The sequence below is a fragment of the Thermobia domestica genome, chromosome 14, assembly GCF_964235325.1.
Source record: "Thermobia domestica chromosome 14, izTheDome1.hap1.1, whole genome shotgun sequence".
NCBI classification, from domain to species: domain Eukaryota; kingdom Metazoa; phylum Arthropoda; class Insecta; order Zygentoma; family Lepismatidae; genus Thermobia; species Thermobia domestica.
The window spans coordinates 89,792,730-89,864,818 of record NC_137467.1 but is presented as its reverse complement, the minus strand read 5'-3'; the positions used below and the strand labels follow the sequence as shown (position 1 = coordinate 89,864,818).

Genomic DNA, 72,089 nt, shown 5'->3' with positions numbered 1-72,089 from the left:
AAAAAAAAAAAAAAAAAACTTCCTAATCTCATCAGAAAGCCAAGGTTCCTAAAGCCTTCACCAACTACTCTGTTGACATGAAAATCGAAAGATAGGCTTGACTGCAGAGTGACTCCAAAATCAGTAATATAATCCACTCTCTCAATTGGCGTTTGATTAATAGTATACACATTGCGTACATAGTTCATTTTCTTAGTGCATGATACTACTTTGCATTTTCTAATATTTAGTAGCAACTTGTTTGATTCATACAATTGGGAAATAGCATTAATGTCACTTTGCAAAGAAATAGCGTGTAAGTCCGTGGAGATGCTGCGATAAATTTTTAGATCGTCAGCAAACAATTGCCTTCACTATTTAAGAGTACAAAGGGCTAGTACCTACTTGCGTTACTCTTGTCAATTTACTTAATAATTTATGAAATACGATATACGGTATTTTAACTCAGAAAGGTAGTATCCCATTGGTTACACAACCTTTCATTAAACAAAGTGTTAGCATCAAGCAGGGAAACTAAGACTGATGAAGAAATATTCAGATCATGTCTTGCCCCCTCACTTTTAACGTCCAATCGCCGCCACTGATTGAAAGCAATGACTCTTCCCGAAATCTTGGATGCAATTTGTGACATTATTTTTGAAAATTGCAGCATTTCAGCCAGTGGTGGATATAGCCCGGGGCCGGAGGGCCTAGACTACCCCAGTTTTTGAGTGACAAATATAATTTAAGCTATTATTTATATAGTTTTTAAAGTGTATAGTAAACTCACGATATACATATTATAGTCTGAGGTCTGGCTGCGCCCCGCTTTCTTAGTTTTTACCTTCTCAGCAAGACTTGTGTCAGAGATTCTGGGCATTTCTTTGGAACTCGTCGGTAGCATAATTCAGAATGGCTTGGGTATGCTCACGTTCTCGACATAATTGGTTCCCAAAATATCTGTCAGGAGAATAAAAGAGTGACGGCATTAAGAGAAGTCTTCTTCCAATTTGACCTTAATGCTGATCAATTTTGCTCATGAATAGTGAATAGTAACCATAGATGAAATATGATTGTACCACTATGATCCTGAGTCGAAACAACAGTCAATGGAGTAGTAGTACTCATTTCTTCAAAAAATTAAGCCCTGGTAGTTGCAAACTAAGCTGTTATAAGCACATCCTCCGAATATTAAAAGCCGAATAATGTTTCAGAAAAAAGAAGTATAGAACCTTTAAATAAAACAAAATATGAAACTGAAAAATTCAAACCTGGATAAATATAAACAAGTTACGTAACTGGTTTTACCTATCTTTTGTTTTTAATCGAAGTTGATCCAATGAGAAGAAAACAAGTCGACCAAATCTACTATTGTTCGCTAGGCACAATAATTAAAAATCATAAGAAGAATAACTAAAATTTACCTCAAAAGGCGCTAAATTAGAAAGCAGAAATACTCAGACACTCAAAGAAGAAAGCTTGGAAATTATCTGCCACATAGTAAATGCATAGAAAGTAGACTACAATTTGAAATGAGCTTGGTTATGATACTGATATAAAATACTACATGTAGAATGTTTAAAGATTGTAGGAGTCTGGGGGGGCAGTCTAGGTGGCAGTCAGGGGGGCAGAAGTAGCTACTAGGGGGGCGCTTGCCCCCCTTGCCCCCCTCTGGCGTCGTCACTGATTATGACTTCAACTATTATAAAAAGTACATACTTAATAACGTCTTGTAAACTATCTCCTAATATAAATAAAATAAAGAGTTTGTTTGTGTGCTTGTCTTTCTGTCTGTGTGCGGCCTGGGAACCAGACGAGTGGAGTTACCAAATTTTGGTCAGGGGTATCCCTACCTTGGCTCAGGCCCCAGATCAAGACGAAGCGTTTTTTTTTCAAATTTCGAAACAGTGGGGTCTCAGGGGGGCGTTTACCGGAAACGGCTTGGGAACCAGACAAATTGACCGACAGTTACCAAATTTTAGTCACTAATACCTTGGTCCAGGCTCCAGACCAGATCTCAGGGGGGCGTTTACCGGGACATGTAAAAGTAGTAGAAAATGACCGATATTTATTTATTTATTTAACAATCACCAGATACAGCTCAGAGCCCATTTTACATTGGATATCCAACAAAATTAACAATGGAAAGGATTTGGGAAGATATCGGCCAGGGCCTGTTTATTAGGTGCCATCCCGGCATTTGCCTGGTAGGACTGAGGGAAACCCTGGAAAACCTCAGTCAGGATGGTAGGAAGCGGGATTCGAAGCCACGACCTCCCGAATGCGAAGCCAACGTTCTACCACTTGAGCTATTAGTGTCGAGTTCATATTTTCGCGGACGCTGAAATCAATGGTGAAACTCTAGTCGCATTAACTTCCAAATTTACGCTATTCGGCTCCGGGCCGGGGGTCACCGGAGGGAGGTGAGATACCAAGACATATAAAAGTAATAAAAAATGACTGATATTAGTGTCAAATCCATAGTTTTCGCGGTCGCTGAAATCAATGGTGACACTTCCATTAGCGATGACTTGCAAGTATGCGGGCCGGAAGTCAGCGGGGGGTGGATACCGAGAAATGTACAAAATAGCCCAAAATGAAAGATATTAGTATCAAATCCATAGTTTCTGCTGTCGCTGAGATCAATGGTGATACTCCCACAGGCGTTGATTTCCAAATACAGCCCCTGTGCGAAGCATGTGTATATTCAACTAGTTTTACAATATATGCGTTCCTTTCTCTGTTGAATCAAATGCTAACAGAACTTTATTTCAACATAACTTTTTGTTTTTATTATTCCGTCAACTACTGTCGGTTCCAAATGACAGGTTAAAGGAGCAACAGAAAATTGTCCTTGAAATAACATGTTAGATACTGCAAGGATGCGATGACGAAAAGTTATGATTAAAAATGTGCACGCTGTTACACAACAGCACTTATGCTTTCGAAAGCTTGAAATCTCCCTGACTAGTAGCAGGAATTCTGAGAATCCCATAACTTTTCTTGAAATTTCAAATTCCTTGACTTCCAGAATACCTCGCTTACCTCTCCACCATATCGCAAGTAATTAAATTCTCCTCATAAGAAAGAGTAAGCAAAAGCTTCCTGTAGTTTTCTTTTTAATTTTTAACGCTGATCCTTCTTTTTGTCATTTCATTTTGTTTTATCCTTCCTTAATTTTTTCATTTCTGGTTTCGAAGGGGGGGGTCCGAACCCCCCCCCTTGCCTACGTGCCTGGGTGAGATGAAATAAATTCATGTTCTAGAACAGGATAAATGTTTACAACCTTTACTTATGAATAATGGGAAATAACTTTAAACCTTGACTGGAAAATAGATGTGTACTATCTAATGACCATACATTAGTAAAATGCTCTAAAATCAGAAAAATGTCCATCATATATTTAGTTCAAAACATTTTACTAAAGGCTCCCAGGTTTAGAACGAAAATGCCCACCAAATATTGAGTCCAATACTGTTAGAGCACCAGAAGATATCCATACTCATGATAAGAATAGATTACTTTGTTACAATGCAATAGTCTCCACGTTCAACTTCTTACTTAATAACAAGTAATTAACAAAATAACAACAGAGCCACAAAATATACTGAATATTATTAATTCTTTATCTCTTCCCATCAATCATGATTAACAGAAGCAGAAAGAGAATAGTGTAACTCAAGATGGTATTGTTTTGAGTTTTAAAAATTGGATTGATATTTTTTTATATGTAATGTTTTAGCCTGTTGACTTTGGTAGTTAAAACAACGACTGTTGAATGATAAAATTTAATTTAAACAAAATCTGATTTATTGATGATTGCAGTTACAAAATTAACAAATAGTATAGTGGATACAGGTGGATATTGTCCCCTCAGGGATGCCAATTTTTACTACCCTATTAACAGCTCAAACCAATGGGTTAGAATGGAAAAAATACACTACCATCTCTGGTCCCATTCTTCAAAAGGTCGGATTCTTGTTGGTTTGAACGCTCGGCAGTTGTGCTCGGTAGTGTAGGTTCAAGAGACGTAATGAGATGCGGAGTGATGAGAACCCCGCTGCTTTCTCGCACCTTTTTATTTGACAGTTTATTTCTGTTGACTAGTTTTTATCTGGTTTTTAAAAGTTACTTTAATGGTTATTTATCCGAAGGTTGGGTGTTAGCATACGGGGTCAGGTTTAATTCAGTTCCATACTATTTTTTGTTTATTGCCAATTATTTATCTATTTTAAAATGTTTTTAACATTTAATGATAAAAATTTTCTTCTGGCGGATATGTGACAATATAATGTATCTACAATGGTTTTGAATATTTCGTGAGTATAACAAAGAGTAGAGTATTGTCATCATTGTACGGAACTTGTTTAGTAAGGCGATGTACTAATCAAACTCTGTTTTGTTCTGTTTTCTTGATGTTCTGTGTTCGTTACAATTTCAAGAACCAAAACTTTATCTTACCTAGAAAGCGAGATATTCCATCATCTGTTCCAAGGAACTATAAGTGCAAGAATTGAAGAGAAACAGGAAAACAAACGTGTTTACATCGGCTATCTTTATAGGGTGGCCCAAAAGTAGATATATACAGTCCAGCTCATGGTATTTCATATCATTTACGTGTTGTTATCCATGCAAATATTGGCTTAATTTCTTTATTGTTTGCTTTTAATTTTTCACTTATACCTTAAGCTAGGAACAGATCGAAGCAAATAATCTCATTATTTTGATAAACTAGGCTGTAAACCTACTTTCGGGCCACCCTGTACTTTAGCAGAAAACGCTTTTTCCATAATCTTAGTGTTGCTGTCGTCATGAGATAATTTGTCATATTGTAAAAGAGAAGAAAGACAATGTGCATGTGAATGACGTGTATGTGAATTAGTTGTTGGACTTAAGACTCCGGTAGTTCTGCTTTTTGTGACCAGAAATGTACTAACCTCGATAGTCTACGACAACTAATATGATTAATGAGGTGTGGCCGTCCCATTGCTTGTGGTTTGGTGCTGGTTTCACTGTCCTTTTCCCACTTTCGGAAGACATTAATTACGGGAACTCGCGAGAACCTGACAAGTCATACTGTTTCCGAGATGGCTATTCTCAGCTATCTATCCATCACAATCTGGCCTCTATCAAACTCTTATATATTGCCTTTTATAGAGGGAGTTTGGCTACGTGCATATAATTTGAAGTACTCACCAACTACCTCTATGAAAATTGTTGAGGAAGTATTGCAGGATTCTGGAACTTGAAAATTTGATAGGGCCCATTCTAGTTCCTAAGTGAAATCTTGACCAGATTACTTTAGATTCCATAGGTTTGGAACTATGTACCTTTAAAGTTCGCTTTTTCATGTTTTTGGCAGCCTATAACTCCGAAAGGAAGCATTTCCCCTCCCAGGTTGGTCTATACTTTTTGTCTTATCTTGGTGTCGGGAATTACCTCTCAAACGTTGTGGGTGTTGTTTTGAAACACCCTGTATATATTAGAAATGGAACTTGATTTGTCATAGCAATTGCAGCATAAATCTAGAAACAATATTTTGTTTATTTGAGTCATGTGGTATTTATCACATGGCTAAATTAGCTGATACAATACCAACTATATAGTTTTTCCCTGACTTGTTTATATCCCAAAGTAACCCATATAATCGCAGAAGTGGATCAGGGAGACTTACCAAATATGTGCCATGTTAAGGTGTCGAATTAAATTCTGAGAACTATTATATGCTAATTATCATTATTGAAGAAGAGATTGAAGAAAAATATTACATCAAATTTAATAATTATTTATTAATTGATGTACTTAGGTAAATACTCAGTAGGCAACAATTAACTAACAATGGTCAAATTTCCTCATGCTGCTGGTATAATTCAATTCAAATTTGGTAGATTTTTTTAAAACGTAAATTACATAAAAAGATGTTTAACTTTTCTTCAATCACACTTTTAGTTAGATCAAATGGAGCAATTAGTTTGTTGTATTTACTCTTAAAACCACTTCAAGTGCAGCAAAATTTGGAATCCACAGATAAAACATAATATATAATATTTACTTATTTATAATTATGATTGTTGAACTGAGCGAAGCGAAGCTCTTATACTCGGTTAGCCGTTTGGTTGTCCGCGAACTCCTCCTAGACCGTTTGGCCGATCTCAACCAAACTTAGCACGCTGATAGAGTATGTCGTGCTGAGTGACAACATAGGTTGAAATAAAAAAAATCCGATGTACCATCGAGGAATAATCACCGAAAAACGCTTCCTCCTAGACCGTTTGGCCGATCTCAAGAAAACTTAGCACGCTGATAGAGTATGTCGTGCTGAGTGACAACATAGGTCGAAATAAAAAATCCGATGTACCATCGAGGAATAATCACCGAAAAACGCTTGCATAGACTTAACATGGGGAAAAAATTTTCACGCGATTTTTTGTCAACAATTAAAAATGGCATTTATTATTGCATAATGGCCAGGAATGATTACGTAGTTTAAGCTCGCTCAGCTCATTTCATTGCAATCGGGTACATCCATTGCATTCCTAGTTTTAAAATTATACTTCCAAAATTCAGTATTTGAACATTGTCTTCAAAATATAAATTTTACAACGACGGAAAATGGAGATACAATTTCCGGAAGGTTTTGAAGTTTACATTAAAATTCATTTAAAATTAAATAAAAACAAGAGATAGCCCTTTCAATTCCGCGTGCCTTTCAGATTCAACATAAATGTAACGATTTAAATATTTATTACGTCATTGCATCCGAATGGAAAGTTGTCATTTCCATGAACTTTAAACGAGTATAAAATGCGATGTTGTGTTCAGAAAATACACAATCTTCTTACAGGCTGCAACAGCACCAGGAAGAAGCTCCAACATGAACACATTTGCAGTAAGTAAAGGCTATAATTTTTATTTATTTATTTACTGTAAGTTAATATGGAAAGAATAATGTAAATAGAATATATTATGCTAAGAATGCTATTGTGGAATTTTATTTTAATTAATGAGATCATCGTTATACTTTCTTTTTTACTTTAAATAAGAAGGAGTGTCATTTATACGTCACATGAAGAAGTTTCTTTTCTATCACGTGATATATTCTAAATTAATATCGAAACAAGAAGTGGTAGTAGATTTTTTACCACTTTCGATTTTAGTAGTGAGAGATTAGAATTAAGCTGGAATATATTTTTGAGACACTTAATCGATTGCAGAAAATCGCTTCTCACTATCTATTACCACTCTTGCTGTATATATAATAAACGTAAAAACCGGAAATAGTTGCCTTCTACCATTTCCGCTTAAAATATCACCTTCATTTACGAACTCGATTCCTAATTTTTGACCCTTTACATTCTGGGCTACTTTGATGATTACCCATAAGGTAGTTTAATTCAAACTTTTGGTCTCCCAATATCGAATGGACGCACAGATAAAGTGAATATATAAAGAAGTTATAGTAAACCAAACTCCTTATAAAGTAATATGTTACTGCATTAACAGGGGGCTCATAAAGTCATTGTTCGAAATGTATGCCTGCTTCTATGTAAGTATTTCATACCTGTAAACCAAATTGCAGTTAGTCCTTTATATAGATACTGCATCTCCTAAGAAAGATCTTTAATATATCGTAGTTTATACATACTTGTTCGTTCAAAGTAGTGCGTTTTTTAACATTTTTTATGCAAACTATTTTAAAATGATCCTAATTTGATTGACGGTTGGAGCTCATGTGGTTTTTGTCCCTCAGCGCTGACAGGAACGTAAAGATTCACTCACGCACACACAACTGATTTGTAAAGCATTTGGCAACAAATTAGGCTAAAATCGAAAACTAATTCTTATCGATACCTAACTCCTTAATTACAGTGACAATAAAAAAATTCAGAAATTTCTGCAGAACGTTCCTTGAAGTAAACTAATCCATTTATACGTTAGCATTTTGAAATTAAGATCATGAGGATCACAGAAGAGAAATGTAGTAAGTAAGTCAAGAAATAATTAACAACATTTTTACACAATTCGGAATACCGAAAAACCCAATGAGATTAACTAATATATGTTTGAATGAGTTGATTTTGAGTCTAATGTCACTTTCAGCAGCGAGGCTATATGAGACAGGATCAACTGATTAACTTGGAATTCGAACCACATGAGATATATTTTAATGAATCCCAAAGTAAAGTCCAAGTAGGAAAATGTTTGTCCACGAGCTTTCACGTCGAGAATGGTCTGAAACAAGGAGACGCGTCGTCGCCATTATAATTTAACTTTTTTCTGGAGTACGCTATAAGAAAAATCAAAGACAACAACTAGGGCCTAGAGCTGAATGGTATTTCCCAATTTACGGAGTATGCTGATGGTGTAAATCCGATAGGGGATGATAGGAGAACAATAGAATGAAATGCAAAGGACCTATTAAACGCTTGCAGGGATAAGGATTTAGATGTAAATGCAGAAAAATACTAAATACATGGAAGTTCGCAGGGATCGTAATACTGCAAATTACGGATGCATCATAATATCAAATAATACTTGCCACAAGTAAATACGTTCAAATTTCTACGATCGATGTTAAAAAACCAAAGCTACATCCAAGAAGAAATTAAATGTCGACTGAAAGCAGGAAATTCATATTATTATTCAGTTCAAAATATCTTGTCTGAGAATTCTATTGAGAAATTTGAAGTTTAAAATGTATAAAACGATAATCGTGCCGTATGGTTGAGAAACATGGTCGCTTATTCTGAGGAAAAAACACAGACTGAAAGTATTAGAGAATAAAATTCTGAGATGAATATTCGGGCTCAAGAGGAATGGGAATGGAGAACAACAGAAACTTCATAACTTATATTATTTACCAAACATTGGTAGGGTCATCAAGTCTAGGAGGTTTAGGTGGGATTATTTCCTTAATCAAGTTAGAAATATCTGCTGGTAATTATTAAAATTAATAAACAAAAGAAATAAATTATTTTGGCTCCACATATGAGAAAAATATTATAGAATTAAGTTTTTGTTTACCATTTCAATAAAAATAATAAAATAATCGTTGAAGTTTGAAATCAAGTTATGGGAGCTTGATACTTGTTTCAATACTCGGATTTGCTTTCGCAATATCCTAGGAATATGTTAATCTATTGCATGAGTAGAGCAATAAAAATTGGCTACTACAATGTTGTTAATTAGATATAGATACTTGTTAATTAGATATAGATATCTTCATTTGTGCAGATGAAATGTTTGCAGATGTCATAATTTCCAATGGAAATTTTTGTATCTCTGTTACATTCATGTAGTCTCGTCGCATATTCTGACACGAACATACATTCTCCTGAACACCTTAAAAATGTTGAAATTAACGAATGACTTTATGGGTTTGATTGGTCTTTGCTGGAAGTTTTCAGTTGTGACTACATGTATATATGGAGAGGAAACATGTAATTAATTAAGTAGACGAATGTATTTGGTTATACCAAAAAGAATGAAAACTAAACTTAGATAGATAATTATTTCTTTTGGAATGTTGAGTATGTAATTAGGCTCAAGTGAAATCAGAAATTAAAATCTTTTCACGACTGAAAGTCTTTCCTGAATTCAATGTACCAAGAACATAAAGTTTGGTAACCTTTTATTGATTTGAAAGGTCAAAAGTAAATTGTCGTTATCATTAAGAATTTAGCAAATCGTTAATTATATTTATGACACATATTCTTATTTTCCAATGATTGATAAATTTATTAATTGCAATTTCAGGTTTCCCTTTTCTTGGCTGCCGCCGTGGCAGTGACTGCTGGTGGTGCTGTTGGAGGTCTTGCAGGATATGCAGGTTTAGCAGCTCCTCTCGCTGGAATTGCACCTGCAGCTGCTGTTGCTCCTGTTGCCGCTTTAGCTGCACCTGCAGTAGACTATTACGTAATATATTTTGTACTTTAGTACTAGAATATAAATTATTTACTTTAACATTGAATCATGATACAGTATCAAGATCTGTCATGTTTATGGACACATATTCTAGATTAGTGCAATATTTAGCATTATCTTTTATTGCAATATATTCTACAATGTAGAAAGTATGTGAAACTTATCACTTTTTTAAAAAGATATATACAATGTTTGTTCGAATGCATTTAACATACAAAGAAGAATATGACGTATATTGGTTTACTTACATTGTAAGTGGATACAAGAAGGTAAGTTTTTTCCTTATTTCGTTCCGATACATCAGACAATGCAGCGTTGACCATGAGTTAAGTTAATTAAATAGCAAACTGTAACCAAAACTATTACGTACATTTAAATAAAAGTGATCTTGTGGGTCATCTCATCACGGGAAAAGGGCTAAACCGTTTGGAAGGATGATTTAATTATTAGTAGTACCTACCTTTACTGGACGCTTATAATTTCACGTTTACTAAGTACGTATCCTCACAGGGTAGCGGAGATTAAAAATTTAATCCAAAAATATATTATTTCACTAAATGCAGATGAAACTCGGAATATAAAGTCCTTATTAAAAGTTACTTGACATGTGTCCCAGCATTAAAAAAATGCTTTGGAGGGAGGACAGTTTATGAAATATTTGAATTTTCAACTTTGGATTCGAAAAATGAGAAAACAGTTGAATATTTTCAAATAAATGTTTTATTGACTCTGATTAATAGTTCGTATTTGGGTTGACTGTGGTTATTATTACTATTATTAAAATACCTATCCTAAGAGAGAAAGGATTCGTAGTAAATAACCACTGAAGTACGTAAAATGATTTTCTGAACATAACACTTGATTCTAGATGAGTTTCTATGATTTCGTTTCATTTTAATATGCATTTAAGGAGAAAAAAAGGGTGAACAAATCTACCTTTCAAATATTTTCTATAAACTTACTCTTTCAGTGCAAAAGAACGAGAATTTCAATTAGTAAATAATAAGATGTCTTAGTTTCATCAATTTATCGTTGTTTTCAGCGAACGTTATTTACATTGTCTTTATCTTCATTATAACAATGTATCTGATGAAATCAGTGCTAAATTACCAGCATTATAACACAAATTACACAATATAGTTATTCCTAGTATACATTTAGTATATTAGTCAGGTAACTTTATTTATTCACAGTTATTGATAAAATCAAAATTATTATTAACAATATAAACATTGCTTTTCTTGTATTTATGTGATTTCATAATCCTGAATGAGCATTCAACGTTTAATTTTGCAATTTCAGCTTTATGTTGACAAATGCAAGATAATTATGCAATAGATTGTAAGCAAACTATTGGTATTTCGCGGTCTACCTAAAAAAGAATTTTAGAAGGAAAAACTGCATTCTTCGAAACTAAACTAGTAATAATATTAGTTGTCAGGGTTTGAAAATTTTTACACTTCCTTACTATTAAGATATAATACGAATACTTGCATCTTAAGATTTGAAGCCTCTTGCAATACTTAGACGAAAGGAAATCCTACGAACATTTCTTACTTAATAGCCCAAAAGAAGTGATAAGAAGTTGGGACAATAGAAATCAAAATTCCCTGTTCTATGAGTTACTAGATTCTTGTGCTCATTGTTCTAAGCATCAAAGCACTTTCAGCTGAGTTTTTTAAGAACTATGATGATATATTTCCCAGTATTTAATTTTGCTGATACTGGAAGGCTTCAAATTTTATATTCACCGATCATTAATGAATGGAGAAGTATTTGCATGCTAGATTTCGAAAAAAGAAATGATTGAATGTTGAATGTCTGGTTTTCCTAAATTACCTTCATCGTAGAAAAGTATGTATGTAGTAATTATTTGGTTAGAGTTCTTTGGCTTAATGGAAGAAACACATATTCTTCTCCCAACCGAATCATGTGTGATTCTTATGGAAGCATATTGTGTTTATTTATGGATATATACTCAAACTATTTAATTGCGAATCGAATGTTAGTCGGAAAAGAATATTTGTACAGTTTAACTGAAAGAGATACATAGATCTAGATATTCGATATAATAATTAATAAAATTATAGAACATTTTCATGGACTGATATCGTTCGTAGATTAATGATTGTGAAAACTGATTAAGTGTTTTATTGACACAAAGTATATTAAAAATTATTGGGCATGGTTTCTAAAAATGTTGAAACCTATTTAAACAAATCAACATATACATGATTTTCTGTAGTCAATGAAGCTGATCAGTTTGGTAAAATTTAATGAGGAAGGAAAACAAATATAAATTCTTCAAGATAGAATATGACTTATTTTATAGTAATATTTTTAAAATTCTTCACTTCTAAATAGGCCTACCCAAGATACGCTTTCGGCTACGGAGTGAGTGATGCTTTGACTGGAGATAACAAGAACCAAGTAGAAGTCCGTGATGGACCTGTAACCAGAGGACAATACAGCCTTGCTGAACCTGATGGCACCATCCGAGTTGTGAACTACGCTGCTGATAGCATCAATGGATTCAACGCTGTTGTGAGTAGGATTGGAGCCAGTGCACATCCAGCTCCTGCTATCAGAGCTTTGGCAGCTCCCGTAGCAGCTTTGAGAGCTCCCGTAGCAACCAAAATCCTTGGGTAAAAACATAGATAGAATTGTTCTTTAAAAAATACAAAAATAAAGCAAAATAAAGAAAATTCAAAAATACAATTACTTGTTTTTTTTAATAACTGAATATTTTCAATTACATTTTGAATACACTGATGTTAGCTGAACTGAGTGTAACAAACGTGTTTTATTTCCGATTGTAAAATTACTTGTAAGTTACTGATTTCTGAAGCTAGAACAATTCATTTTTGAAAGATCTGTTGCTTTCGGTTTCAATAGACATAAGGCGGAGATAAAAATATTGTTTTTAACGCTGAATTAACATTAAAAGTATTACTTTTCTTGATATCTCGAGATCCAATATCAGAACTGAAAATAGTGAAATCTACCGCTTTCGGCTTAAACGCAATATATAACAGAGAAAGTGGCGTGTATGATCGTACGGCTGAATCATGTGAAAATAATTTTTGGAAATAATTATTAAGTACTTTGAACGGAATTTTTATTATGTCCTTTTCATGAAGGACACATTTTAAGGAAATAGAGAGTTTCAAAATTTACCCGTAAAATACAATATTTTACGGATGTTTATCATTAATTTTTCATTGAAATGGAAACCCAAAGGGAAAAGAGGTTCAAATATTTTCCATAGGTCTTTTTAGGCGAAGAACTTGTATTTCAGCTAGTGTAAGGTTAAAGTAGAGGTAAAGAATATTCTTGTGGCGATGAATACTTATCCAAAACTATTTCTGCCTTTCTCTTGCCGTTTTAAATCTATGAAACTATTGAAACTAGAGATGATATCATTTTCATTTGAAATATCTAGTATAAAGGCGAGTATGAAACTTATTTTTGGAACGTGGAATTCATATAAAAACATGTCTCGTATCTTCTCTGATATCTTGCGACAAGCTGATACAATCGTTTTATAATACTTGTTCTCCTATCCTTGTGCACAGCTATGTACAATTAAACTACATTATACTATATATTTTTTTATTTATTCCACACGTATTAATAAAGCACACCACTAACTTAACCACTTAATATATTGCAAATACCTTGTGTAACTGCTTTCGCAATGTATCAACGCCTTCATCACACATGTTATATGAGATCAAACTTGATCAAACACTGTCGAAACTATTACACAACTGTTTTAAATGTATTTAGTGCTTCGGTCAGAATGTGTTATACTAATACATGTGCATTACGTATGTAAATATTGCTTATTGGAGACGGTATAAAATTTAGTATTGTATCTCTGAAACTATAATAAAGTATAAAACTTAGTATGTTATCTATTAACAGGGAAGAATACACAAAATTTCAAATGAGAATTGCTGTAATCCGAAAACTGTTATTACAACAAAATCATCTATGGGTGTAATTGATTGGTATTCAATATCCATGAGCTTTGGCTTTGAGCGAATAAGATGTTCGAGGCAAGACACCTACTGTACTTTACAGATAATAATATTAGTGGGAACTCCCTCACGGATATATAGTATGCATACGGGTCTTTAGCGTGCGGGACTCGAGTTCGATTCCTGACGGGAGCTCATGTGGTTTCCATCCCATGTTAAGCTCTAGGTCAACATCTCATATAGCCTAGCTGCTGAAGGAGATTCTAAACTCGAATTCAACCAATAGTACGAGAGAAGTGTCTTATTTACTAAAATTACAATTTTTAAATAATAATAATGAAAGTAGTAGATTCACTGACAGTATATCAAAATGTCAGTATATGCTAATGTGTGAAACAGGAGCAATGTTGTTGTTGACTCCGATGGAAGGAAGTTCTTTATATATCACCTGTGATATTCATACGTATTTGAAGAGCACAGCATTTCCGAATTTTTCCTAGCAACTTACATTGTGCAACACCATCATGCTACCACTTGGCGGAAGATCTTTAGTGTTTACACTTTTGTATGTCTCTCCTTACTATTGAAATAAGACTACCCAACAGGTTTATCCAATTACACCGGTCAACAGTAAAAATGTTTCTGAAATGAATTTAGACACAAATTGTTAAATTGAGTCACACAAACTTGAAGTGGGCAATGAAATGACGCCGTTAGCTCTTGTTTTCAAGAAACAGCAAATTTCAGTGAGTAATGAGGGTGTTTTCAAGCAATTGTAAAGACCTTGTTATTAAATAGGTACTGCTGCAACACTGTTCAGCAGAATATCATGGTTGATACGTCATTCCATGTAGAATGATGTGCTTTCAAATTCTATATCGATCGTGCCGCTATCTCATACGAGAAAAGAGAAATTTAGAAAAATCGGGAAATTTCTTTGAAAAATTCATTTCGGAACATTTGGGGCCCTCTAGAGTGACTCTGGGTGAGAGCACAAAACACTAATACATTGGCATATTGGGGATGTTCCTGTGAAACACCATTCTGATATCGCATATGGTGATGTCATTATTCTTAATTCTGTTTACAAGTAAAAAAAAATAAGGTTTTAAATATAGTGAAATGTAAAATGTAATAAAAAGTACTAAAGTGACAAAGATCTCCCTGTACTTAATCCTCAAAACGAATATCGTGTACAAGACAAAGAAGACGAAGAGGATATAAATAACACGGAGACAGCAGAAGGGTCCTCATTCGGAAATTGTTAAGCACAGTGCAGCACTGAATAACCCACGCCTACTTTCACACACCTTGCTTAATGATTTGATTCGAGATCTGTAGATGCCTAAGAACAAAGCTGAGCTTGCTGCATCAGAATGGAACTTATTACAAGATGATATGAAAATGTCAAAATACAGGATCGTTAAAAGCAGTTTGAGGTTTATTTCACATAGCAGAATACCCCGATATTTTGTCATGATGTAATTGGTTTGATGAACAAATTTCATTTCAAATACAAACCACAGGAGTGGAGACTGTTCATAGACAGCTCTAAGTCCTGCTCTAAGTATAAATGCAGTCCTGCTCCAGAATTCCAATTTTCTTCCATCAGTGCCTATTGGTTATGCTGTCAATATGAAGGAAACATATCAGAACATGAAACAAATATCTGCAGCAGTTCAGTACAATGTTCACCAACGGCAGTTATGCAGAGACTTAAAAGTCATTGCTATTGTGTTAGGGTTGCAATTGGGTTTAAGAAATACCACTGTTTTGTGTGTGCATGGGATAGTCGGGACAGGTCTTCCCATTAAATCAAAACGATGTGGCCTCCAAGAAGAGATTTCCGGCCTGGTGAGAAGAATATATAACATCCCCGTTTAGTTCCTATAAAGAGCATCCTCCTGTCTCCGTTACATATCAAACAGGGGTAAATGCAACAGTTTGTAAAGGTATTGAATAAAGATGGTAACACATATTATTTGATACATAATATAAAGTATTGACACCCAATGCAACATTACAACCGCTGTTTCTCTAAAACAGTAGCTAATAAAAGAAATGTGAGATCAGATACGTTTTTCTTGCCCCACAATTAGTAACAATCAACTATTTTTCGTTGACACATTCAACATTTTTTTTTTGTTGTCCAGTGTTATTATTAACGGATTTTCCAATGCCAGGAAACACACATTTAGACATCCTACAAAGTATAGAACAGGGCGCAAAATTTCCGGTCGCCAGGTCGCCTGTGGCGACTAGATCTTTAGAGCTGGCGACCAGTGTTCAGTAGGAATGGTTTCTGCCTAAACTTACAGGGCTGCACAATTTCTGTTTCGCACAAAAATAATTGTCAGTGAGTGAGAGAAAACACGGAATGTGAAATCTTCACAACGGACATGGAAAGTGAAGTGTTCACAACGTTGTAATTTTCCCTTCCTTTCCCACTCAATCCAAAACTTCATACGAGATTCCCAAATTTGCTTCCAATTTTCACATTTTGTGCAGTTTTAGCTGTGAGTACTCCTTTATGGGAGAGACTTCAGCAGTCTCAACAGAGTTAAGACTATCTACAGGAATTCACTTAAGACTGATACACTGGATGATTTGCTGATAACTTCCATCAATGGCCCTTCACTTAAGGACTTTGATACGTAAACTGCAATCGACAACTGGTACTCCAGTACAGAGAGAGAGAGCGTTACCCAAATATGAAGTCTTACGATGAGATAGTTTTTAACATTATATGAATTGATCAATTTAAAATTATTTATCCTGAATCTAATTGTCTGGTTTTGAAATTTTATACCCTGATGTAATAATATTTTCTTTGTCAAATCGAAGGCCGTAGTGGTGGGGCTCTCATAATTTGTACGCCAGAGACACTGGCGACCATCATTTTTGGATGGGCGAGTGCGTCTGACTTTGAAATTTTGCACCCTGGTATAGAATATTTAGATAGATTTTCCAGTTTGTTCATGTTGTGTTTAAATAAAACAAAGAAGATTAATGAATTGAAAAACAAGCGTTATTGTGCAGTTATTTCATCTATTGTTGTGAAGCACGAAGTGCTTCCCTTTTTATGAGTCTTTATTGATTTATTTCATATCAGGACCCCCTTTTATATCTTCCTTCAAAAGTAATTTCCGGTTTGTAAGCTTTTTAATTATTCTAATTGTTTTCTAAAAGCTTCTTTAACACTTTAGATTTTTGATCAACATGTTTCGCTGTATTTGGCAATAAGCATGGACACATAAATATACCCATCAAAAATAGTTATAAAAGTATTTTTCCGCTACTAGATCCTAATTATATTTGCTTTTTATGTCAGTTCGCGACCCCCAGGTTGAGAAATCCTGGTTTAAATACCAATAAAAGAATTAACTTATGACTAGATAATACTCTAGGTATCCTTTATATTTTAATAGTGACGTACTCATTTAGCTATAAAAACTTAGGAATAACTTGCTAGGTCACAAACACAAAGTCACCTTTTCTGATATCTTTCGTTGCAACCAGGCACGTAGCCAGGATTTCGTAAAAAAAAAAAAAAAAAAAAAAAAAAAAAAAAAAGAGGGGTCAGTGACATGAAATGCTGTGGTCACCACACCAGGGGCTTAATGATTCTAAACTATTTTACTAGAACATATATAGGTTCGTTTAGCCAGGATTTCTTAATGGGGGGAAGGGGAGTGACATAAAATACTGAAGGCACAGGAGCTCGATCAATCTAAACTACTTTACTTGCAACATATATTGTCTCCTAAGGCAAGACAAATAAAACAATTTTCCTTTCAATATGACCTCAATTATTATAAAAAGTACATATTCAATAATGTCTTGTAAAATATTTAACAATATCTGCGTACCTTTCTATGTTAAATCAATGTTAGCAGTACTTTCTTTCCACATAACATTTTGCTTTTATTTTTCATTCAACTACTGTCTGTTTCAAATGACAGGTTAAAGGAACAGTAGAAAACTGTTTTTGAAATAATATGTTTGATACTGCAGAGAAGCGACGACCAAAAATTATAATAAAAAATGCACACGCTGTTGCAGATCGGCACTATGCTTTCGAAAGGTTGAAATTTCCGTGACTAATAGCAGAAATTGTGAGATTCCGTAACTTTCCTTGAAATTTCAAATTCCCTGATTTCTCCGGGATATTCCGCTCATTCGGCACCATGTATTGCACGTAATACAAATCTCCTCATAAGAAAGAGTAACCAAAAGGTTGCTGTAGCATTTTATTTTTAACGCTGATTCTTCTTTTTCTCGTTTCGTTTCGTTTCATCCTTCCTTAATTTTTTCACTTCTGGTTTCGAAGGGGGAATCCGGACCCCCCCCCCTTGGCTCGTTACAACCTTACAACTTTAACTACATGGAAAACAAGTTTAACATCAAACCATTGTTTATATAATTCTAACTTATCATCCAAAAGTTTACAAATAGCAACCACTTCTCATATCCTTAACTTTATGTCGAAACACCTTACATCAGTTGCATACCCAGAAATATTTGTTGTGGAGTGTCCAAGTTTTGTGTGTTGGTCTATGTAGTCTATGTAGTCAGTATGTCTATGCAGTATTGGGCAGGTATTACTCTGCACTCCAGAAGATGTTAAGTAATTGTAAAATAGTTCCAATTATATTTTCAGAAAAAATGACAAAACTAGATTGATTTTTATAAGAGAAAGAGTACAGATGAAGTGTAAGTTCAAATTTTTATGTTACGTCAATTACTTAAACAAGTATAGTTTTATTGAGAAAGTAAACAAATATATGTTAAATTAGGAAGTTTAGGACGGGTCCGGCCCGGTAGACCTAGGGTTGCCAACTGTCCGGTATTTTACCGGACAGTTCGATTTTTCACCTCGCTAGGGCAGGGGCGCATGACTATTAACTTTTTTTCTGTTTGCTTCTGTTATTATTCTGTTAACGATATACGTCGCGTAGGCATTAATTTCATATCATGCAGTATACCTGTTTTCTATTTTTATCTTCTTTTTTGTCATATTTTATCATTGTTTTTCTACATGCCACTTGAATATTTACTTGGAGACAATATTGAGATGGTCTATTTCTGTAAGAGAATACGCATATTGTAACAGATTGGAGGGAAAATTGACTTCTCATGTAAGGAGATCAGAGATACGTAAGGATCTAGGTTCATCTTTTTATACTTAGACTCTGGAAGGCAGTTTTGCTTTTTGTGACCAGAAAACTTACTAAACTCAATATTACTTTTTGTGACTAGAAATGTACTAGCCTCAATAGTCTACGACATGTAATATGTTCGGTGTGGCCGTTCGAACTCTTGTGATTTGGTGCTTATTTTATCGTCCTTTTCTCACCTTTGAAAGTACGGTAGCTCGCGAGAACCTGACAAGTCTCACTGTTTCCAATAAGCTTGTTCACAGTCATCTGGGTATGACAATCTGGACCCTATGAAACTGTTATATCGTCAGCCTTCTCCAGTGTATACTCAAGAACCATACTGATCAAGTGAGATCCCTATCACGTCTGGCGAGCGGTTCTGATGTGCCCGTGTCTGCTTCATTAGCCCAATAACTTCGTTACTTGGTTCAGAAAGTAGTAGGTGGTGATAACGTTTTGGCTCATCAATGTATATTGTCAACTAAGATCATATGAATGATAATGATGACACGCCCCTCATACGTCAGAACCCGGAGTGGGTTCATTAATTAGCACTGCATAGTTTTAACCTTCATATTTCTGATAATTATTAATCTAAAGAATACCATTTAACTCCCATTTAGCTTCCATTTGTTTAGCTTCTCTTTTTACTTTCATTTCTTAAAAGTATATAAGATGATTTCCTTCTCTTTTCACGAAGAAATTTAGAGGTGCAGAAATTGTACCATTTAGCCAACATATGCTTTGCGTTGAGACGCAAAATAAAATTAACGACAAATTATTGAATAATTAATTAAATGAATAAGAACAACAAAATAATAATATTGAATAAATAAACGATCAGCGTTTGGAATGCCATCACATAACGTGTGGGGCATTAAAATGATTACCATCACAGTCTTTTGAAGCGTAGGTCAGGACACTCAGAAGAAACTGTGACGAATTTCCCTCTTTTTCCCTTGGGTATATTATTCTTATAAAACATGAAGGATCAAGAAGCAGCTAAGTAATGAAAATATCACTATACACTGACTTACTCACTTCATGTAGGTGTATTCAATATAAGAAGATGGTTGTTTGTTTCTTGCAGTTTATCGTCCTTTCTCGACACCAAAGATATATGAAATGTAGGTCTACAGATTAAGGAGGTGTCCGAACTACCGTGTTCTAGTTTCAAAGCTCTCCCATCAAGAGTCGAAGCCTGGACAATATGTACCAAAAGTGAGCACGCTAGGCACTAGACCAGCAGTAGGTTAATATACGGAGTTGAATTTAACATTAGCAACATAATAAATATGCTGAAATGCGGTTGTTTCCAGAAAGAGATGTGAGCAATTTAACAGTTTTACTATATACAGTATGTCAAGAGAGAGAGAGAGAGAGAGAGAGAGAGAGAGAGAGAGAGAGAGAGAGAGAGAAAATCAAACCAAACTAATTCTATTTGTACAGTTATGGCTGAATTCGATTTTAGGAAATGAACTTGAATTATCATAACAATTGCAGTATAAATCCGGAAAGTTACCATATTCTGTTTATTTGAAACGTGTTATTTATGTCCTCATAAATTGTATTAATTTGTGTTCAGTGGCTAAATTATCCGATACAACACAAACCATGCAGTCTTTCTCTGTCTTGTTTGAGCTATGTCCTAAAGTAATCCATACAATCACAGAATCTGGATCCGGGAGACTTATCCAATATATGTCACGTAAGGGTGTCAAATTAATTTCTGAATGCTAATTATTGTTATTAAAAATATTAAAGAAAAAATAATAATGTTTTATTATATTTAATAATTAATAATTCATTGATGTGTTTGCTAAATACTTCAGTAGGCAACAATGTATCATTAATGATCTAATTTCCTAATGCTGCTGGTATAATTCCGTTCAAATTTGGAAAGACTTTATAGACGAAATTAGGTAAAAAAAAATGTTTAACTTTTTTCAATCACACGTTTAGTTAGATCAAATAGAACATTTTGGTTGTTGTACTTAGTCTTCAAATTCCTTCAAGTGCAGCACAATTTGGAATACACTGCTAAAACTTAATGTAATATTAACCTTTTATGATTGTTTTTTATTCAGTATGTGAATGCGGATGATAAAAATATAATATTGTTTCGTAAAAAGATGTTTTACAACAACTGAAACTTGAGATACAATTTCAGTAAGGTTGTGCCGTTTATATTAAGATTCACTTATAATTAAATACAAATAGAAGATATTCATTTTCATCTGCGTATCTGCGTATCTTTTAGATTCAACATAAATGTAATAATTTAAATGTTTATTACATCATCATTGCATTTGAAAGGAAAATTATGAATTACATGAACTTTCAATGAGTATAAAAGGCGATGTTGTGTACAGAAAACACATAATCTTCTTACAGGCTGCAACAGCACGAAGAAGAAGCTCCAACATGAACACATTTGCAGTAAGTAACGGCAATAATTATAATTTATTTTTTCAAATTATTAATATGGAAAGAACAGTGAAACACAGAATATGTTAAGCAAAAAATGCTATTGTGGAATTTCATTTAAATTAATGAGATCATTATTATACTTTGTTTTTACTTTAAATAAGAACAAGTAGTTCATTTATACATCATGGGAAGGGGATTGATTTCTATCACGTGATATTTCCTCAATTAACATTGAAATCGGAAGATATAGTACGTTTTTAACACTTCCGATGCACAGATAATGTGTATATACGGTAAACCATCCTCCTTATAAAGTAATATGTTACTGTTTTAACAGGGTGCTCGTAAAGTTATAGTTCACTATGAATTCGTGCTTCTATGTAAGTAGTTCATACCAGTAAGCCAAATTGCATTTAGTCCTACATACAGATACTGCATAACATACGAAAGAGCTTTAATGTACAGGAATTGATACAGTCATACTTATATGTCCAGAGAGGTGAGTTTTGAACATTCTTTTGCATTAAAAAAAAATACTGTTACTTTCAGTGCATAGACTTTCTGGACATCCTATACTGTTCTACACTAACATTACAGTTTCGGATGCTGGGATATAAGTGTCTAACATGAATAAAGAAAGAAAATGTGCTTTCGATTTTGGACATAGGTGGGAGCTCATGGTTTCGGATTGTATCGTAAATTGAATATTCTACCCCATATAGCCTTCATATGTTAGAAAAACATCACTTGAAAGTATACATATTAGGCCTTTAATCTTAAAATCTATATCATGTTTTTATTACCTTGATGATAAACGGGATAATAATCTCCAAATCATCCGAAGAATCAATTTAATCAAGTCTTAAAATAATATATTCACTTTGAATATACACAGTTATAAAATCTTTCTCTCGTGACTATATAGTTACAGGACCTGTCTTTGACACTGGGGACCCTAATTTGATTCCCGGTGGGAGCTTATATATATATATCGTGATTATATAGTTACAGTATCTGTCTGTGGCACTGGTTACCCTAATTTGATTCCCGGTGGGAGCTTATATGCTTACAAATTAAGCAAAGGTTCATAGGTTCATATCATATATAGCTTCGTTGCTGAATTGGATGTCAAAGTTCACACACATACAATTGGTTTATAAAGTTCGTGAAAAGAATTTGGCAACTACTTAGGTTAAAATCATAGTGATAATAGAAAGTTCATAAATTTCTGGAGAAAATTTCGTGAAGTAACCAAATCCAATTACATATTAGCATCTTGAAATTAAGATCTCGCGCGTATCATACAAGAGAAATGTAGCAATTAATTCAAGGAATAATTATTCAGTATTTGGATGGAAATTTAACGCATTTACATCCCAAAATAATTCCTATTATTCCCAAACACTCATAAGTCATCCTAGTAGTGTTTGAGGGCATTTAATGAGAATTTGTTGAAAGTTAATCATATTTCTTGAAGATTTTTCTAAATTACTTTAGTACTGGCTGATTATATTCGAAATGCTTACCGACATTTATTAAAATTAATAAACATAAGAAATAAGTTTTTTTAGCTCCACATATGAAATAAATATTGTAAGACTATGTTTTTCTGAATTTATCTCTACCATTTCAATAAAGATAATAGGATAATTGTAGAACTTCAAGAACATGTATGGGAACTTGAAACTTGTTTTAATACTCGAATTTTTCTTCCAAGTACCCCTGAAATATATTAATCAATTGCTTGAGTAGATCAATGAAAAGTTAAGATATTATTGTCAACAAAGAAATTCATATCTTCATTTGTTCAGATAATCTATTCACACAAGTCATAACTTAAAATGAAAATTTTTGAAACACTGTTATATACGTCTAGCATCGTGGCATATTCTGACACAAACTTACATTTCCTTGAATACTCTATAAACTGTTCCTATTTATTAATGACTTTATGCATTTGATTGGTTTTATGCATGATATATATGGAAAGGAATAAAAATTAATTTAGCAGATAAATGAATTTGGTTGTATCAAAAATAATGAAAACTAAACTTAGGTAATTATTTCTATTTGAAAGATAGGTTGTGTAATTAGGTTCTCGTGAAACGCGAAATTGTGTTCTTTTCCTATTGAAGGTCTTCCTTGAATTAAATGTAGTAAGAAGAAAAAGTTTAGTAATCTATTTTATTCATTGGAAAAATAAGTTGTCATTATCATTAAAAATTTAGCCAATCGTTAATTATTTAAATGATTATTCCCACTTTACATGATCAAGAAATTTTTAATTATTTGTAATTTCAGGTTTCCCTTGTCTTGGCTGCCGCCGTGGCAGTGACTGCTGGTGGTGCTGTTGGAGGTCTTGCAGGGTTAGCAGCTCCTCTCGCTGGAATTGCACCTGCAGCTGCTGTTGCTCCTGTTGCCGCTTTAGCTGCACCTGCAGTAGACTATTACGTAATATATTTTGTACCTTAGTTTTAGAATATCAGTTATTCATTTGAAAGTAGATTGAATCATTACCCAATCCAGATCTGTCACTTTTATGGACACATATTCTAAATTAGTGAAAGATGTACCCTTATCTTTGGTTTTATTGCAATATTTCCTACAATATGGAAAAAATATCTGAAAACACAGTACTTAATTGGTTAGACTTTCCTGATTAAATGGAAGAGACAAAGACTATTTTCGTGATGAAATATATATGATTCTGAAGGGAGTACATTTCGTTTATCTATGAAAAAACACTTAAATACAGTCTAGTTGATACTCAGATGTTAAACTCAAAAAATATTTATACAGTGTTACTGAAACATGTAAATAACTCTAAATATCACACAAGAAGTAATAAAATCGTAGAACACTGTCACGGACTGATATCATTAGTAGATTAATGATTGAGAAAACTGATTAAATGTTTTATCCACACAAAGGTTATTAGAAATTGTTTGGTATTGTTTGTAAAACAGTTATAATCCATTCACACTATTCGACATAAATAAATAATTTTCTGTAGCCAATATAGCAGATCAGTTAGATCAACTTTAATAGTCAAAGAAAACAAATATAAATTCTTAAAGAGAGAATTTGAATTATTGTATGCTAAAATTTAAAAAATTCCTCATTTCTAAATAGGCCTACCCAAGATATGCCTTCGGCTACGGAGTGAGTGATGCTTTGACTGGAGATAACAAGAACCAAGTGGAAGTCCGTGATGGACCTATAACCAGGGGACAATACAGCCTTGCTGAACCTGATGGCACCATCCGAGTTGTGAACTACGCTGCTGATAGCATCAACGGATTCAACGCTGTTGTGAGTAGGATTGGAGCCAGTGCACATCCAGCTCCTGCTATCAGAGCTTTGGCAGCTCCAGTAGCAACCAAAATCCTTGGTTAAAAACACAGGCAGAATTTTTTTTAAATACAAAAATAAAGTAAAATAAAGAAAATTCAAAAATAGAATTACTTGTTTTTGTTTCTTTTCTTTAAAAAATAACCGGGTATTTTCAATTACATTTTGAATGAAACGCAATATGAAATAACAATGAACTTCTAAACTATTCATTTTTGAAGTTATGAATAACATGTCTACTTCTTTTGGTTTCAATAGAGCGATAAAATCGGTTATAAAATATTGTTTTTAATGCTGAATTAACATTAAAAGCATTACCGTTCTTATTCTCTCGGGATCCAATATTGAAACTGAAAGTAGTTAAATCTACAGGTTTTGGTTTTAATCTAATAATATAACAGAGAAAGTGATTCGTGTTACGCACAAATCGTTTGAAATGAATTTTTGGAAGTAATTAATAAGTATTTTGGACGCAGTTTTTAATATATCATTTTCATTAAAGGACAGATTTTAAGGGAATAGAGAGCTTCAATATTTATCCGTAAAATACAATATTTTACGGATTTTTATCATTAATTTTTCATTAAAATACAAACCCAAAGAGGGAAGGAGGTTCAAATATTTTCCATAAGCCTTTTTTACTACGCGAATGGGGAATTGACATTTAAATCGCAACGTCGATGTTTCACTCCACTTGTGAAGAAGTGTTATCAGTTATATTTTGGTTACAGGGTAGGAGACCAAGGTAAGAACTGGGTTCCTCACTACATTTGTTGAACTTGCGTGAAACGTCTGACTGGGTGCAAATGGTGAACGTAACATGAACTTCGGCGTATCCATGATCTGGAGGGAACCAAAATATCATTCTTCAGACTATTGCTTTTGTATGACACAGATAAAAGGAATAACAAGTAAATCTATACACACAGTACAGTACCCTAATTTGCCATCAGCCAGTTTCGCTCAATATAGAATTACCAGTACCACAACCTCTAGCTCATCTTAATGTAGATAAAGATTAAGTACCTGAGGTACAATATGAAGAGGAATATGATCCTACATATGTAAGAAGCACATTTACATTCGAACACCATCTGATAACTCAGGGTAAACTAAATGACCCTATTCGGGATTTAAAACTCTCCAAAATACAGGCAGAACTTTTTGCTTTTATACTTAAAGCTCGAATCTGCTTCATTGTGACACTGAAATGTGTGCTTTTCGAAACCGTCATGCAGAGTTTCAGAACTACTATCCTAAAGAAAATGATTTAGTTTATTGTAACAATGTTTGTGCTGTCATGGATACGTTCGGACATGAACATGGAAGTACAGAGTTGAGATTGTTTATTGACTCTTGAAAAACTAGTTTGTGCCAGTCCTTTTGTACAATGGGAGCGTATTTCCTTCAGTGCCTTCGGCTTATGCTACTATCATGAAAGAAACCCATGACATCTTCAAAATATTGTTAGAAAGAATTCAGCATGAGGAATACAAATGGACTGTTCGCTGTGATTTAAAAGCCATTTCTTTGTTAATGGGTTTGCAGCTGGGTTATATGAAATATTGTTGTTTGCTGTGCTAATGGGACAGCAGGAACAAAGCGGAACGTTACATGAAGAAGGAATGACCAAAGTGTGTATTAACTCCTGCACAGAATAATGTTGTTTATCTCTTATCGGTGAGCCCTTTTAAGATAATTCTACCTCTTCTTCATATAAATTTGGGGTTTTTCAAAAATTTAGTTAGGCAATGGACAAAAGTAATGCAGGATTTTGTTATCTGAAAGAAACATTTCCTCAAGTAAGTGACGCTAAAATGAAGGAAGGGATTTTTGTAGGCCCCCAAATAAGATTTTATTCGTGGCAAAAATTTGAGGATCTCTTAACTCCGGTTGAGAAAAGCAGCTTGATGTTCATTCAAAAGTATAACAGAGAATATTTTAGGAAACCATAAAGCCCCAAACCACCGTGAAATTTTGATTTCTTGCTACTATACAAAGAAATGGGTTGCAACATGTCCCTTAAAGTCAATTTCCCAGACTTTGATCTGGATTTTTCTTGAAAATCTCGATGTCGTTAATGATGAAAGTGGGAACGTTTTAATCAGGACATTTCCGCCATGGAGGAGAGATACCAGGGCAGTGAAATTCACAAATGCTAGCAGATTACTGTTGGACGCTCAAAAGGGATATTCCAGAAGCCAAACATATAGAAAGTGGACAACTGAATCATTTTAATTAAGGTGAATGTTCATTTGGTAACACTTAACACTTGCTTGGTAGAGTACATATGTGGCAAGTTCAGTTAAGTTTAGAAAAGGAACAACTATTTATATCTCTAGATAGAATAACGCGATTCACATGAAACTAAGACGATTTATTGAGTAGGCATAAATGTAGGCCTATGTTTTGGTGCAACTCCTGTTTCTGTATCACTATATAAATAGTGATATGAGACAAAAAATTTTTAAACTACTTGTTGGAGGGAATTTCCCATAAAATCCCTCTAGAATTTTCCTCGTATAAAAAATGGCATCGCGCTGTACACATCATTGTAAAGTGTGTTTCATTGCAAATCCAATGATACATAAACCGTGCTTATATTGCAATTACCGTGGAAGTTACATATGATTTTCTGCATGTAAATAACACATTTCTGAAAATAACCCACTTTTCAAGGTCACTTGAGTGTCACGGGAAGATGGTGGGTGATGGTGAAAAACAGATTTGAATTCTACGAAAGTTTTATTAGAATAAGCTATTTTCCCCGGGTGGTAAAGAAAAAGGTTTATTTGTGAAGTAGTGATGATTTAACAGCCTACAATATTTGGAAGATAATAATAGGAGAGTGAGCTCACCCATGGATGTATGGTTAACATAATCATCTTTGGTGCGGAAGACTCGATTTCGATTTCCGATGGGAGATAGTGTAGTTCTATCTCATATTAAACTGTAGTTTCTCAACTCATTTAGGCGAACTTATGAAAGGGACATTAAACCCAAATTCAACACATGATAGAAGTGAAGTGTCTTATTTCTGAACATTTTTAAAATAATACTAATGAACTAGGAAGATTTACTGACAAAATAACAAAATGTCAGTATATAATAATGTGTAAAACACGAGCAATGTCGCCGTCGATTCCGATGGAAGAAAATTCTTTATATATCATCAGTGATTTACGTACGTGTTTTAAGAGGACAACACTTCCGAATGTTTCCTAGTTACATACATTGTGCAACTTCATGATGCTACCACTTGATGGACGAGATGTAGTCGTATGTCTCTCCTAACTATTGAGATAAGACTACTCAAACAAACTAAATGTAATATCTGCATGTTTTGTAGAACTAATAATACTTCAGTGTGTTCATGTGAAAACCTTGAACATCCTCAAATATTTCCAATTCAGTAAAACGCATCTATCCTACAGTTTCTCTCGGTTTTCTGGGATTTGATATAAATGGACAAGATTCGTTTTGGAACAGGACGACTCAATTGTAAAATACTTCCACCTATATTTTCAGAAAAAATGATAGAACTAGATTGTTTTCTTATAAGAAAATGAGTACAGATGAAGTGTGAGATCAAATTTTCATGCTACATCTGTCATTTTCCTGTTAAACAAGTATAGTTTTATTGAGAAAATGTAAAAATGTATGTTGAGTTAGGAAGCTTAAGGGGGATCCATACCCGGTGAACCTAGGGTTCCCAATCGTCCGATATTTTAACGGACAGTTCAGTTTTTGACCTCCTTGTCTGGTGTCCGCTACTACTTCAAAACCGGACTTATATGTCCGGTAACTTTTCTTTTACTAGTCCTATTCAATATTCTAGTCAGATTATTTTCTAATTCCGTTGAAAGTAGATTTAATTGAATCTGGATTCTAAAATGAACTGCATCTAACAACCGGCTGATCACGGCCATAGCACAATTCCATTCCGCAGCAAATTTGTATTTCCGTCACAATGAGTTACCGTTTGCAAGGTGGTAGTGATGCCAATTTGACCTATTTCTTGGTTAAATCTAGTATACTTAGAAAGGCATTTAGCTATGCAAATATACGAAATGGTTATAGCCTTAAATATAGTTTATTTTATGAAACTCTTGTCATTTTTGGCCTTTTTTATTAACCATTAAATGATTTATAAAAACAATTTTTTTCTTTGAAAATAAGACTTGTGCGTCCACAATATACACGTCACTGATAGTTTGATCAAAATGGGTAAAAGGTAATTTGTCTGGAGCCTTAGATATAAACTGATCGTAGTCTTCATTATGGAGGTGTAAAGCTTGTATATCCGGAAAACAATCAGGAAAATGCGCTCGTAACCATGCATATAATCCAGCCGGGCTGGGGCGTATCGTGCGGGTGGTTTTGGCAAAGCAAACTTTTCACTGTTCTTGCGAAGTTCTTGCATAGTATCACTGACACTGGAAACAAAAACCATTAAAAATAAATAACCTACAAGGTTCTTTTTAGTTATAGTAGTATAGCGAAGAAACGTTGAAACATGTAGAGAATTTAACAGTTTCCCGAGCTCAAACATCAACGTCTATTCCCGGTAAATGTCAGCCACGAAGTCTATCTAAACCTAGAGCGCATGACTAGCTTTTTATGTTTGTTTCTATTACTATTCTGTTATCAGTATACTTTACAAAGTGGTTTAATCTAATATAATATAGTATTCAAGGTTTTCAAACCTTTATCTTGTTTTTCTTGTCATACGTTGTTTTCTACATGCTACCTGAATATTTACTTGGAGGCAATGTGCAGGTGGTTTATTTCTATAAGAGAATACGCATATTGCTCTGCAACAGAATGGAGGAAAAACTGATTTTCCATTTAAGGAGATTCGATGGACGTAAGAATCTACATTCAAATTTTTGGACTTAGATTCTGGAAGGCAGACCTGCTTTTGTTAGTAGAAGTGTACCAACCTTGATAGTTTACCACGGCGGTTATGTTTAATGTGGTGAGGCCGTCTCATCAATTGTAGTTTAGTGCTGGTCTCACCGTCTTTCTCCCACCTTTGCAAGACATTAACTACGGGAGATCGCGAGAATCCTCCCGAGATGCTAGTTCGTGACCATCTGACCATCACAATCTGGATCATATAAAATTCTTTTATACCACCAGCCTTCTCCACTCTACGCACAAGCGTCACACTGACTGATCGGGTGAGATCCCTGTCACGTATAGCAAGCGATTCTCATGCGTCCATGATTCTTACGTCAGCTCAGTAACTTTATTACTTTGTTCAAAAAGTAGCGGGTAGTCATAACGTTTTGGCCCATCAGTGTACTATTGTCAACTACAATCATATGAATAAACGAGATAAGAATCTCCAAGAACATTGCGAGGATGAACTTAAAAAGAAGAACTGTTTGTTGTCTAGGGCAAATTGCTGTTATGAAAAAAAATTAACGATGGTAGGGTAATTGTCACTTATAAGTAGAGGAAGAATAATTGCATATGGATAGCTATCAGTAGAATGCCTAAAAAGCAAGTTGCTCGAGTCATGAACCTGAGTATTAAAACAGTAAGATATTGAATGATTCGAAACAGAAGGGAAACAGGAATTACAAACTAAAGGGAAACTGAGTAGACCACAAGTGACAACGGAACAAAAATATTTCGATTATTGAAGCTAACGTAGCAAACCTGTCCGCTACTGCAACATACCTGAAAACAACTTTAGGTCTGGAATGCAGTGCACAGGCATGTTACATATATCCTTTATCTCCTTATAAACTGTATTTATTTGTGTCCATTGGCTGAATTAGCCAATACAACAAAAATCATGCAGTCCTTCTCTGTCTTGTTTATGTCCCAAAGTAATAAATACAATCGCAGAATGTGGATAAGGGAGACTTATGAAAAATCTGTCATATGAAAGTGTCGAATTAGTTTCTGATAACTATTATATGCTAATTATTATTATCAAAGAAGAGACGAAAGAAAAATAATAATAATTGATCAAATTTAATAATTAATTATTCATTGATCTATTTTAGTTAAATATTTCAATAGGCAAGAATTTACCATTAATAGTCTAATTTCCTAATGCTGTTGGTATAACTCAATCCATATTTGATCGAACTTTGTAAAACGTAAATTACGTAAAAAGATGTTTAACTTTTCTTTAATCATATGTTCAATTAGATCAAATGGAACAACTTGTTACTTACTTTGTTTCCTCTTCAAATCACTTCAAGTCCAACCCAATTTGGATTCCACTGATAAGATGTAATATTGACGTTTTTAAATGATTATGATTATTTTAAAATTATACTTTCCACAGTCAGTATTAGAATGCGGATGAAAAAGACAATATTGTTTCGTCAAAAGATAAATTTAAAGGACGGAAAATTGAGATACAGTTTTAGTAAGGTTGTGCCGTTTGTGTTAAAATTCATTTATAATTCAATAAAAACAAAAGATATTCGTTTTCATTCCGCGTGTGTTTTAGATTGAACATAAATGTAATAATTTAAATGTTTATTACATCATCATTACGTATGAAAGGAAAGTTATCACTTCCATGAACTTTCAACGAGTATAAAAGGCAATGTTGTGTTCAGAAAACACATCATCTTCTCACAGGCTGCAACAGCACGAAGAAGAAGCTCCAACATGAACACATTTGCAGTAAGTAAAGGCAGTAATATTTACTCATTCATTCAAGTTATTAATATGGAAAAAATAAAGAACATAGAATATAGGCCTATTATGCAAAGAATGCTATTGTGAAATTTTATTTTAATTAATGAGATCATCGTTACACTTTCTTTTTACTTTAAATAAAAACAAGTACTTGTGCCACTGGTAAATCACGCGAAGGAGTTTGGTTTCTATCACGTGATATATTGTCAATTAATTTTGAAACCGGAAGTAGTAGTAGGTTTATACCAGTTTCAATTTTACTAGAGAGATTAGAATTGAACTGGAATATATTCTTGAGATTATAGAAAATCGCTTCTCACTATCTATTACCACTTCTGCTGTATATATAATAAACATAAAACCGGAAATAGTTGCCTTCTACCACTTCCGGTTAAAATATCACCTTCATCTACGAACTCGACTCCTAACTTTTGACTCTCTACATCCTCACCTAACTTGATGGTAACCCAACATGTACTTCTTGAGATATTTTGTTACCAGAATAGACGCATAGATAGAGTGAATATATAAAGAAGTTTTGGTAAACTAAACTCCTAAAGAAGTAATGTTACTGTATTAACAGGATGCTCGTAAAGTTATTTTTCGATGTAAATGCATGTTTCTATGTAAGTAGTTCATACCAGTAAACCCAACTCCATTTAGTCCTATACACATATATTACACATACGCCCAAAGAGGTTCACTTTTAGCATCTTTTATGCAAATTATTTTAAAATGCTGTTACTTTCAGTGCACAGAGACTTTTCGGACATTCTATCTACACCAACAGTATACTTTCGGATGCTTGCATATAAGTATCTAACATTCATATAGAAAGAAAACGTGCTTTTGTGTTTAGACATGGGTGGGAGCTCATGGTTTTCGGAATGGATCGTAAATTGGAGATTCTGCCTTATTTAGCATTTATATGTTAGAAAAACACCACTTGAAAGTATGTATATTAAGCCTTTTAACTTATCTTAACATCTATATCCATGTTTTTATAGCCATGATGTTACAACGGATGATAAACTGTTAATCGTCCGAGGAATAAATTTAAGTAAGTCTTAAACTGAAATATTCACTTTAGATATACCAGTTGTAAAGTATCTCCTTGGTAGTTATGCACTGTTAGAAATAATTTCTTAAATTTGAGAAACCATTTCTTATCCGTGGACTGAGACAACGTTTTCTTAGAAATGAGATTTGGCAATTCTCATTATAATGGAAGTAACAGTGTATTTTCTCGTCTCACTTTATACAACATCATCTAATTGTCTTCATTTCTCATTAATGAGAGTTTCAAAGTCGGGTTTCTAAGAAAAGATATTTTCTCGGTGTACAGATATGAAATGGTTTCTCAGATTTAAGAAAGTATTTTTAACAGTGTGTGCTTACCGCATGACTACTTGCCAGGGAATACCCTAAATCTGCAGTTCTGAAATATGTTGTTACTGCGACCCACATTAAATAATAAAAAGTACTTTGTGGCTGACCTACTTTTATTCAAAACATATTGACATTCTACGTAATGTGGTGTATTTCAAAGCAATTAAATTTTGTAAATCATAAATCTATTTCCAGTTCAACAACACTCCATATGAGTGATTAATATGAAATTTATTTAGGAATGTTGTGACCATTCCGAGCGACCACGAATGTGACAAAGTAGAGCTTGATGGTTAAAGTTTAAGAATTTAAAATTTAGTTGGTTTCTTTTACGTCTATCGTAAATATCTCACTTTCAAACTAAATTGTAAGAGGGGTAAATTTATGAATGTAGTGGCCCTGTCGCTAATAGAATATCAGTCGGTGACGATCGAGCAACTATAATGTAAATTTCCTTCTCATTAACTGTATCATATGACATTGTACGCATGCGCACAGAGGGTTAAATTGTTTCTTCACCCACTCTCTTTCCATTATAACTCATGATCTCTGCTGTTTGTACAAAAGGACAGGACTTGAGTAACTAGTTACTCTTCACCTCATTAACAAACGTTTCAAATTTTCATTTTCTGAATAGTACTTCACGACATGTTTCTGCATCAAACATTTTTTTTAATTAAAAGGAAAATCTTCTCGTGACAAACCACAAACGGCCCGCGATCCACACTTTGAGAAACACTGCCCTAAATTAATTTTCGGTGGGGTGTCATGTGTCTCACCTCCAAAGTTAAGCATAAATATATGCGACATCGTTAATATCACATATCTTAAGTAAAAATTAACACACATAACATCTTGAAATTAAGATCATGCGGATCATAAAAGACAAGTGTAGTGATTAAGTCAAGAAATAATTGATAACCTCCTTATAGAATTTAGAATACCAAAGAGCCTAGTTATTATATTAATTAAGATGTGTTTAAATGAATTCCAAAGTAAGTCCAAGCAGGAAAATTTATGTCCACTAGCTTTCACGTGGAGAATGGCATGAAACAAGGAGATGCATTGTCACCTTTGTTCTGGAGTACATTATAAGAAGAAATAAAGACAGCAACTAAGGCCTAGAGCTTAATGGTGTTCAGCAGGTTATGGCGTATGCTGATGATATAAACCTGACAGGGGATGATAGAACAATAGAAAGAAATACAAAGGTCTTATTAAAAGCTTGCTGGGAAATGGATTTAGAAGAAAATGCAGAGGAAGCTGAATACATGGAAGTTCACCGGGATCGTAGTACTGCAAAATATGGATGCATCACGATCAAATAATACTTTCCACAAAGTAGGTACTTTCAAATATCTAGGACCAATGTTAACAGATCACAATTGCATCCGTGTAAAAATTAAATGTCGACTAAAAGCAGGAAATTCGTGTTATTATTCAGTTTAAAATCTTTTGTCGTCGAGAATTCTGTGGAGGAATTTGAAGCATAAAATGTATAAAACGTTAATCTTGCCTGTTTGGCTGTATGGTTGCGAAACATGGTCACTTGCTCTGAGGGAAAAACGCAGAATGAAAGTATTTGAGAACAAGATCCTGAGACGAATGTTTGGGTCCAAGAAGAACAAGGAGTGGGGGAAAGTTCATAACGAGGAACTGCATAATTTATACCGTTTACTAAACATGTTGGAGTCATAAGTCTATAGGAGGTTTAGGTGAGCATGTCTTATAGCCAGAATGGAAGGTTTTAACTAGAAATCCAATTGGAAAACGTCCATTAGGAAGACCTAGTCGTAGATGGGAAGACAGTATTAAAATGGTTCTTGAGGAATACAGAAATAGGAATACAAAGTAGAAGCTGCATTCAGTTGTCTAAGGACAGAAGTAAATGAAGAGCTTTTGTGAACACGACATTGAACCTCCCGGTTCCATAGGTCGTAGAGTACATTTTTTGGTTAGTTAATAATTGTACAGTATTTAGATGAAGATGTTGCTCAATTTACAATCAAAAAAGTAATCTATATCATCAACAAACATTCACGAGCCATCCTAGTAGTATTTAAAAGCATTTAATGGGAATTCAGTAAAAGTTAATAGAAGATTAACTTTTCTAGAAGTTTTATTTCTAACTTACGCTAGAACTGGCTGACCATTTCCCTAATTAAGCTGGAAATGCCTGCCGACAATTATTAAAATTAATAAACATAGAAAATATATTATTTTAGCTCCGCATATGAGAAAAAATATTATAGGTTAGGTTTTCTTGAATATATCTTTACCAACTATACCAAGATAATAGGTATAGTTGTTGAAGTTTAAAATCAAGTTATAGAACTTGGTATTGGCTTCAATACTCAAATTTTTCTTCAATAATATCGTACGAAAATATTAACCTATTGCATGCGTAGATCAGTAAAAAGTGGAGAATACAGTAATGTTAATTTAACAGAGATTATTTAATAATCTCTAATTATTAACAAATAATCTCTAATAATCTCTAATTCAATGTTTCATTTGTGCAGATGATATATTCACACATGTCATAATTTCCAACGGAAAATTTCGTATGCCTGTTACATCTTTGTAGCTTCATCGCATATTCTGGCAAGGACCTACATTCTCATGAATACCCTATAAAATGTTTAAATTCACGAATGAATTTATGAACATGATCTTTGCTGATAGTTGTCAGTTGTGACTATATGCATATATGGAGAGGAATTAAGTAATTTATTAAGTAGGTTGTGTTTGTAGAATATATTTGAATATACCAAAAATAATGAAAAATAGCTTACATAGGTAATTATTTCTTTTTGAAGATAGAATGTGTAACTAAATCTTTGTAAAACCCGATATTGTGTTCTTTTCGTACACTGAAAGTCTTCTCCGAATTCAGTGTACCAAGAAGAGAAAGTTTGGTAACATTTTGTTGGTTGGAAAAATCATAAATAAATTGACCTTATAGTTAAGAATTTTACAAATCGTTAATTATTTCGGTGATACATATTCTTATTTTATCATGATGGAGAAATTTTTAATTATTTGCCATTTCAGGTTTCTTTTGTCTTGGCTGCTGCCGTGGCAGTGACTGCTGGTGGTGCTGTTGGAGGTCTTGCAGGATATGCAGGTTTAGCAGCTCCTCTTGCTGGAATTGCACCTGCAGCTGCTGTTGCTCCTGTTGCCGCTTTTGCTGCACCTGCTGCAGCTATTGCTCCTGTTGCTGCTCCTGCAGTAGACTATTACGTAATAAATTTTGTACCTTAGTACTAGAATATAAATTATTCACTTTAAGGTAGAGTCATTATTTACAATTAGGATCTGTAATGTTTATGGAGACATATTAGTGCCATATTTAGCATTATTTTTTTATTGCAATGCATTGTACAATATGTAGGAGGAATGTGAAACATAGCACTTTTCTTTTTAAATATACACAAAATATAGTTTGGTTCAAATGCATATAACATAGGATGCAGAATATGACGTATATAGTTTAACTTACATAATAAGTGGATACAACAAGGCAATCTTTTTCCTTATTTCGTCCCAATACACTAGACGATGCAGCGTTGGTCATGGGTTAAGCTAAGAGAACATTTTTTATTTTCTTATTTTGTAAATAAATAGCAGACCATAACCAAAGCTATTACATAAACATAAATGAAAGTGATCTTGTTTGTAATCTCATCACGGGTAAACGGCTAGATTATTTGAAATGAACTTGCTTAATATTATTAGCACCTACCTTCAGCTAAGCTTTTATCATTTGAATTTCATTAAATTGCTTATCCTCAGAGAGTGACGGAGATTTAAAATTTAAGCTCAAAATAGATTATTTCATCAACTCTTGAAATTAGGTAGATGAAAATAGGAATATAATCTGATTATTAAAAGTGACTTGACATGCGCCCCAGCATTTTAGGAAAAAAGAAACTCCGCAAGTCCGCTTTTGAGGGAGGAACGGAGGAAATTCCTAAAATATTTGAATTTCACACTTTGTATTCAAAACATGACGAAAGTGAGAAAACAGTTCAATAGTTTAAAATTAATGTTTCAACACAGTTCGCATTTAGATTAACTTGGGACCTTACTATTATTTAAATGCGTATCGTAAGATAGGAACGGAATTCATTTTCCCCAATGAATAACGACTGATTCATTTAAAGGGATTTTCTGAACACAATACTTGGTTCTGGATGAATTTACATAATTTTATTACACTAAATGACACATTTAAGGAGGAAAAGGGGGCCCAAATTCACCTCTGAAATATCTTCCGTAAACCTACTGTTTCCTTGCTAACGAAAGAGCATTTCAGTTAAGAAATAATAACTAAAGTTATTTTCGTCAATTTATCGTTGTTTTCATCAGATACATTGCCTTTATCTTCATCATGAAAACGGGCTTAAGGTAGTGAGTGTTAAATTATTAACATTATAACACAAATAACAAAATATAGTTACTATAGTTTAGTAGTATACTTGTAGTATATTTGTCAGGTAATTTTATTTATTCACAATTATGGACAAATTTAAAACTAGTGTTAACAATACAAATATTACTTTTCTTGTATTTAGATGATTTAAATATTCTAGTATGAGCATATAAATATTTAATTTCGTAATATCAGTTTTGTGGTGACAGATTCTGGAGGATTATGGAGTAAATTTTAGGGAAACTATAGATATTTGGTGGTCTACCTAAAATATAATTTTAGAACAAAAACATTGCATCCTCCGAAACGTAAAAACATATTGAATTTTTACACTTCTTTACTATTAGGGATCTAAATTGTTGTATACCAATACGAATATTTGCATCTTAAAATATCAAGATTCATGTAATACTTAGACTACTAACATTTTTTATTTAATTCTTTCACCTTTTGCTCACTCAATAACTCATAACATGCGATAAGGAATGGAGACCATAGAAATGAAACAGCCATGTTCTATGATGTACTAGATTCTTGTGCTCGTTGTCCTAGAGCATTAAAGCACTTTCAGCTGAATTTTTAAGAACTATGATCATATACTTCCCAGTATATAATTTTGCTTATTTTATAAGGCTTGAATTTTTGTACTCACCAATAACTAAAGAATAGGGAAATATTTGCATGCTAAACTACAACAAAAGAAATGCTTGTATGTTGAATGTTTGACTTTTCTTAATTACCTTGATGGTAGAAAAGTAAATATGTAGTACTTATTTGGCTAGAGTTCTATGGTTTACTGGAAGAAATACAGATTTTTCTCCCGATGCAAGTATGTGAGATTATGATGTGAGTATATTATGTTTATTTATGGATATACACTTAAACAATTTAATTGGAAATCGGATGTTAACCTTTTGTCACTCGCGCCAAATTTAGTAACATAACTACTCGCGCGTTTGCTTTTTTCCAACATTGACATTTTGAGATACAAACAATATATTTAGTAAACTTATTTGAAGTAATGCATGCAATTGTTGAGTAAATACTTAGGATATTTGGAATTGTTGCTATAGTGCTGTCAAAATGTCTTGATCCGTGGCAAAAATGCGAACTAAAGTTCAAACCATCGACACATCCACGCGTTGAGCCAATAAGGGTTCAGCTGTTGCTAAACGAGAGAGCCTTGGCGAAAGGGAGTGAATTCCTTCAGCCGATAGCAACGCTTGGAACAGAAAACTAGGTGTCAAGTCAATGTGGTATATCTATAGCTTGTCAATATCTCTTCTCTGAGATCGGCTTTCGAAATCATCGAATCTAATGCCCTGAGTAGCAGTAAAAAGCTCGTGTAACTCATTGCTGCTCTTACGATTAGAATTCCTGTTCCGTCACATGTCCACAGTGATCGTACATCATCACGTGCTCCTTTCTTTTGGCAATCAAATAAAGACGTCGAAATAAAGTCATTAATTTTGCTCTTGAAGTTGCTGTACAGTTGCAGTGCGTTCTTCGCCGAAACTTGTTCGTAATTTATCCAAATAATTGTTAGTACATTTTACAATTTCATCAATCACGGCTATATCGATAAATTTCGAAAAAAAAAAAAAAAAACTGTTTACTCAGTGATACCCTTAGCAGTAAACTTCGGTTCTAGCATCTTTTTCACAATGTTTTTACACTTTGTCTTTGCTGATGCTGCCAGTTACTATTTACATTTTGTTTTCCTGTCTTTCCCAATGAAACAATATTTTCACTGTAACTGTAATTCACATCCATATCGTTTGCATCTGAATCTGCATCTACACTGTTCTTATCTGCTTCACTATCATGATCAATATCATCTTCATTCACTTTTTCATTACTTCAATTCGCATCACTTTCAGCAGCCACTAATTTTCGATAGTTAACATCAGACTCATCATTAATATTGTCAAGCCACTTCTCTATCTCACTTCTATTCAAGAAGCGAGACGTTGCTTAGAAAAACAAAACTTCACTCATAAACAATAATTATCACATTAACGATCGCGCGTTGGAAAATTTCAAACTCCATAAAAATATGTGTTTGCTAGTGTTATCACGGAACTACTCGCGCGTTTGAAAAAAGCAAACGCAGACGAAACTATTTCCTCAACCTGTACTGGAAGCTACTACAATTGCAGCACGTCAGCGAGCTTTAGGGTGAAAGAGGGGAAGGAGCCACTTGAGGAATAGCAGTGAGGGCGACTCCGCTAATGCGACCCCATTCGTAAAAATCATTAGTTTTTACTCACCTGTTTGCTTTTTTCCAACAGCGCGAGTGACAAAAGGTTAATCAAAAACGAATATTTGTACAGTTTAATTGAAAGTGATATATAGATCTAACTATTCAACATATGAATTAATAAAATTATAGAAAATTTTTACGGACTAATATAGTTTAGTAGATTAATGATTGTGGAAACTGATTAAGTGTTCAATTAACATGGTTTCAAAAAATGCTAGAACCTATTTAGGCAATTTGATTTATATAAATGATTGTCTGTAATCAATAAAGCTAATCAGTTAGGTGAAATTTAATGAGGAAAGAAAAAAATATAGATTCTTGAAGACAGAATATAGATTATTGTGTGCTAATATTTTTGAAATTCTTGACTTCTAAATAGGCCTATCCAAGATACGCTTTCGGCTACGGAGTGAGTGATGCTTTGACTGGAGATAACAAGAACCAAGTAGAAGTCCGTGATGGACCTGTAACCAGAGGACAATACAGCCTTGCTGAACCTGATGGCACCATCCGAGTTGTGAACTACGCTGCTGATAGCATCAACGGATTCAACGCTGTTGTGAGTAGGATTGGAGCCAGTGCGCATCCAGCTCCTGTTATCAGAGCTTTGGCAGCTCCCGTAGCAGCCAAAATCCTTGGGTAAAAACATAGATAAAGTTTTTCATTAAAAAATACAAAAATAAAGCAAAATAAAGAAAATTCAAAAATACAACTACTTGTTTTTGTTTAGTTTTTTTTTATAAATAACCGAAAAGTTTTAATTACATTTTGAACACGCTGATGTTAGCTCAAGTGAATGTAACAAGTGCTTTTTTTAGATTGTGAAATTACAGTTAATTCTTTAATGGGCAAGCATTGGTAGCATGACAATTAAAATGTTTATTTTGCTTTTATGGTTGAATAATGTTTTTCTGATCATAATTTCGTAATTTTTAAAGTATTTTTGTACTGTGGTTACAAAATACAGGGTGTTGATTTCAAAGCAACAGTGTCATAAAATAGGTCTTATGTATGCTGCTGAGCAGCATTGTCCTATTATGGTAAAATATCATAAGAATACTCTCAGTAATTACCAACACTTTCGTTGAAGTATTTTCCTACCGAGCAAGATATCACAAATAAAAAATGAACAAGAACTTTCGCGGAACGTAGGAGATAAAGCTTCTACAATACTTAATTTGATTTTCCCCTGTTTACGAAGATTAGAAATGCTTAAAGAAGCAACCCGCAAATCATGTATATGAATATTGTATGAAAGTAATAATGCAAATTAAATGATCACTGAAGTTATAATTCGAGCGAACAACAGAATAGAGTGCGATGTTGCTTGAGAGCAACAGTGCTTAATAAAGGGTGGTTAACTTCTAAACTATTCATATCTGAAGCTGGAACTATTCAGTTTTGACAGATTTACTGCTTTCGGTTTCAATAGAGGGATAAAGGCGGAGATAAAATATTGTTTCTGACGCTTAATTAATATTAATAGCATTACCGTTCTATTAATTATCAAGTACCTAGGATGAAGCTTTTATTATGTCATTTTCATTAAAGGACTAATTTTAAGGGAATAGAGAGCTTCAAAATTTGTACGTAGAATATTTTACCATTAATTTTTCATTGAAATGCAAATCAAAAGGGAGAAGGAGATTCAAATATTTTCCATGAGCCTTGTTTGCCGTGCAGAGATCGCGTATTTCAGCTAGTGTAGAGATAAGGGAGAGATAAAAGATATTCTAGTGACGATGAATTCACATCAGAAACTATTTCTTCCTTTCTTTTGCCGTTCTATGCACGTTCTATTGAAACTAGAAGTGATATGATTCTACCACCTTCAGCTGAAATAAGGAGATAAAGATCATTATGGAACTAATTTTTGGAGCTTCGAATCCACATGAAAACATTTCTAGCTATCTTCTATCGTTTCATCTCTAATACCTTTGGACAAGTGGATACAGTCGTTCTATAATACTTGTTCTTCCTATACTTCAGCACATTGTATGTCTAATTAATATACATTATAGTGTAAATTTTCATATATTTCGAATGCATTAATAAAACGCATACTAATTTAAGCACTAAATATATTGTAAATGCTTGTGTAACTTTTCTTTTTCAATATACTAACGCCTTCATAAAACATGTTATATGAGATCAGGCTTGATCATCTGATAATGTGTCTTATGAGGGCGACGATACTTTGTCGAAACTATTACACAACTGTTTTCAATATATTTAGTGATTTAGTCAGTGTGTGTTATATTACTACATGCGCATTATATAAATAGTAGGTATAACTCGTCAGAGACGATATAAAATTTAATATTGTATCTCTGAAGCTATAATAAAATATACAACTTAATATGTTATCTACTATAACAGGAAAGAATACGCAAAAGTTTAAATTGCAATTGCCTGTAATCCCAAAAACTTTTATTGCAACAAAATTTTCTATGGGTGTAATTTACTAGTATTTAATACCCGTAAGTCTGACTTTTGACTTTGAGCGAACAAGATGTTGTCCGGTGCAAGACAAGAGTGGTTTTACTAGTTCCTAAATGGTAGATATTAAATTTTATACCTTTCAAATATGTTCATTCTTCACGAAGACAAATAATTTAACAGCCTGCAATACTTTGGAGATAATAATAGGAATATCAGCTCCCTCACGGATATATTATTACCATACGCGTCTTTACCACGAAAGACTTAAGTTTGGTTCCCGACGGGAGCTCATTTGGTTTGGATCTTACGTTAAGCTTTAGATTCACACCTCATTTAGCCTAACTTTGGAAAGGAACGTTAAATCCGAATTCAACCAATGATAAGAGTGAAGTATCTTACTTTTTAACATTATATTTTAATGATAATAATGAAAGATGAAGATTTACTGACAAAATAACACAATGTCAGTACATGCTAATGTGTGAAGCAGGAACAATGTCGCCGTCGATTCCGATGGAAGGAAATTCTTTATATATCACCTGTGATTTACATACGTGTTTGAAGAGGAAAGTATTTCCGAATGTTTCCTAGCGACATACATTGTGCAACTCCATGATGCTACCACTTGATGGAAGAGATGTAGTTGTAACCGGCTGGAGTTCAAGTCGCTGTTCGGGCGTCCATTTATTTGTAACCGGCAGGAGTTCGTGGTCCATGTTCGGGCTCGTTTTATTTGTAACCAACTAGAGGTCTGGGTCCATGTTCGGGCTATCATTTATTTGTAACCGCCTGTAGTTCTGTTCGCTGTCCTCGGCTCGTGGTATTACCAATAAGTATACTCCTGATAATTTAACTTACCTGGACAGGACGACGAAGACCTCTCCAAGAAAGGTTACAAACTGTTTCCCAAAAAGCTCGTCGGTCTCAATAATGAGATGAGCATTAGGCGCCGAGAGGTTCGGGTGTCTCGTCTCGAAAACCTCACGGACGATCAGACGGTCATCCAGACCATAACGCACACAAACACCATTCATACATACAACGAAACACACTGGGTTAAATGACACTATACTTATTTATTAGAACACTATTCTGAAAAAAAAATAACGAAGAGAAATGAACACAACACTGGACACTAATAAATTTTGCCGCTGAAATTACGTTTTGCCCTTTTCGGGAAATAGAGCCCTTTATATATATATGATTATAATTCAGGTATCACTATAAATACTTTGCTCACACCATTAACACACTTGGGGGATTCGCACTGGGGAAAAGTTGTCTGGATCGTCCCACGATGAATCCAGTTGTTACGCTGAACGGTCCTGCAGCGTAAAGGTGAATCTTCAGCAAACACACAAAAGAAGATCTCCACAATGGAATACAGATATTGGAGGGCGCGTACGTAACATTTTAAACGCACAAGGTCTGAGGACCTGGGATTTCACTGATTGGGGCTAGCCGTAAGAAATCGTCCTTCACCGGCTAAATAGCTTGTGCCCCTTAACACAACTTATGTTTGAAGTTCAACGCGAGATGCGTGGTTGCATCTTCCAGACCTGGAGTCAAACTCCTCGAGCATCCAAGCTCAAGCTACGGGTTGCAATGGTCAACGGAAAGTGTTGGCAGTTCATTTCAAAAATCACTCAGTTACTCACCTGTATGCACATACAAACAGAATATAGAAAACAATTTATGTTAATTTTAGTCAACTGCCCATAATGCACTAGTCACGGCGATAACACTGGCGTGAGAAAGTACAGATAACGAACTGGAATACAACGCAGTCGGCGCCACTTCGGCTACTGGGACATCTGGTCAGCCCATATTTCTCTAATCTATTATAATGTTTCCATAAGCGATTAAAGAAAGCACTTAATTCAGTCCCAAATAACTGCAGAATATATACTGTGCATATAATGAGTCAGGGAGAAACACTGAAATGGATAGTCACTAACTGAAATGTTCTCACTAAAAGCAACGTTTTAAATATATATATGAAAAAACGATGAAAGACTTCTTTGTCCAATTGTGTGGGAAAGAAGCAATTCCCACCGAAGAAAGAACTTATGTGCGTTGCAGAATAAAGTATAAATCGAAAATAATAATCACTGTCTTTACGAAATATACAGAGTGTCCACAAAAAATCCTTCTATAACCTGGTAGCGGTTATATAGTATTTACGCTTTTGTATGTCTCTTCTCACTATTGAGATAAGACTACTCAGATATTATTATTAACAGGTTTTCCAATGCCAGAAAACATGCATTTAGCCATTCTACAATGTACAGAATATTTAGTTCGATTTTCCAGTTTGATCGCCTTATGTTTAATTATAACTAGAAGATTAATGAATTGAAAGAGAAAGACTAGCGTTATTCTGCAGTTATTTCGTGTATTGTTGTGAAACATGGAGTGTTTGGCTTTTTTTAAAAAATAAGGCTTTATCGATTTATTTCATATTATGTCCCCCTTTCATCATATCTTCCTGACGGTGACCTCTAGAAGTAATTTCCGGCTTGTAATAATCTTTTTGATTACTGCTGGTTATAGCTTATAGTTGCATAAGTCTGGAGCCTTCATTTTGAATTGTATTTTATTGTCCAGGTTTTATCCTATTTGTATTTTCTTGCACTCAATATGCAGTTTCTTTTATCAATCCCATTCTAATTGTTTTTAAACGATTCTCCTCATGGAAAGCAAGACCAACAGCAAACTATTATTGGTATGATTCTGACTTGTTATCATCCGAATGGATACAAATAATAACAACTTCTTATATCCAGAACTCTATGTAGAAACACTTTAGGTTAGGTGCGTACCCAGAAATTTTTATTGGGAAGGGTCCAAGGTTTGTGTGTGAGGGGGAGGTCGAATACTACAAGTCACTACGTCTATGTAATATTGCACAGGTATAATTCTGTGCCTGAAAAGACGGTAAGTAATTGTAAAATACTTCATCCTATATTTTCAGAAAAAAATTATAAAACGTGTTTTTTTTATATAAGAGAAATACTATAGTTGTATTGAGATAGTGCACACATGTATGTTGAATTAGGAAGTTTAGGAGGGTCCAAACTAGGTGAACCTAGGGTTGCCAACTGTTCCTGTATGTTACCGGAGAGTTCGGTTTTCGACCTTCTTATTTGGTGTCCGGTATGATCTCAAAACCCAATGTTACATGTCCGATAATTTTTTCTCTTACCAGTCCTTTTCTCCATTCTAATGAGATCATTTTTTAATTGCGTGGAAAGTAGATTTAATTGAATTTGAATACTAAAATGAACGCCATGGCACAATTCCATTCCGCAGCGAATTTGTTGTTCCGTCGCAGTGATGTTATCATTTGCAAGGTGGCAGTGATGCCAATTTGTCTTTTTTAATTTTGGTAATGTACCATATTCGGAGAAGCATTTAGCCACACAAATATACGAAATACTTATAGCCTTAAATATAGCTGATTTTATTAAACTCTTGCCCCTTCAAATATGCTAGATTTAACTAAAAATAGGTCAAATTGACACTACTACCAGTTTGCAAACGATAACATCATTACGACGAAACAACAAATTCCTTTCGGAATGGAATTGATCAGCCGGTTGTCAAATGCGGTTCATTTTAGAATCTGGATTCAACTAAATCTACCTTCCATATAATTAAAGCATAATCTGAATAGAAGAGAGAAAAGGAGAAGAGGAAACATTACCGGATATTTAACATGCGGTTTTGAGGTCGTACCGGATACTGGGCGAGGAGGTACTAATCTTCTGCATCTTCGGCACTGTTAATCTTCATCTTCCGATCTGTACACATAAACTCAGTAAACATACATTGTAGTGTTTACTGGTTCATGCTAAATTCCGAATGATGTTCTGAATCATTTTCCTTATTTGGAGAGAAAGCATACATCTTTATTTTTCGATCTTTATTTTTATTTTTATCATTATGCCTACTGCTCCTCTCCTTTTTAAGAACCTCAACCTCCTCTTTTTAGGAATTAGGCAACAACTTGTACTCGATGATATGTCTTCTCAACTCCGCTCAACAAAAATTATAGTAAAGGTATTTACTTTTACTTTATTTACTGTTTTACTACTGTTCTCTAATGAATGTCTTAACAACTTTCAGGCTACATCAAACCCATAATGTAACATTATATCTCTAGTGCGTACATTTACATTCTCTGTTACAACCACCAAGACCAGAGATACTACACGTCAACAACTTTACTATAACGACCAAGCTGGAAAATCGAACTAAATATTCTGTACACTGTACAACGCCTAAATGCTTGCTTCCTGGCATCGGAAAACTTGTTGGTAATAATACAGGGTGGCCCAAAAGTAGGTATACACCTTTACATTGATCAAGTAAGTATAACATTGTATCTTATAGGTTTATTTGCTTCGGCTGTTCCGAGTTTAAAATATAAATAAAAGACATTAAGAAATAATAATAATAATAATAATAATAATAATAATAATAATAATAATAATAATAATAATAATAATAATAATAATAATAATACTAATAATAATAATAATAATAATAATAATAATAATAATAATAATAATAAAGAAACTAAGTCCATGATGGATAACAATAAAAAATGATATAAAAAGCAATGAGTTGATCATCACGAGAATGTATATCTACTTTTGGGCACCCTGTATATCAGTAGCCTTATCTGAATAGTAAGGCTAGACATACAAAAGTATAAACACCACAGCTCTTCCATGATTTAGTTGCGTAATGTAAGTAGCTAGGAAACATTCGGAACTGCTGTTCTCTTCAAATACGTACGTAAATCACATATGATATAATGAATTTCATTCCAGCGGAGTCGATGCCGACATTGTTCGTGTTTCATATATTAGTATATACTGACATTGTGACAATTTGTCAGTCAATCTTCTTCGACCAGTATTATCGTTAAAAAATGTAATGTAAAAAAGTGAGACCTTTGACTCCTACCATGGGCTGAACTTGGGTTTAGCGGTCCTTTCAGTAGCTAGGCTGTACGAGATATAGACCTACAGTTTAACATGGAATAGGAATCATATGTGTTCCAGTAGGGAATCACTCCAGTTTTCGGAGCCAAAGATCCGTAGGATAACCATATATTCATGCGTGAGCTTACAGTCCTATTATTATCGCCAAAGTATTGAAAGCTGTTAAATTACAGAGGTCTGCAAAAATAAAACAATGGTAAGCTGTTTCGGTTTAGCTACACGATTCGTATGTGTTGGGGTGCGCTGAATGCAGGAATGACAACCGTTTTGTCCTGGGACGTCTGGGTTTCGAACAAACGGGTGGTCGTTGTTGAACAAAAATATGAACACAAATATACGATTTACAGAAACATCATTAACAGCGTAACACAAATTAATGTACAGAAACACGCACACACGCGAAGACAAAAAAGTAATACTACCCTCAAACAGATTGCTTGTAAAATCGTCTTTTCTGAAGGTCAAACTTCATTTGGAACTTGTCCTTTTGTAGGTGGCTGCCGGAAGATCCCTAAACAACATCCAACAGTAGTCTGCCATCATCGTAACACTCCAGTTCCTCTGATACCGACGTTCCATTTCTTTGATATCTTGATGGAAACGCTTCTCCTGCTCTTCACTCACTGCTCCCACATTGTCAGGAAAGTAGTCAAGGTGGGACTTGAGAAAATAGACTTTTAAGCTCATGGAGCAACCAAGCTTTTAGAACGCATGCAACATTTTTTCCACCGTTTCCTTGTACTATGGGTCCTCTCGGTTCCCAAAAACGTTTTGATGACCACAGTAAAGGCAACCCAAGCCTCTTTTTGAGTTGGAGTCATTGAACTAATGAATTCTTTGTTGGATATGAGTTTTCTAATATCAGGGCCACAAAAACCCGCGTTTTCGCGTACTCGTAGTGTTTGAGCAACAAATAGTGTAACCAGAACTAATTACCAACGTTTTACAAATCTAAGATGTAATCTTACTAAATTCGTTTTATGAACAGAAAACGAATTTATGAACGTTCTCTTGGTTTTGGTTTTTATTTGTAATCTCGCACTCTCATTCATGACACATTACCATATGTGTCAGTGATTCTCATCCGGACCAATATACATGTATTTTCATGTTTCGGGGAGCACAAATACATTTAACCTTCCATGTTCATTCTTTTTTCGTGTGATCCATTTGCAATTTAGTGATTTCCAGCTACCTGTTTGACCAAGTTACATTTCAATTGTGCTAAAACTTGAAGTTCCAGGAAGAAACGGGGGTCATTTTCGACTTCGGTGCACCCACAAGCGTAAAAATCACCTATACTTATGCAAACAGCTTTTTGGTTGCAGACCTGTGTTATTAGTCTTCGTGAAGAATGAATACATTTGGAAAACAAAAGCTTAATACCTATCATTTAGGAACTAGTAAAAGCATTATTATTTTACTTTGGACATCTTGTTCACTCAGAGGTCAATCTCACGGATATTAAATGTCCAAAAATTGCGACCAAAGGACATTTTGTTGCAATAGCGGTTTTTGAATTACAACAATTACGATTTGAAATTTTGTGTATTTTTCCTTGTTATAATAGATAACAATCTAAGTTTTATATTTTATTATAGCTTCAGAGATACAATACTAAATTTTATCCCGTCTCCGATAATCAATATCTATTTATATAATGTACACTCATGTCCAAAATTATTGTCGCATGTCTATAAATATGTTGTTGTAGGAATATAATTTGATAACGAATTCGGCCGGTATTTCTTATAATGTTAGTATGTGTATAATCGGCAAAGACATGTATGCGGCAAATTTCATGTCAAAAGAGCAGTAAATACGAACAATAAAACGAAAATAAAATTTTCTTGTCCATTTAGCAACATTTTATTTTACTCACTATAATTTTTGTATTTATAATTCTTTTTCTATGAAATTTACCACAAATATACATTTCCCGATTGTACACATAGTAACAGTATTAAAAGTACCCTGCAAAATCATTATCAAATTATATTCTTACAAGAAGACAGTTATAGATATGCGACAATAATTTTGGACATGAGTGTACATATATTAATATAATACATAGTGACCAAAGCATTAGATATATTTATAAAATTTGTGCAAAAATTTCGACACTATATCCATCGCCTTCATCAGACACATCAAATGATCAAGTCTGAACTCATATAATAAGTGTGTTGAAGATGTTGATATATTGCCAAATCTGTTACACAAGTATTTGCAATATATTTAGTGCTTAAGTTAGTGAGTGTTTTATTAATACATGTGGAACGTATAAAAATATACAGTGTGATGTAGATTATGCTGTACACAAGTACAGGAAAACAAAGTATTATAGAACGACTGTATCTGTCTCTCGAAAGGTATCAAAGATGAAACGATAGAAGGAAGCTGTTGTCATATGGATTCGACGTTTCAAAAATAGGTTCTATACTGCCTTTATATTCTTATTTCAGCTGAAAGTGCTAGAAACATACCGTATCACTTCAAGTTTCATTAGAGATGTGCCTAGAATTAAAACGGCAAAATTTGAGGTAGAAATAGTTTTTGATATGGATTCATCGCCCCAAGAATATCTTTTATTTCTGCCTTATCCTTACACTAGCTGAAATACACGATATTTACACGGCAAGAAAGGCTTTTGGAAAATATTTGAACCTCCTTCTCACTTTGTATTTGCATTTCAATGAAACATTAATGACAAAAAACTGTAAAATGTTGTATTTTATGAATAAATTTTGAAGATTTCTATTTACTTAAAATGTGTTCTTTAGTGAAAATGACATAACAAAATCTCCGTTCAAGGTACTTGATAATTAATTCCTAAAATTCATTTCAAGCGATTCATACGTTCAATTGCCCACGGAACTTTCTATGTTATATATTAGATTTTAACAGAAAGCCGTAGTTTTAACTAGTTTCAGCTTTAATATTGGATCAAGAGAGACTAAGAGTGGTAATGCTTTTAATATTAATTCAGCGTCAAAAACAATATTTTATCCCCACCTTTATTCCTCTATTGAAACCGAAACCCGTCATTTCCAGCTTCAAAAATGAATAGTTTAGAAGTTCACTGTAATTTCAAATTGCGTTTCATTCAAAATGTAGTTGAAAATAATCGGCCATTTTTAAAAGAACAAAACAAAAACAAGTCATTCTATTTCTAAATTTTCTTTATTTTACTTTATTTTTGTATTTTTAAAGAAGAATTTTACCTACGTTTTTACCCAAGGATTTTGGTGGCTACAGGAACTCCCAAAGCTGCAACGGGGGCTCTCAAAGCTGCGATGGCAGGAGCTGGATGCCTACTGGCTCCAATCCTACTCACAACAGCGTTGAATCCATTGATGCTATCAGCAGCGTAGTTAACAACTCGGATGGTGCCATCAGGTTCAGCAAGGCTGTATTGTCCTCTGGTTACAGGTCCATCACGGACTTCTACTTGGTTCTTATTATCTCCAGTCAAAGCATCACTCACTCCGTAGCCGAAGGCATATCTTGGGTAGGCCTATTTAGAAGTGAAGAATTTCAAAAAAATATTAGAATACAATAATTCAAATTCTATTTTGAAGAATCTATAGTTGTGTTCTTTCCTCATTAAATTTGACCCAAATGTTCAACTTTTTTGACTACAGAAAATCACTTGTATAAGTCTAATTGTCTAAATGGGTTCCAACATTTATAGAAACCTTGACAAATAGTTTCTAATAAACTTTACGCCAATAAAACACTTAATCAGATTTCACAATGATTAGTCTACTAAGGACATCAGTCTGTGAAAACTTCTTTAGTTTTTATATCGAATATCTAGATCTATATATTAGTTTTTGTTAAATTGTACAAATGTTCTTTTGTGATCAACATTCGATTTCCAACTAAATTTTTTAGGTATATATCCATAAATAAACATAATATACTCCCATCAGAATGACATATACTTCAATCGGGAGAAGAATCTCTTTTTTTCAACTAAACAAGAGAACTCTAACCAAATAAGTACTGCAGAGATATTTTTCTATGACCAAGGCAATTAAGGGAAGTCAGACATTCAACATTCAAGCATTTCTTTGTCCTAGTCTAGCATGCATATATTTTCCTACTCTTTAATCATCGGTAAATATAAATCCAATATCAGAAAATTTAAATAGTGCGAAGTATGTCATCATAGTTCTTAAAATCTCAGCTGAAAGTGCTGATGCTCTAGGACAAGCATAGCAGTCTAGTACTTCATAGGACATGGCAGTTTAATTTCTATGATTTCCATTCCTTATCGTGTCTCTTAGACTATCAAGTAAGCAAGAGGTAAAAGAATTCAATGAAAAATATTCGTCTGATTCCCTTTCATCTAAGTATTACAAGAAATTTCAAATTTTACGATGCAAGTATTCGTATTGGTATACAATAAGATAGATTTCTGATAGTAAAGAAATGTAAAAATCCATAATCTGAGTACAATTAATATTATATTATTAATTTCGGAAGATGTAGTATTTTTGTACTAAGATTCTATTTTAAGTAGACCACTAAACATCTACATTTCACTTAGAATGTACTGCATTATCATCGCAAAAAATTGTCATCAGAAAACTGAAATTACGAAATTAAATATGTACTAGTAATACAAGATTATTTAAATCACCCAAATACAAGACAATCAATATTTGTATTGTTCACATTAGTATTGAATTTATGTAGTGAATAAATAAATTTACCTGACCAATATACTAAATATATATTAATAATAACTATATTGTGCTATTTGTATTATAGTGCTGGTGATTTAACAGACTTCATCAGATACATGGTCATAATGAATACCAAGGCAATGTATCCTTTGAAAATAACGATAAATTGAAGAAACTAGCACAAGTTATTAATAGTAACTGAAATGCTCGTTCTTTTGCTATTGAGGTAAAGAGAAGGTTTATTGAAAATATTTGAGATAGATTTGGGACCCTTTCCATGCTTGAAAGCATATTTAAATGTTATGGAATGATATAAGCTCATCTCGAACCAAGTGTTATGCTCAGAAGAAACGTTTAAAATGATCCACTCGTTATTCATTGCGAAAAATGAATTTCGTTCCTTCCTCAGGATACACATTTCAATAATAATAAGAACCCGACTCAACACAAATTCGGACTGTGTTTAAACATTAATTTTACACGTCTCAACTCTTTTTTCAGTTTCGTGTTTTGAATACAATGTAAAAAATTCAAATATTTTAGAAAATGCTTTCGTTCCTGCTTCAAAAGCGTTTTGTTTTCGAAAATGCAGGTTCACATTTGAAGTTACTTTTAATAAGAAGTTTATTTTCCGGGTTTCATCTGCCTCATTTGAAGGGTTGGTGACATAATCTATTTTTGGCTTAAATTTTTAATTTCCAATACCCTTTGAGGACATGCACTTTAGTCAAAGCGAATTAAAAAAACGGTTGGCGGGTATACTAATCATATTTAAAAATTCCTTTCAAATTGTTTAGTCGTTTTCTCGTAATGAAATCATCTAGGATATCACTTTCATTTATATTTATGTACAGCTTTGGTTAGAGTTGCTATTTATTTACAAAATAAGTAAACACAAAAAAGGGTTCTCTTAGTTTAACCCATTACCAGTGCTGCATCGTCTGATGTATCGGAACGAAATAAGGAAAACGTTTTCCTTGTATCCACTTACAATGTAAGTAAAACTCTATACATCATATTCTTCATTTTATGTTAAATGCATTAGAACCAAACAATATTTTTATGTATATCTAAAAAAGAAAAGTAGTGTTTTACATACTTTCTACAGATTGTAGAATATATTGCAATAAAAAACCCTAGATAATGCTAAATGTGGCACTAATCTAGCATTTGTATGCACAAACATGACAGATCCTGATTGTGAATAATGATTCTACTTTAAAGTGAATAATTTATATTTTAATACTGAGGTTCAAAATTTATTACGTAATAATCTACTGCAGGAGCAGCAACAGCCGCAACAGGAGCAACAGCAGCTGCAGGTGCAATTCCAGCAAGAGGAGCTGCTAAACCTGCAAGACCTCCAACAGCACCACCAGCAGTCACTGCCACGGCGGCAGCCAAGACAAGGGAAACCTAAAATTGCAAATAATTAAAATGAAAATCTCCATCATGAAAAAAATAAGAGTATGTATAAAAATAATTAACGATTTGCTAAGTTCTTAATGGCAACGACAATTTACTTTTGATTTTTGCAATCAATAAAAGGTTACCAAACTTTCTCTTCTTGGTACACTAAATTCAGCTAAGACCTTCAGTGTACGAAAAGACAATAATTTATGGTTTTACTTGGACCTAATTAGACACTCAACCTTTTATAAAGAAACAATTACCTATATACTTTACTTTTCATTCTTTTTGGTATAACCAAATACATTCACATTCTTAATTAATTACATGATTGCTCTCCATATATACACATAGTCACAAATGGAAACCACCAGCGAAGATCAGTGAAACTCGTAAAATCATTCCTGGATTTAAACATTTTATAGGATTGTACGCGTCGGAATATGCGAAGAGTCAACAGAAGTTTAACAGAAATACCAAAATTTCCATAGTGAATTATGACATCTGTGAACATTTCGTCTACATAAATGAATATACTATGTCTATCCAACTAATTCTATTGCCTATGGAACCCGAAGGTTCAATTCCGCCTTCACAAAAGCTCTCTACTGACTTCTGTCTTTAGCCAATTGGATCCAGTTTCTATACTTTGTATTCCTATTTCTGCGAGATCCATCTTAATATTGTCCTCTCATCTGTGTCTAGGTCTTCCTAATGGTCGTTTTCCGGTTGGTCTTGCAGTTAAGATTTTGAAAGCGTTCCTACTTTCTTCCATCCTGGATACATGACCACTATAATATTTTGTCTCATAGTCGGAGTTCAAATACTTTATATCATATATTATTAATTTTCGTAAATGTCAGGAGACATTTCTAACTTAATAAAGGAAAAAGCAGCCAGTTCTAACCTAAGTTAGAAAAGAATCTTCTAGAAATAGGGATTTCCATTAAATGCTCACAAATACTGGTACTACTAGGATGGCATATAAATGTTTGTGATGGATAAAGATTACTTTGCGGATGTAAATTGCGTAGAATTGTCATGCGAATATTGCACAATTATTAACTAACTAAAAAAAAACTATTTCTGTGGCCAATGGAATTCGGGGGTTCAATGTCATGTTCACAAAAGCTCTGTATTGACTTTTGCCCTTAGACACCTGGATCCAGTTTCTACTTTGTATTCCTATTTCTACGAGATCCATCTCAATATTGTCCTTTCATCTGAACAATCTTCTAGATCTTCCTAATGGACGTTTTTCGATTGAATTTCTACTTAAAACTTTGATATCGTTCTTACTTTCTTCCATTCTGGCTATATGACATTCCCACCTAAACTTCCTGGACATTATGACCCTAAAAATGTTTGGTAAACGGTATAAATTATACAGTTCCTTGGCATGACGCCTCCGCCATTCCCCATTCTCGTTCCTCTTGGGTCCGAATATTCGTCTTAGGACTTTATCCTCAAATACTTTCAGTCTGCTTTCTTCCTTCAGAGCAAACTATCATCCTTCGCAAACAATACAGAACAACAGGTATGTTTAACGTTTTAGATATTTTAAGTTTCAAATACCTTGACAGAATTTTGGACGACAAAAAAATTTGAACTGAATAGTAACATGAATTTCCTGCTTTCAGTCGGCATTTAATTTCTTCGTGGATGTAGTCTGGGTCTGTTAATATCGATCCTAGATACTTGAAAGTATCTACTTTGTCAAAAGTATTATTTGATATTTTGATGGATCAATAATTTTCAGTGTTCACTTCTAAATCCAGGTCCGTGTAAGCGTTTAATAACGCCTCTGCATTTCATTCTATTGTTCTCCTTTCATCCTCTATTAGAGTTACATCATCACCATGTGCCATAAACTCATGAATACGATTCAGCTCTAGGGACTAGTTGTTGTTTTGGATTTTTCTTATAGCCCACTTCAGAAGAAAGTTGAATAATAATGGTGAGAACGCATCTCCTTGTCTCCCAACGTGAAAGGTCGTGGACAAATCGTTTATACTCAGACTTTACTTTCGAATTGATTTAAACACATCTTAATTTATCTAACGATGTTTTTCGGCATTCCAAATTGTATAAAAATGTTGTCAATTATTCATTGAATTAGTTACTACATTTTTCTTCTGCAATCCGCATAATCTTAATTTCAAGATGCTAATGTATAAATGGATTAGTTTACTTCACGAACCTTTCTGCAGAAATTTCTGAACGCTTTATTGTCACTGTGATTAAAGAGTAAAGTACCAATAATAACTAGTTTTTTATGTTAGCATACTTTCTTGCCAAATGCTTCTCACAAACTTTATACATCACTTGTGTGTATGTGTGAATTTTTACGTCTCTGTCAGCACCGAGGTTATATGTGATATGAACTTATGCTTAACTTGGGATCTGAATCACATGAACTCCCACCGGGAATCAAATTAGAGTCTCCGCTATCAAAGACGCCTACAATAACCATATAACTACGAGGGGGATACTTTATAACTGATGTGAGCATACTTAATGTGAATCTTCTAGTTTAAGATTTTCCTCGGATAATTTGGAATTTATCACACGTTTTAGTATCAATGCTATAAAAGCATGGATATAGATTTTGAAGTAGGATATAAGGGTTACTATACATATTTAAAAGTGATGTTTTTCTAGCATATGAAGGCGACATGGGGCAGAACCTCGAATTTACGATGCAGTCTGAAAACAATGAGTTCCCACCTATGTTCAAATACGAAAATACATTTTCTCTGTCTACGTTTGCATGTTAGACACTTATATGCCAGTATTTAAAAGTATATTGTTAGCATAGAACTGTATAGGATATCCGAAAAGTCTCTGTGTTCTGAAAGTAACATCATTTTAAAACAATTTGCATAAAAGATGTTAAAAGCGGACCTCTTTGAACGTAGAAATATATGTGTATAAACTTCTACACGTTAATGATCTTTCTTAGGATATGCAGTATCTGTATATAGGACTAAATGCAATTTGGTTTACAGGTATGAACTACTTACATAGAAGGACATGTTCATAGTGAAAAATAACTTTATGAGTACCCTGCTAATACAGTAATATATTACTTTATAAGGATATTGACTTACCAAAATTTCTTTATTAATTCACTCCATCTGTGCGTCAAAGAACTACTTGATGGCTCACTATCAAATTAGTCCACAATGTATAGGGTCAGAAGTTAGGAATCAAATTCATAGATGAGGGTGATATTTAAACCGAAAGTGGTAGAAATTAACAAATTCTGGTTTTCATGTTGATTTTTATGGCGCAAAAGCGATAATAGATAGCAGGAATCGATTTTTTGCAATCGATTAAGTGTCTCAAAAATATATTCCAGATCAATTTAATCTCTCGACTAAAATCTGAAATTGTAGAAACCTACCACCACTTTCTGCTTCAATATTAATTGAGAAAGTATCACGTGAAAGAAACCAAACTCCTTCGGGTGATGTACAAGTATCACTACTATTTGTTCTTATTTAAAGTAAAAAGAAAGTGTAACGATGATCTCGTTAATTTAAATGAAATTTCACAATAACATTTTCTGCTTAATATGTTCTATGTTACTTTATTCTTTTCATGTTAATAACTTGAATGAATAAATAAATATTACTGCCTTTACTTACTGCAAATGTGTTCATGTTAAAGCTTCTTCTTTGTGCTGTTGCAGCCTGTAAGAAGATGATGTATTTTCTGTACACAACGTCGCCTTTTATACTCGCTGAAGGTTCATAGAAGTGATAACTTTCCATTCGGATGCAATGATGATGTAATAAATATTTAAATCTTTACATTTATGTTGTCTAAAAGGCACGCGGAATGAAAAAGAATATCTCTTGTTTCTATTTGATTATAAATGAATTTTAATATAAACGGCACACTCTTACTGAAATTGTATCTCAATTTTCCGTCGTTGTAAAACATATTTTTTTTATGAAACAATATTGTTTCTTTCATTTGTACACAAACACTGAATTTGGAAACTATAATTTTAAAACAATCATAACCCTTTTAAATTCTGGCTTTTTTAAAAGGCAAATTACAGACTTTCATTCAACCAGCTACAGCATCATCAATTACTCTCGGATCATGGTTCGTACCTCATTCTCTTCAGAATAGATCGTCCTTTCAAACGGTGCCATTCATATTTTTCTATCATGTCCTTCAGGTGGGAAATTTTGAGAGAAATTGAGATTTTTTCTCATTTTTAAAAACATTTTGAGCCCCTCTGGAGCCTAATGTTTTAACACACAGACCTCAAAATAACTGAAAAATACTAAGGGGTGCATTAAATGCCTGTACAAAATTTCAAGATTCTATATTGAAGAGTAAGGGAAGGACAAATATTAACCATGAGAACTACAATGTCCCAGATTACTCCAAAAGACCTGCATGCAATATAAAAAAATTACTGAGACATCCTTATTTAAGGTAGAATCATGGTTCATCCATCATTCTCTTCAGAATAGATCACCCTTTGAAAGGGTACCATTCACATGTCTCCATTATGTACCATTATGTATCTGAGGAGGTAAAATCGCGAAGAAAAGGATTTTTTATTAAAATCTTTTTTTAACCTTTTTACTCCTTTCGACACCCCTGTTTTAACGCAGAGATCTGAAAATTTTTAATTTTTGCACTGAACGTTTGTGCAAAATTTCTATCTTCTAGATGAGAAAGTAAGCCCGCCAAAAAATGATGAATATAAGCCTAACAAAAATCTTTTACGTCTTCACCCCTATGACTCGACACTGAAAGGCATTAAACCATACATAACGTGTTCTACAATGCTTCTAGACTTGAAAAAACAAACAAACAAAAAACGAAGTTAAAGGCTTAATTGGTACTTTTTAAATCGAATAATGAAGACACTACTTTAGTTCCTAATCATAAATAAGTTAAGAGATCAATTTTATTTCAATTATTTATTTATTTTTGTTAAGTAAATCAATTTGCAACGTTATTCAGAGTTTAAAATGAGCCAAATGATTTCAATATTTTTTCTACACATAGATCTTATTTTGTATTAAGTTTGCTGGTAAAACTACAAAAGTTTATCTTTTTTTTGAACAGTGTAAAATTTATATTTTACAGAACATTAAAATATAATTATTTACTAATATAAATTATTGTGATAAGCTTTGCAACAGCATTTTCAAACTTTCGTTGAGATTACAGTAAAAAGATCTCCTCCAGTTCCTTACCAGAGGGTAGCTTTCCCAAAAGTGATGCAACGTTCCCTCTTTGCACTGCCATACTGATGCGTTGCAGTAGAAAAGAGGTTGCTCTAGCGTCTCCTGACGATAAATAAATGCGGCGACCGACTTCTTTTATAAAGTTAAGGCCTTCGGGACCCCACGAACCACCTGATTCGATAGCTACAGCGACAAAATGATATTTGTCGAGTAAATTGCTGTACTTCTTGCGTTTTTTTGTTTCCCGGTGAGCACCCACGTTGCCAGCTTGTGCTGAGGATGAATGTAGATTTGAAGGGGCGAAGGTGTCGGAAGAAGTAAAATCTCATAGAAGTGCTTTCCCTTTCTTCCACGGTATTAGGGTCACACCATCTGGCCTCTTGCCGTCTGCACGACTGCATCCCAACGGTTCACATATAGAAGGAATAAATAAGTTAATATTATATTATGTTTTAACAGTGAATTCAAAATTGTGCTGCATTTAGAGTGATCTTAAGACTAAATACAAAAAGCAAATTGTTCCATTTGACCTAACTGAACATGTGATTGAATTTAAGTTTATCATTTTTTAACGCAATTTATATTTTTAAAAGTCCTACCAATTTTGAATTGAATTAAACCAATACATTTGGAAATTAGACAATTGAAATATTTAACTAAAATATATTAATTAAAAATTAATTATTAAATCCGATGAAATATTATTTTTCTTTAATCTCTTCTCTGATACAGAAACTAATTCGACACCTTAACATGACACATATTTGAAAAGTCTACCTGATCCATATTCTGAAATCGTTTAGATTACTTTGGGACATAAATAAGTCAGGAAAAGACTACATGATTTGTGTGGTATCAGCTAGTTCAGCAATTGGACTTAAATAAATACAATTTATGAGAAGATAAATACCATATGTTTCAAATAAGTAGGAATATTGCAACTTTCTGGATTTATATTGCAATTACTATATTCTTCATATAATTATAATAGTAATTCACAATATACGCTGATGGGCCGAAACATTATGAGCGCGTGCTACTTTTTGAACAAAGCAACGAAGTTACTGAGCTGATGTATAAAGCACGGACACATCAGAATAATTTGCCAGAGTGACAGTGATCTCACTCTATCAGTCAGTGTGATGCTTGTGCGTAGAATGGAGAAGGCTGGCGATGTAACAAAGTTTGATAGGGACCAGATTGTGATGGCCAGATGATTGTCGACAAACATCCCATATGCAGTGTGACTTGTCTGGTTCCTGCAAGCTACTGTAGTTAATGTCTTTTAAAATGGGAGAAGGACGGTGAAATCAGCACCGAATAACAAAGGATGGGATCATTGTAACCTAACGTTGGATCCAAATCACACGAGCTCCTGTCGGGAATCGAACCCATGTCTCTCGCGCTAAAAGCTCATTAGTTAACAATATAGCCTCAAGGGAGTGTAGTTCCCGGGGAAAACAGAACTAGGTTAGGAAACTATCCTAAGCATCGAAAATTTGGTATAAAAACAGGAGTTATATGCTTCAGATATCGAGTGGAAGTAACTTAAGACTAAAGGATCTGATATGGAATACCTGTGGCTTATCACTATTCTTTTTCTTATCCTCCTTCTATTTCTTCTTCTTCTTCTTCTTTACTAATGAAATTCCAGACAGAACTGAATGAGGCTATTTAACAGGAACGCAATGTCTTCCAAAAGAAACATCAATTGTTAGTTAGTTGAACGATGATTTTCATTGCCTACTGCAGTGTTCCGCAACCTTTTTCTACTCGCTGCACAGCATTATAAATGACTCGCTACAGCACATATAACCACTCTCTTTTAAAACGTATTATACGATTATGCGACACTGTTAACCTCTTAACTGGGTCAACCGCGTTTAAGCGTCACGGAGAATCTAACCTTTGTTGGGGCAACCGCTTTTTGGCGTCGCGAAAAGATCTTATCTTTTTCTAGCATTTTCCATTTTGGGGAAACTTCTTGCCATGCATTGACCATATTCTCCTCTGGGTTTTCCTTCCATCTATTGAGCATATTTTCAGTGGGTAACTTGTTAGTCGTTTGTCGAGAAAAATGACAGAAAGTTCTGCTGCTGGTTTCTTTAGTAGAAAACGAGTTCATGATGATGATATTGCACCTCTCCTATATGAATTATCAATCACAACTGAAAGTTGAAGTGATTCCAAAGAATATCAGTCTACTGACAAGGTGAGTGAAAGAGAATTCGACAACGATGTGCCGGATAGTTATGTGCAAGTATCAACACAATGGGTAGAATACGGAAGTGCGAACCCACCGTTTGTTTGCAACGATCGAGGAGTTGTGGAAACCCGGTATTCAATTCGTATACTATTTTCAAGAAGAGTGGTAAAGTCATGTCTTGCCTGAACTTCAGATTGTGTCTTGTTAGTGCCCCTACAGAAAAATATGCAGGTAGTACTGTAGATGGAAGAAAAGTTGGACGTCCAAACTCTGAAACTCCTCTTCGACTTACAACCAGACATTTCATTGAATACAACACAGCAACAGACAAACAGTCACATTACAGACTGTGTTGTGTAGTGTGCTCAAGCAGAACAGTGCGGAAAGAAACTGTGTATTGTTGCAAGGACTGTGATTTTCCTTTGTGTGCAATCCCGTGTTTCAAGATATATCACACGCAAAGCAACTACTGAAAATTGGCAACTGACATGTTTGTGATGATGATGATTATGATGGTTATAACTGTGAAATCTCTATTGGTTCATGTGGGTTGTATTAGATGACGTTATATTAAAATAATATATAGTTAAAATTTAGTACTGTTATTTGTTTCAAAAACTTTAAAAAGCAATATTATAATGTAAATCTTCTATCTTAAATTAAGCTTAAAAAATTCCCCAACAGACTATTGGCCTCAGGTGACTAATTACTCGCTTAACAGGTTAATATAAATGTGTATTGTAATCAACCTCTTACTACCATTATTATTATTATTATTATTATTATTATTATTATTATTATTATTATTATTATTATTATTATTATTATTATTATTATTATTATTATTATTATTAAACCAATCGAAATATGCATATTAATAATTTATGAATATAAATTAACATTTATTATGGCGGATAACTACAATTGATTTACTAGGAATGTTCGTTAGCTAGAAGTTTTCGAACCAAGACGAGAAGAGAAGAAACCCTTCGAGAATCGAGACGAGACAATACGTCTAAATATTTATGAGATGAAACAAGAAAACGTTATTTCTCGTCTCGACTCGTCTCATGAGCAACACTAATTACACTTCTTGATTAATATTTTATCAGTGTGTTCTGCCTCTAAGAGGTTTCGCGCTGAAAGGCAAAGGTAAACTCCAACCCGATTAATCAATAGGTTTACATTTGATTCAGTTTCCGTGATGACTTTTTAAAGTCATAAAAGTGTAGAAGCATTAAGAACGTAAAATATAAAAAAGCAAATTTCGGTATGAAATAGTGTCAAGTTCTAGGTATTGCAGGTATTATCTTAGCCTTTACTTGTCAAATTGAAGTAGTAGGTGGTAAAATAGAAATCACAATGCTGACAGTTGGAGTCAAACATAATATTTCTCGTAAATGAGATGATGTCTAAAACCCAATTTTCCAAAATGTAAAAAATTAATGACCTGTCTACTCTTGTGAGCAAATTTAGGTATTGTAGGCTTGGCTTATTTTAGTTCGTCGGTTGTATGATTGATATTTAGTGTCCATTTGTAGCACTGAAGATATATGAGATGTAAACTTGTAGATTTATCTTTAATCCGAACCAACGTTATGAAGTAATGCTTTCAAATTTCAAAACTGTGATGTCAGGAAGTAAATCTAGAACCTCGTGTAGCCCAAGCTACTATACCAGTGGGGAGCCTTGACTGAGATTACATCATTATTATTTAAAAAGTCTGATGACTATACTCCAAGAACGACTGAGCCTTCTACATAAAATTATTATGTATTCCTTCGAATACGTATAAGACCACATTAAAAAACATGTATGTGTATTTAATAATTTAAAAAGTTAAAGTATAGTATATCTTATTCGTTTAAAACTATATTATTTTCCATCATTATAATTTTTATAGAAAAACATGACTTTGTTTAATTACCGTACAGTTCTCACTCATAAGTTTCATAATACATTTTCAGAACAAAGAATGTTCAAACAAAAATAATTTCATTGTGCAAATAGAATTGCAAAGTTTATAAGTAGAATATAAACCATATTAAAAAAAATATATTTCCACAATTGTGCAAACACTATGATTTAGACGTTTCTCCTTCGTGAGAAACCAAACCGACTACTTTTCAAGCGTTATCTGATTTTGCTTGTCTCAACATTTAAACCAAGAGAGACTGCGAACCAATTTGCTAGTCTCTGGAACAGACGATTCTTTTGGCATGAAACATGTGTTTTTGGTGACAATCGCGTCATTATGAAATCTTTTCTTTTCTGATCTTTGTGAATCTTTAGAACAAACCATGAGTAATTTTTCCTTATTTCATAATTTCATTTCAGAAAGACTCAGAGTGGACTCGAACCTTCAACCTACGGTTTATCACTTCCTTAACTTCCACCATTTTAACACTGAGCTATTTTTTTTCGGTGAATAATATCGTTGTGTTGATAGTTCAAAAAAATAGACTATAAGTAAAGTCTGCAGTTCGTCAAAATCAGGTTCAATTTTTTATTTCCTTTATATATATATATATATACAGAGGTAGAAATGAATCTGAAAAGGTAGGGGGACGAAAGGTAGCGGCATGACGTCACGCCGTTCCCCCTGCTTATCTTTGCCCATTGTTTTTTTTAGGAACTGGAGGGACGCCGTACATATTTTCTCGAGGTGGAAGGACGACGTTTCCCCTCACTTCTTTTGCCCCTGTATGTATGTATGTATGTATGTATGTATGTATGTATGTATGTATGTATGTATGTATATATGTATATATGTATGTATGTATGTATGTATGTATGTATGTATGTATGTATATATGTATATATGTATGTATGTATGTATGTATGTATGTATGTATGTATGTATGTATGTATGTATGTGTCTATCTATCTATCTATATGCAAAACCATACTTATGTAGAACTTTTCAGATTCTGCAGACAATGTATATAATTATTTTGTGAAAAGAAGGAATGCTTAAGAATTCATATAAGAGTGTTAATATGTTGTGACGATTTCTGAACACTGGGCTCGAAATTATTATTAACAACACAATATTCATACAGCGGAATGAATTGAATTAAGAAGTACAATAGTATAAAAATATTATTAAAACAGTTAAGTGGCATGTAAATCCTATGGGACTTATGTTAAACTTTCTGTATGAGTCGCAAATAAACCAGCATTAAAACTTAAAATAAATAAATGAATTTCAGAAAACTTTTCCTCGGGCTGCCGTCAGCATATTCTGTTGATAAAAGCTCACCAAGATCAACTGACTGCCTTTTAAAAAGTTGCAACATATGGTATACATGCACGTCCCAGGATATATATGCGACCTTTAAAGAAATTTTGCTGTAGGTCCCACGGTGATTCTCTTGTTAAGTAGAGAAAAAAGTAGCTCGTCAGGAATATATGCAGGAAGGCATAAATTAATATAACTGTAAATAATTTAAATATATAAACTAAATTGCTTCAGTTGAGAATTGTCTCATGAGTCACCTATGAAACGGATAACTTTGACGAATCATGTACATAGTCAAGATTTTCTAATGTTATTAATTCTTATGTAAGTCAGTTCTAATCTTTCAGTTATGTATACATTTAGTTTTGATGTAGAGCTGCAAACAATGTTATGGATTGTAGTTTTTCCATGTTATTTAAAACAGTTGGTGATGATAATTTGATTTAACTGAAAAAATATTTACGGGAACTCACCTTATCAATTTAGCGGTCGCCATATGGATTTATAGTGAGTTTCAACATTGTATGACAAATATTTTTTTCCGGAATGGCGTTCCTGTGTGTTTCGCTTCAACGAAATCACTGATGCCAAGTATAATTGATTATTATAAATACTAATACTAATTTTAGTTCTATAAAATGCAGTCAGAAACACTGAGAAAAATCCATTATGCAGAGAGCGGTATTTAGTACAAATATACGGAATCCTTACGTTTACTACGGAAATCTGTACGAAGCATACGCTATCCATATTCTTCCGTAACCCGCCTTGGAGATCCTGGATTCGATTCTCGGTGATACGTCTATGCTATATAATTTTCCCGCTTAGATGTTACATCATGCCACTGCAAGATGTACAATATCTAACAGTTTTAACTATATTACATTCATATAGGTGTGTTACATACGTCAGGTATGTGTTACATATGTCCATCTATATGTGAGATCCTGACTGCCTATATATAATTCTTTCGTTCGTACGGAAAGTACGTTTATTCGGAACATTTATGCGGAAAGTACGTATAAAATATAGTTTTTCAGTTATATGTTCGCCGTATGTTAAGTCCAAACTCTACAGGATTTACACATGTAACCTACTTTTTTACGTACACCACACACTGTTTTTTCTGTGAAAAGCTTTGTATTGAAGAAATATAATGTATATATATATATATATATATACCTAGCTATATATATATATATGCATGTATAGGGTCTTCATATAACTGATGGTAGATCAAAAACCCCCCTGTAGCTACAAATGACGGCTCTGACTAGTACTTAGGTATGAAAAAATATAACATATCAATATACGATAATAAAGTAAAAACTACAATATATTTTTTTTCCGGGGCGTAGAAATGTAAAGGATAGAGCCCAAATTTTGTTATTCTTCTTCGTTTATTCATTATTTTGAACATTATTAAGAAACAAAGAAACCATGACTGCCTCGTCTGAACATTTGTATTCAAGAACCCCCTCTTTTAAAATAAAGATACAGTGTTTGGATGAATAATAGCAAATTCTGACTTAAATTGGAAGCGAAGTCATTAAACGTACGTGAAAATTAATTTAAGTAAAGAAATACACTTTTCACGCCTTGGTTTTCAAGAAGACTAGCAGCTATTCGTCTGCTCATCAGTCACATTAACTAGAAATCAAATGAAAAAAACTAACACTTTTTGTAAATTAAAAGCTATTCAATATTCCTCCATTCAGACAAACGATTTAGTATTCAAAGAACACCTCTATGGTAATTACTGAAGCTCTGCTTGAAATCGTTGCAATTACGAATGGTGTTTCTGCTTTTATTTGCTATTTTAATCACTTTTTCTCTTTTGTTTTTGTTCAATGAAAAATGAGCAACTGAAGCTCTCAATGTTTGTCATTAGTAAAGTAAACTTTCAGTTGATGTAAAAGCATTACTTTTTTTATGCATATTCATTTTGAACTGTCTTTGTCATTTGATTGCGATTTTTTGTTGCAAATCATTAACGACAAAATTTACAGTTAGACTGTTGTTTCAAAGATAGTACTCGTAAATTCTGTGGGCGTTTTATGTTGTATTTATTAGTGACTCTACAAACTAGCGAATTGAATTGCTGAAAGTGATTGCTAACACTGGATTCAGCACCAAAAGAAAGAGAGAAAAACAGAGTGTTTAGTGGCAGACCGTATACAGGGTGGGAGATAAGCGAGGGCAAAGTGCGAAGACAGAACGTAGAAAATGTCTAAAAATGCCATGTTAATTATGAAACGAGTTGAGGGAATGAGATCAAATGTTGAACATGAGGAATGCATATAGAGCTCCACTGAATAGGCGTAATATGAATCATGGGGGACGTCTGAAAGCCGCCATGTTGGAATTAGCACAAGAAGAATATACGGTAAATGTATTATGTAACATTGCTCTTGACGTACACCGTCTACTGAAGTCAATATACTCATTCACACACACACACACACACACACACACACACACACACACACACACATATATATATATATATATAATCCTTCTCAGTCCTAGTTGAATTTAAAAAATTGTTAAAAATTGAATATGTTTCACACATGACTCCGTGTGTGTGAAAGTTTAGGTATTCTATAGGCGACATTGGGATTCAAGACCTATTTTTCAAGAACTAAAATGTAAAGTCAATAGGCAGTATTCATAAAGTTGAAGGATATCCTTCCAAGTATAAGGTTGAAGTAAAAGGTTGTGCTTTAGATTATAAGGTAGAGATACAAGCATATCCTCTTTTCCGTATTCATAATGATTACTTTATACTTGCAAGGATATCCTTCATTGTTTTAAGTAAATGGTGACAAAACAATTTGAACATCTAGATAAACAAATAGCTCGCTTATTAAAAAATACTACTGCATAAGAAGTCTTCCTTACAAATTACAGTAACTGATGAAAATAAATTGCTTGTGAAATTATAGTGTAATGTGTGTATATATACTGCTTGTTAATAAATTTACTGCTTGTAAATTTAAACTTCATGTGCACGTGTGATTAGTTATACCACAGTGATCATTGCAGGCTGTTTACAATAACACTCAAGTTCCTTATTATTTCTTGTTTTTGAAGACGAAGAGCAAGTTCATCATGATCACCGAGTTGGTGATGATGATCATCATCATCTGGTACGAAATCCGGATCGTCTAAAGTTTTTGCAACATTATGGAGCACAAAGCACGTAATAATAGTCTGGAGGAAAAACCCTACTTTTGGACCAAACCAAAAATTTCAGTATGTCTAATGTTTTTCAGCGGTTTTTAGTTCATTTGAGGGTGCTGAAGCTGAATCTGCCGGGTGTACAAATGTACACCTTGAGCATTTCGAGTAATTCAAGATGGCGGCCAATATGGCGGCTGTAAAAGTGACAGGAATATTTTTGTATATTTTATCAAGATGGGTATCAAATTATATGTTTTTTGGGTTGCAGATTCCAATAATAAAGTCAAAAATGTTATGAAATTGATACAAATCGAGATATTCAATATGGCGCCCAATATGGCGGCTGCAAAAGAAGTTTATGTTGTCATTTCTGAAACCTATTTTTGAAAAAATATTTACTGACATGAGTAATAATAAATCATGAAACCTTAATTTTGTGCTCACAGATGGCAGCATTTTCATAGAATTTAGGAAAAATATCTCAGAAACAAAATAAGAGATACTTCCAAGTGAAATACTAGAACGATTTATGAAAGACGAACATGTTCTGCGTCACAAACCAGGTATCTGAAATGCTATATGGTCAGACATGTTCATTGAGAATACATTTATGTGTTATGGCCATGGACCAGGAGGAATAATCGGACTTACACTAAATCTATCAGCAGTGAAGCGATGGGCTTTCAGCCTTCACACCTGCAGTCGTTTAGTAAATGACATTTATGTCATGAGAGATGCTGGACGAAATATGGAAATAACTAAGCATAAGGAAGGAATGCCATCTCGAGTAAAAGGAGATGCTGCAGACCGAATTAAGTTAAAGGAAAAGCTGTCTTATTGTATAGATCATCTGAAGACCGATGATCACCCAAAAACTATTGTGAATATTGTGAGTGGGAAAATTTGTTCCCAGAAAGTGAATGTTGATAATGCTGTTGAGATAGGTGAGAAGGCGTTGTGTTCTTACGAAGAAAAACTAGAAACTGGTTTTCACGATCCAATCTAAACAACGCGTCGTAATGTTTCCTGCGATGACGTCAAAAGAACAGCTAGTATTGGTGTCATTGACACAGAACTCTTGTACACGCGTACAATGTGTCTCACATCTACAAGAGATATTGATGCTAAAGGAGTTATTTCATATGAGCTTGCCGCTGTCCCCATATCTTTGTTTGATGAATGTGGGACTCCCAGTTTCTGCAAAAGTAAGTCAAAACTGAAACAAATATTACAGGTAGAGAAGTCTATGAGATCGTACAAGCACGAAGATGCTATCACACTTGATGGTTGTGCTGTTTTGTGAGTGATCAACTGGCCATCTAACGGAACTTTTCTTGACTTCATAAAATTGTATCGGTCATATGTGCTTGAAAAATTGAACAAGTGCAACGTGTGCCTGATATTTGACAAATATAAGGAGTATAGCACCAAAGGAGGAATACGAAGCGTTAGAACAGGATCAACATGTAGCAGGTATCATAAATTGTCTTTCAACACGTTCTTGCCCTCCCAACAAGTTGTGCCGAAAGTTACGAAGAATAAGGTACAACTAGTACAGCTGATCTGCAAGTATCTAATGACAGAAGAGTTGCCATCATATTCCACCAAGAGCCTATTCATCACTGGACCAGAAGATGTTACAACAGAAATAACTGCTGATCAAGGAACGTCCAGATACTAAAAACACTCACGAAGAGGCTGATGTCATAATTATCACACAAGTAGTGATGGTAGCCAATCAGCTGGACAGAAATTGTACAATAAATGTAATTAGTGATAACACGGATGTTCTTCTCCTCCTGATGCACCAATACCACACACAAAAACTTACTTGTAACATTTTTATGCAGGCAACTCAAAATCATAGAGGAGTTATTGACATTGGATTGTCTGTGTCCAAACACTGTGATATTGTTTCAAACTTACTAGCACGTCATTCTCTTTCTGGCTGCGATACAGTTCCTACTCTTTATGGCATTGGAAAGCAGAAGGCAATGAAAGTACTACAAAGTGAGAAGGAGCTTCAAAAGCTAGGAAATAAGACATCACTACTTGAAGATGTGATTCAGGACGCAACTGAGTTTATAGCTTTTTGCTATAGTAGTAGGATAACTGGCCCTACAATGTCTGATGTCAGAAGAGATGTCTGGCTGAAGAAATTGTCAAAGAAGACTGCCGCACATATGCCGAAATATGCCGAAATTGAAGAGCTTGCCACCAACTACGGAGGCATTCTCTGAAAATGTAAAAATAACTCATTTCCAGGCTTGTATTTGGAAACAAGCAGATAAACCAGACCCACCAGACATGGATCTGACACATTTTGGGTGGTATCGTGATGAGTTGAACAAAACATTGGAACCAGTTACTGTACCACCGGGAACTGTGATGGCACCGAAAGACATCTTGAAGATGGTGAGTTGCGGCTGTTCTTCTGAAAACATGTGTAAAGGACGTTGTGGCTGTGTGGCAAATCATAATAGCTGCACTGACTTCTGCAATTGTGGAGCCTCTAAACGATGCCAGAATATCTTCACACGTCAAAATACTAGGAATCTAGAAGACGAAAACATGGATACTTCTTCTGACGAAGACTGACAAGTGACTGATCTGTGATATTTATTATTTTGTTGCGGAATAACATAGAAACATCGGCATTTTGTATTGTAAATTTACATATTTTGCATTAATGTGGCCAGCAACATAATTCTTGATTAAGAAAACGTTCAGGAAAAAATATAAGAGAATCTTCAAACCTAAGCTTGTGTTGTTTGTTTTCTTTAGCACACAGAAAGGAATGGTTTTGTAAATAAATATAGAGAAGCCCAAAATGTGGGAAAAATGTTCTGGAGCGCAAACAAGGTGAGTTGCGGTGACGAAGAAAGCATCAACACTCAATCCAAAATTTCAGTGAATCAGATATTGTTCTAAGTATGTACCTAGCTCGAGGGTCGCGAATCTGAATATTCCATATTGAATATATTGATTTCTATCAATTTCATAAGGTTTTTGAAGTAACTATTGAAATCTGCAACCCAAAAAACATATAATTCGATACCCATGTCGATACAATACTCCAAAAATATTCTTGTCAATTTTACGGCCGCCATATTGAGTGCCATATTGAATACCTCGATTTGTATCAATTTCATAACATTTTTGACATTATTATTGAAATCTGCAACCCAAAAAACATATAATTTGATACCCATCTTGATAAAATATACAAAAATATTCCTATCAATTTTACAGCCGCCATCTTGGCCGCCATCTTGAATTACTCGAAACGCTCAAGGTGTACATTTGTACACCCGGCAGATTCAGATTCAGCACCCTCAAATTAGGTAAAAGCCACCGAGAAACATTAGACATACTGAAATTTTTAGTTTCGATAGATTTCCTCCAGACTAATAATTATTTTTGGAACATTTTCCAACTTTGCGCGGCAAACGTACTGTAAGATCGGAAATCGACGTTTCACTTGGCCAAAACATCGATTATTACTCTATCCTCTTTCAAAAGTTTGTTATATTTCAGTTTAGCACCAGGAGCAGGATTTATAAACGAAGTCATGAGTCATGGTCCTATCCCATACCCATTATCACTAACTAGTACAACATTCACATTGTTAATAGTAAACTAACCTTTGAATTTTTCGAAATTCTTGAATCATGCACAGATCTAGGCCAGCTAACATCAACACTCGTGAATTTTTCTCTGACGTTATAAGTTGCTTGTATATTCAGAGTAAGTTTATTTTTCCAGTTCATGTACTAATCTCTATGGAATTTTGGTTTCAGTATACCTACGTGGATACAGTCATTACACCAAATGCTGTGGGAAACCTAAATTTGCTTTGGCATAACTGTTTAGCCTGCATTATTTCACTGTTGGTAGAAGAGAACTTTATCCATTCATGTGCTTGCGCAATGATGTCAACACTGCATTTACAGTCCAAAATACCGTAGCCTGACTAACATTAAACTCCTCTCTGATTCCTTTTTGATGGGTGGGATCAGTGAGATAGCGTAAACATATTTTCATGTTATGTACGGAGGACAGCGCATCTCCCCGAGTTTCTGGATTTGCACCAATAAATCTGTAAGCCACAGTAAGTTGTCTTCTTCAAAACGGTATAGTTGTTTAAATTCACGAACAAGTGTAGATAACTGGAGCTTGTAATATTTAACATCCTTTAGCTGAACAACATCCGCCATCACACTCTAAAACATTTAACAGTAACGGTGAGTTTGCTACTGATCACACTTATAATTTTTGAAGGATAAGCTTTTTAATTAAAATTAAAGGTAAAGGTTATGAATACCCTTTTCCTTTGATGTGAAGTACAAGGATTAATCTAATAAGATATGCTTATGCTCTAAAAGTAAGATGTTGCACTTGAATGTTTATTTATTTATTTATTTGTGAACAACAACACAACAGGCAAAGCCGAATTATAGTGTTGGTGCATTACAAAATATACTTACAATAATTTTCTTGAATATATTATAGTTCATATTACATATATCAATTTAGTTGTGTTCGATACATAATTTGTTATATTAAGAAGAGCGTATTCTCCAGATTGGGGACTTCAATAATACGTTGGTACTTGCCTTTTTGCAATAGAACAGACCAGAGTTTTTAACACGAGTTTTAAGTGCCGGGACATGAAAATTTAGTGTCGATATCAGATCCGTATAATTAAACTCATTTTGTACTATTTTACGAAGAAAGATAAGATCTACCACATTTCGCCTATGTTCTAGTGTAGGGATACAGAAGTTGTCTATTAATGTAAGATAGTTTTCGTAAGATGGATAGATTCTAGTATTCTTGTATACTAAGTATTTGATAAATTTGGATTGGACTCTTTCGAATTGGTTTCGGTATTGTTGTTGCGATGGGTTACAGATCACAGCAGCATATTCCAGCTTTGATCGGACATAAGAGTAATACATTTTTGTTAGTGTGATGACATTGTTAAACTCCTTTCCCGTTCTAATTATGAATCCTAACATTTTAAAAGATTCATTAACTATGTTCACTATATGATCATTAAATGTTAGTTTCGTATCAAACGTAACTCCGAGATCTTTT

At 33.9% G+C, this 72,089-nt stretch overlaps 3 pseudogenes across 1 annotated transcript; all 3 read left to right on the top strand.

Moving 5' to 3' along the window:
- The first annotated feature begins 6,853 nt into the window (after positions 1-6,853).
- LOC145669912 (cuticle protein 19 pseudogene) lies at positions 6,854-12,552 on the top strand (annotated as a pseudogene).
- Positions 12,553-21,388: 8,836 nt separating this feature from the next.
- Positions 21,389-24,871, top strand: LOC145669911 (cuticle protein 19 pseudogene; annotated as a pseudogene).
- Positions 24,872-31,465: 6,594 nt separating this feature from the next.
- On the top strand, positions 31,466-40,225 carry LOC145669909 (cuticle protein 19 pseudogene; annotated as a pseudogene). The gene is made up of 3 exons (XR_014128233.1): positions 31,466-31,480; positions 35,939-36,127; positions 39,962-40,225. The product of XR_014128233.1 is annotated as a cuticle protein 19 pseudogene (transcript).
- Positions 40,226-72,089: the final 31,864 nt, after the last annotated feature.